The sequence below is a fragment of the Tachyglossus aculeatus genome, chromosome X1 (assembly GCF_015852505.1).
Source record: "Tachyglossus aculeatus isolate mTacAcu1 chromosome X1, mTacAcu1.pri, whole genome shotgun sequence".
Taxonomy (NCBI): Eukaryota; Metazoa; Chordata; class Mammalia; order Monotremata; family Tachyglossidae; genus Tachyglossus; species Tachyglossus aculeatus.
The window spans coordinates 57,125,295-57,197,383 of record NC_052101.1 but is presented as its reverse complement, the minus strand read 5'-3'; positions in this window follow the sequence as shown (position 1 = coordinate 57,197,383).

Here is a 72,089-nt window from a genome sequence, read left to right as displayed (position 1 = left end):
GCTCCTTCCATGAGCCATGCTGCTTCTGTAATGGTACTTGTTAAACACTCACTATGTGCCAATAACTGTACTAAGCAAGAAGATGCCCAGTATCCTCCTCCTCTTTTACCCCTTGGATGGCAGCAGAAGCTAGACTTTTCTAGGCTCTTCCCCTGGAGGGTCCTCCAGAATTGGTAAGGCACATTTTCAGTCAAGCCATAAACCTCCAAGAAACAGCCCAAGCAGCCACAGCAATTGCCACCACCACAACCACCATTCATTCATTCAATTCCATTTATTAAGCACTTACTGTGTGCAAAGCACTGTACTGTCCCCCATCACAACAGTCAATACCTTGACCATCATTCAGGCCACACTCAAGCAGAGAGCAATGGCAGAAGTTCTAGCTTTTGTGGCCTGGGCAGCAATGGCAGCATTGGCTCCCACAGCCTGAGCAGCAGCAGAAGTGTTGACTATGGAAGCAGTGGCAGTGAGAGTCTGCAAGTGCCCCCCTACCTGTCTCTATTGCTCTCCTTCTCTTGCAACCTCTCTCCCCTTTTGTTCCTCTTCCCTTCTTCTCTTCCTCTGCCTGTCCTCAACCCTATCTTGAATCCCTCCCCCTGCCAAAAAAAAAAAGGCTCATCTCATTCAGGATGAGATGTTACTCATGTTACAACTTTCTCCAGAGCAGACATACAGTCTGGGTTTCTCCACAAGCGAAGTCAGCTGATAGAGCAGGGTGCAACTATATGGGTTCCGCAAATTACCCCGAAGAACCATATGTTACTAATGCAACTTTCTTTGGGTGAACTGCCAGAATCTATATAGTCTGTTACTTGGATCATGGTGAATGTGAGAATGATTGTCATCAGTTAAAAAAAGCATAACATATGAGTGTTGCCAGGAACGGACAGAAATACAAATACTAGTCATTCCCACAAGATAAGCACATCTTAATTTTTAGTTTAGATATTTTTCATAGTTATTAGTTATTCATGCATTTATTTAAATAAGAATATGGCTGAGCATTGCCAAAGGGGTTTCTGGAATTCTTGAGTGCCATCAGTGGCCACCCTATCTAGTTGTCAGTGGAAGCCTGACTCCTGTAGTTTTCAAATCCTGCTCAAAAAGACAAAGACTTAGGAAGTTGGAGATTAGGATAGACAGATAGATGATAGATAGATAGATAGATAAACTAGCTAGCTAGCTAGATAAGATAGATAGATAGATAAGCTAGCTAGCTAGCTAGATAAGATAGATAGATAGATCAATTGATAGATAGATATAGATAGATAGATAGCCTTTAGCCATGTTGTTTTTTTCTTGATGTACACTCTCAGCCATTTTCTGTCTTTGAGGATTTCTTCACTCCAAACAGCAATATTCTATTTCTGTTCCAGCTTCACAGGGGAATGTAGAGCAACTCAATCAGAAGGAAAACACACGATGAAAGCATTCAAAGCCCCTAGGTCAAGGCTCTGAAGTTACCCACAGTGTGAATGACAAATCAATGACTGCACCATGGTTACCAGGAGAAGAATGGGCAGCACAGAAGCACTGAGCAGTGGGACTTAGAGTAAAGCAACCGTGAACAGAATGGCAATGCACCATTTTCTCAACTCTGCAACAGCTCTCTCAGAAGGAGAAGCTGCTTGTGTTGCTTGCTGGTGATAGCCTAACACAGGTCTTCATAAAGGATCCCATGGGGAGATGTGTAAAAGGAAACGTTGGCAGCAGAATTGCCAATAACATGTTATGGAAAATGGAAGTGGGCTTCAGAGCTGGATTGGCCATTGCATCTGTCTATCTCGTTCCAGGCCTTAATGAGTGGGAAGAAAAAAAAGTTTTTAATCCCTCTTCTCTTCTCTACCCTGGACCACAGCCCAAATGGAGTTATATGCCCAAGTTGTTTGTATGCTTTGGCATTTGATGTCCTCGTGGTTCCTCCATTTGACTGCAGGCTCCTCAATGGTGGGGACTGCATGTTTTACTTCTCTTATATGATCACAAGCACCTACTACAGTGCTCAGCTTATATCAGCCACTCAATCATTGCTGGTGATGATAATGATTGATGCTCCTGCAGAGCTACAAGTAGTGGGAATCCAACCTGAGTTTAAGTAAGCATTCTCCCCCTCTCCTGGGTGAGGAAGGGACAGGGCAATTCAGTGAGACTGAGTCTCCCTTTCTCCAAGGTGGAGGATGCAGTCACACAGAAGCACACTGACCTGACCAGTTACGTTTTCACTCAAGTAGGCACAGACGGGGTGGCTGCTCTGTTCAGGGGCTGCTTCTCTCAAAGCTGCCCTGCACACATGGCTCCCAGGAGGTGTGGCTAGAGTGGGCAGGGAAGAGCCTGAAGCTCTGAAGTACTGATGGTACCTCTGGTAGTACCTCACACACCCCTGGGATCCCCATCTAGGGTTGCTTTCTTTCTATATTTTGATGGCAGTAAGGAAGTGGCCTTTCTGGCAGCCATCTAAGCTACGGCAGCAGAAGAGCTATTTTCTCCGGGTATAAGCTTGGATGGAGCAGAAAATGTAGCAGGGAGCAAGCAGCAGGAGGGCTCTCTCTCCCTTTCTCTCTGAGGAGACCATGGGGATTTACATCTTTCTGAACGTGAAGGGGAGAAGGGGCCCAGATGTAACTGAACAGTCATTGAGCTTGTTGGTGGGAAGCCTATCAGTCATCTCAACTATCTAGATTTTGCATTGTTTATAGCTTTCAATCTATCTCCGGTTCCTGAACACTTTTTATTATCTTTGTTGGAATGTGTTTTTGAAGTGAGGCTTTGCACACACATTCTCACTCCATTGCTTTTTGGGGTATGGCCATCTCGCTTCTTTCTAACCTTAACCTTAACCTGAACTCTAACCCTAACCCTAATTACTTCTACCCCAGGACTTAGAATAGTGCTTGGCACATAGTAAGCACTTTACAAATACCACATGTAATTCATTCATTGAGGGTATTGCTGACCAATATTCCTGTGCCTTTATTATTGATGGCAAAACACTGGGGTCTAAGAGTTTTCCTCTTCACAGGCAGTCCATAATCCATCAGTGATGCTCAAATTTTTTTTTAAATGGATCCATGCTGCTATTTACAAGATCTATTTACAAGAATAGATCCTTCTGGGCAATATTATTTGCACAGCCATTTGGTTTTCAAGAGATATATCTCAAACTCCCATCTGTGTAACTATATCTGTGATTCTTATATTCTCCTTTTCACTTCCGCTAAATCATTTGCAAATGTAACAGTCACCAGGGGAGAGGAGGTGCTTCAGTTGCTTACCATCAATATGGATCTGTCTACCTAGATGAGTTAATTGAATGACCATTCTGAGTGTTCCTAGCAGCATGGCTCAGTGGAAAAAGCCCGGGCCTTGGAGTCAGAGGTCATGTGTTCAAATCCTGGCTCTGCCAATTGTCAGCTGTGTGACTTTGGGCAAATCACTTCGCTTCTCTGGGCCTCAGTTACCTCATTTGTAAAATGGGGATTAAGACTGTGAGTCCCCGGTGGAACAACCTGATCACTTTGTGACCTCCCCAGCACTTAGAACAGTGTTTTGCACATAGTAAGAGCTTAATAAATGCCATTATTATTATTATTATTATTATTATTATTATTATTATTATTATTCTGCTTGACTGTCCTAGTTAGGTTTATATAGCTTGAGCTGATGAGCACACTGATTTCCATTATAACCACTGGAGGAGGACTATAATTGTTGAGACAATTCCAGGTTCAGTAACTGTACTGAAAACAATGATGAATCCCACTGAGTCAAACACTTTCTTGTCATTGACAAATGGGAAGCCAAATGGGATTTGGTATTCACATTTTTCAGTTAGCTATCAGAAGGATGGGATGAGGTCAGTACTTGAATGCCTTGAGCAGAATTGTGCATGTTGTTTGCTGGTTTGGGGTCATTCTTAATGATGTGTAGTGTGATTGCCAAAGACTTCCTGTATTTGTGAGAGAAACATTACCGAACAGTGGTTTCAAAGATCTTCGGTCCCCTCTTTGTATCAGTAGTATTGTCTCTGTTCTTTTCTATGCAGTCAGAGGATGCTTGCCATGATGTGTACCCTGGACCACTGTGTCAATGCCTTATGTAGGGATGTACTTTTTGCCATGAAATCTTTCCACCCACTAGCTATCCCTGATTAGGCATTTTCCACATTCCCCATTGTGGAAAATCACATGATGATGATTAGGAGAGGGATATGTAGCTGAAGGATATTTAACTGCCATTCCCCTCCAGGCACAAACAAACCAGATCAGACACAGTCCCTGGCCCATGCAGGACTCACAGTCTAGATGGGGGAAAACAAATAAAGACAAAGGTAGTGAATGGACTGCATCAGCAACAAGCAGCAAAACCAACAAGCCCATAATGTGAAGACAAATAATGAACAGTTCTCTTGGAAGTGGTAGTCCTCAGATTCCCCTCTGCTCCAGGTAAATAGGCCTTGGTTACAAACTACTGCATCCTCACCAGGCTGCTCAGGGGATGAAGCAGTGGTGGCAGGCCCCAAAGTCCCCTTCTTAAGGGAGGCTATGAGCCACATGTGACTCAGTGTCTGCCCAACATCTGCCCGTCAGGGAATGGGGTTTCCAGTAAACAATGTCCTGAGGAATTAGGGGAGGCTATTCTAGGCATGGGGCAGACTGAAAATGATATTAGTTTCAAGCAGAGCTAACAAAAAATAGAAGTTAGGAGAGAAAGCAAAGAAGGGTCAATGTGGAGTCTACATTTCCATTTCCATTTGTGAGGATTTTATTGGCATGTTTTTTGTCCTGTTTTGGAGAACCTGGGATTTGAGGCGATTTTCTAAAATAAATGAATTTTCTGTTATTCACTGACCTGGCTTACAGCTTTATGTCCCTGCAAGATCTGACAAGTCCACGTGACTATAAAATAACTATGGAGTCATCTCCTAAAAAAGGTTTAACTTGGGTTTTGCTCAACTCCCCCGCCCCATGCCCAACATTTTACCAAGGCCTTGGTCTATGACATTGGGCTTCCTCTCATTGACACTATTCTGAAAAATTTCTTCAAATATTAAATGTCACTAAATCCTGTCTGTTTAACGTTCATAACATCACTAAAATCCTCCCTTTCCTCTCCATTCAAACCACTACCATGTGAATCTAAGTATTCATCCTATCCCACCTTGACTTCTGCATCAGCCTCCTGGATAACTGCCCTGCCTCCTGTCTCTCCCACTCCATACTTCATTCTGCTGCTCGGATCATTTTTCTACAAAAACGTTGAGTCCACGTTTCCCATTCCTCAAGAACCTCCAATGTTTGTTCAACCACCTCCACATCAAAGAGAAACTCTTTACCATAGGCTTTAAAGCACTCAATCACCTTGTCCCCTCCTACCTCACCTCACTACTCTTCTGCTACAACCCAGCCCACACATTTGGCTCCTCTAATGCCTACCTACTCACTGTAACTTGAGCTCTCCTATCTTGCCACTGATGCCTTGCTCACATCCTGCCTCTGGCCTGGGACATCCTCCCTCTTCATATTCAACAAACTATCACTCTTCACAACTTCAAAGCCTTACTGAAGGCACATCTCCTCCAAGAGGCCTTCTGCAACCTAGCTCCACATTTCCTCTTCTCTCACTCCCTTCTGTTGCCCTAGTACTCACATTTGAACACTTCATTCACCCCTCCCTCATCCCCACAGCACTTTTGTACCTATTCATAAGCTATTTATTTATATTAATGTCTGCTTCCCCACTAAACTATAAGGTCACTGTGGCAGGGAACATATCTACCAATTCTGTTATATTGTACACTCCCTAGCACTTAACGCAGTGCTCTTAAAACAGTAAGCACTCCATAGATATGATTGGTCAATTGATTCAAATCTCCATTAGCTTTTCAGAAATTATTTGAAAGCTGCCAATTGCATTAAACAGACAGAATCATACTTCTAGCATGCATTCTAAACCATTCACCTCTAGGCAAATTAATACCTTAATTATACAAGGCAGATGACTGTCTAATGCTTTTAAATGTTTCCTTCAGGAATCTGTTTCAAGATTTTAATATTAAAGGTTTTCTTATGGCTAACCAAACTCTCTTCTGCTGCAATTTAAGCTCCTTTCCTCTAGATGTTATGTGTGTATGTCTAGAACAACTGGTCTGAATCCTCCTCATAAAAACTCCTCATATATATAAAGACAGTGATTGTCACCCCCTATTTTCGCCTTCTAATAACAATCAGTAATAATTATCATATATCTTAAGTTCTTACTATATGCCAAGCACTGCACTAAGAGCTGAGGTAGGTACAAGATAATAATAATAATAATAATAATAATAATAATGACATTTGTTAAGCACTTACTATATGCAAAGCACTGTTCTAAGCACTGGGGAGGATACAAGGTGATCAGGTTGTCCCACGTGGGGCTCACAGTCTTCATCCCCATTTTACAGATGAGGTACCTGAGGCCCAGAGAAGTTAAGTGACTTGCCCAAGGTCACACAGCTGACAATTGGTGGAGCCAGGATTTGAACCCAAGACCTCTGACTCCCAAGCCTGGGCTCTTTCCATCGAGCCACGCTGCTTCTAAGATAATCAGGTTGGACACAGTGCCTGTCCCAGGTAGGTCTCACAGCCTAAGTGTGAGGGTGAACTCACAGCAACACAGCTCCACTGGGCAAGACATGAGGAAAATGGAAGACAGCAGGATATTCCAGCACAGCTGCTAGTGAAAGGAGACATAAGCAAGCAGGGCAGGCTGACTACATGATTTAAGAAGATGGAGAAACGTAGTCACAAACCATGTGACATAACAGTAGACCACCATAGCAGGCAACAACTTGGAGAGGGGTTACTCTCCTGAGTTGATACTTGATGAAGACTGGGGGTGGGCCAGGAGGCAATCTCAAAAACAGAGACAGACCTTGTATAAGGCTAATGCATCTATAGAACAAGACACTATCTTTACAAATGGATGGGTCTGTTGTGCCCACATCTGTCTTTTCAGCCACGCTAACATGTGTGGAAAGATTTTTACCATCAGTAGCATCATTTGAGAAATACTCTTTCTCTATCTTTGCCTACATCCCTCTCTATATATATTAACACAAATGACAGCATTTTGCACATATCCCTATACTTTACTATTTCCCCTTTCTGTAATTGATTTTATGTCTATCTCCCTCTGTAGACTGTATGCTCCTTGTGGGAGAGTAGCATGCCTGCCAACTCTATAGTATTGTACTTTTCCAATCTGCCCCTGTGTTTTGGGTTATGGTCAGCTCTGCTTCTTCCTAACCCTAACCCTAACCCTGACTCCAACCCTAACCCTAATTAGTTCTATCCCAGGACTTAGAATAGTGCTTGGCACATAGTAAGTACTTACAAATACACATTTGTCTGCCTCTGGCCTGGAATGCCCTCCCTCTTCATATTCAACAAACTATCACTCTCCCCATCTTCAAAGCCTTATTGAAGGTACATGAGCTTAGTAGAGTGCTCTGCACACACACAGTGCTCAATAAATACAATTTATTGAATAGTTGGGGCTGGGTTAGGGTAAGGTTGGGTTGGTATTCCATTTCAGCTGGAATTAGAATTAGGGGTTGGGATGGGAAACCTTTGTCTTTCAATCACCCAATTCTGTAGCTTTTTCACATCAGTATTTAGGAACCTTTGAAGTGGGATCCTTAGACACATGGCTTTCCCCAGGTGGTGAATAGACCATTAGAGTTGTTCAATTATGAAATGGTTTCCCACTGAGCGGGCTGAACTCTCCTTCTTGGAGAGGGTTAACATAGAGCTAGCTGTCTTTATTGGTGGATTTAGATGCTGCCCTGCCTGGAGGCAAGGAAACAACCTAGAAGACATTTTGAGCTCCCTCTGAGCTCTTTAATTCTATCATCCAGGACTAGGATCAATATCCCCACTCTCTATTTCAGGCAGCAATTTCACAAGACATGGGTTGAGTCGGCTTGTTCTGTAACAAGAGGAAATAATTACTCCCGAAGTAATTTGATGCAGGGACAGAATTGTCTTCCTAAAACCCCTGAAGAATTTCAAGAGCAAGGGTAAGTTTCAGGGGAGAAGAGAGACATGGGTAGATGGATTGGGAACTGGAGAGAGTGAAAAAGTCTTCTCTTTGCCTCCCCTATCTGCCCAATTAGTGGAAAGAACATGCCCTTCTTCTGACATCAGCCTCCCAGAAAAAGGTTCTCTGGGCTGGAAAGATGATGACACATGCTTTATTACTTAGAGTTTGGCCTAGCCAGTTCCTCCAGCATGTTGCTGACTCCCTGTACCCCTTCCTGACAGCTGGAGGGCTCTGGATTTCAGCTATCTCCTCCACAGTACTTGATGTTCCTTTTTCCATGAAGGCTGTGTCTTTGCCAAATGTAACATGTGTGCAGAGGGATCATAGGATTTCAGGTGACAGTGGCCCATCGTACACTCTGTTCTATTCTCTCTAGACAGAATGCCAGAAAAATGACCCTCACATTCCAACAGGGTCCCATGCTAGTATCCCAGCCAATACAGTACTGGCTTAGCTTGCAATACCCAGTGAAAAGGCGGGAGACATTTGTGAGGGCCCCTAGCAAAACACTTATGCCCCTGTTTTGCTGGCCAAATGGCCCTCCAGAGTACAATTCTCTCTTGCAAGTCGTTCTGCCCAATTGTTGGGTTTGGAAAGGACCCCAAACTTGTTTGTAGCTCTGGACTTCTCAAACACACTGTGAGTTGCTTGGGAAGAGAAGTCCAGAGGGAAGAACAGCTTGGTCCAGCTGCTGCTGGCCCTGATGACAGAAGGCACCCTTTAATTTCCTCCCTCTATACTCAGGAGTGTAAAACTATAGATAGCATATTTCTAGGTAAGAGCAATGTCTGCCTTCTTTTCTGGGATCCACTCTACAGGTAGTCAAAATCACAAAGAGTTTGCTATAGAAAACACAACACCTTCATTTGAGCTGAATTTGATCTATTTCTGAGAAAGAAAGGAAGGAACAAATGGAAAAGAGAGAGAGAGGGAGAGAGAAACAGAGAAACAGAGAGAGGAACAGAGAATGAAAAAGAGAAAGAAAGAGTAAGAAAAAGGGACATAGAGAAAGAAATAGGAGCAATTTACTAAACTGATATAGTCTTCCTTCTTTGCCACCACCACCCAGGCCAAACTGAAGCCTCTTAAGCCAAAAGTCCTGTTAACAATCTAGAAGGGTCAATTCCACAAGGACCAGGTAGCCACCTGGCCCCACCAGAACTGCACCCCCCCCCCCCCCCGGCTTTTCCTGGGGGTTTCCAGCACCATTTACCACCATGCAGAAACTCCCAAAAATGTCCTAAAGAAGGTTAAAGTGAGCTGTGACTGTTGTGGCTGCAGCAGCCACTACCATTACAATAGTCAATTCTCCTCCTGCTTCCCTGCCTGAAGACAGGACCTAATATGCTTTGTCCTAGGCCATTTGGGTGGTGGGATGGAACTAGCAAACCCACATTCATGGCTAACTTGTCTAAAGTAGAACCGTAGGGTGTTTTGTGTGAATTTACATTGTGTGTTAACAACTGTGTCTGCTTATCTCACCCATTTTTAGACCAGCCAGTATTTACTTAAAATTTGTGTGTGTTCTCTTCTCATAATTTCAACCTATTAACGGAAGCACCTCCTTCCCTACACCTTCAGTCATCATCATCAATTGTATTTATTGAGCACTTACTGTGTGCAGAGCACTGTACTAAGCGCTTGTAAGCTGTACTAGCACTGTACTAAGCGCTTCAGTCCTGGCCCATTTCTCTTTTCTTCTTGGCTTCTTCCCTTCACAATCCCTGCTTTGGCTTTTACTCTAACTATGGAGTCCCTGAAGCATTGGGAAGTGATTCAAATTGACCCCCAAAGCTTATGTTTTTGTGCCAGTTCTTCCAACTTCATAAATCTAAAGAGGAGATAAATCAGTTGATGTTAGAGCCACTCATATTCTGAAACAAATATAAGGGGAGTTTTTTTTTATTTACTCAACAGAGATGTCCTCCATTTTGAAGGTGGCCCTGCTGATGGTGAGGTCGTATCACATACATGACATGGGTGTGAACTGCCTACACTGAGTCTGATTGGATTATGGCCATCCCAGGTGCCCCTATTTAATCTTCTTTCATTCAGTTGAAGGGGTTAATTTATGGCACGGTTATGAGCTGCATCTTCTGATTGGTCCTGCCAACATGAGCCATGTCCTCTCCAAAATCTTTGAGCGAGCTGTCTTCACTCACTGCCTCAAGTTCCTTTCTTCCAATTCTCTCCTTGACCTCCTCCAATCTGGCTTTCATACCTTTCACTCCACAGAAACCACTCTCTCAAAGGTTACTAATGATCTCCTCGCCAAATCCAACGACCTGTAGTCCATCCTAATCCTTCTCAGTCTCTCAGCTGCCTCTGATACTGTCGACCACTCGCTTGACTTCACTGACACTGTCCTCTCCTGCTTCTCCTCCTATCTCTCTAGCTGCTCATTCTCAGTCTCTTCCACGGGCTTCTCTTCTGCCTCCTCTGCCTCTGCCTCCCCCCCCCATCCCCTAACAGTGGGTATCCCTCAAGATTCAGTTCCGGGTCCCCTTCTTTTCTCCATCTACACCCAATCCCTTGGAAAACTCATTTGCTCACACGGCTTCAACTATCACCTCTATGCTGATGACACCCAAATCTACACCCCCAGCCCTGTTCTCTCTCCCTCTCTGCAGTCTTGAATTTCCTATTGTCTTCAAGATATCTCTACTTGGATGTCCTCCTGTCACCTAAAACTTAATATGGCTAAAACTGAAGGAGAAGCAGCGTGGCTCAGTGGAAAGAGCATGGGCTTTGGAGTCAGAGGTCATGGGTTCAAATACCAGCTCCACCAATTGTCAACTGGGTGACTTTGGGCAAGTCACTTCACTTCTCTGTGCCTCAGTTACCTCATCTGTAAAATGGGGATTAAGACAGTGAGCCCCCCGTGGGACAACCTGATCACTTTGTAACCTCCCCAGCACTTAGAACAATGCTTTGCACATAGTATGTGCTTAATAAATGCCAAAAAAACTTCTTATCTTCCCACCCAAACTCTGTCCTCCCACTCACTTTCCCATTACTGTTGATGGCACCACCATCCTTCCTGTCTCAAAAACCCATAACTTTGGTATTATCCTTGACTCTTCTCTCTCGTTCCACTCACACATTCAAGCCATCACTAAATCCTGTCAGTTCTACCTTCACAACATCGCCAAAATCCACCCCTCCCTCTCTGTCCAAACCACTACCACATTAATGCGAGCACTTATCCTATCCATCCTTGATTATTGTATCAACCTCCTTCCTGACCTCCCTGCCTCCTGTCTCTCCCCACTCCAGTCCATATTCCATTCTGCTGCCTGAAAAAGTTGTCTTCAAAAACATTCAGACCATGCTTTCTCACTCCTCACAAAACTCCAGTGGTTGCCCATCCACCTCCGCATCAAACAAAAATTCCTCACCATTGGCTTTAAAGCACTTAATCACCTTGCCCCCTCCTACCTCACTTCAGTACTCTCCTACTACAACTCAGCCTGCACACTTCATTCCTCTAATGCTAACCTTCTCACCTAACCTCGATCTCTTCTATCTCGTTGCCGACCTCTCGCCCACATCCTACCTCTGGACTGGAATGCCCTCCCTCCTTATATCAGACACATAATTGCTCTCCCCCACTTCAGAGACTTACTGAAGTCACGTCTCCTCCAGAAAGTCTTCCCTAAGTCCTTCTCTCCTCTTCTCCCACTCCATTCTGCACTGCTCTTACTTGCTCCTTCATTCATCCTTCCTCTTATCCCCGCAGCACAGATGTATATATCTGTATAGATCTGTAATTTATTTATTTATCTATTTACTTAATAATAATAATTGTGGCATTTGTTCAGTGCTTACTATGTGCCAGGCACTGTAATAAGCCATGGGGTAGATACAAGCAAATTGGGATGGACACAATCCCTGTCCCGCATGGGGCTCAAAGTCTCAATCTCCATTTTACAGATGAGGCAACTGAGGCCCAGAGAAGTGAAGTGACTTGTCCAAGGCTACACAGCAGACAAGTGGCGGAGCTGGTATTAGAACCAATGACTGTTTCACTCCCAAGTCCAAGCTCTATCTACTGTGTAATTTATTTATTTGTCTGTATTAATGTCTGTTTCTCCCTTTAGACTGTGAGCTTGTTGTGGGCAAGAATATGCCTGTTGTTATATTGTACTGTCCCAAGCGCTTAGTACAGTGCTTTGCACACAGTAAGTGCTCAGTAAATATACCCTGCTGTGGAAGGGTTTTGGAACTGGGGCTGCCCTATCTCAGCAGATGGTTGTGCGGGGGTGTTGAAGTCTTATTAAAATCTCCCCATTCCTAGGTAATAGTTAAATCATAGTGGGACACAGAGATGGAGAGGATGTTTCTGAAAAATCAAAATGAGTATCCTTCACTTTCCCCAGCCCCATTGCCCCTTCCATGGGAGGGGTTTGGAGCCAGGGCTGCTGCTTTTCCAGTTCCTCTGGATGCAGAGTCGTGGTGGGGACAGAGTGGAGGTGGAGGGAGCACCTGGGAGGCGTAGAAGCCAGGCTCTCCAGGATGGGGAAATTTATTTTTTATTTATTTTTAAATGAAAAGAATGCCCACAACTGCCTTCCTGGCCAGTCATATCCCCAGACTGGGGATTTAGGGCAGCACTAACCTCAGGTCCCTAAATCCCTCCCCTTCTTTCCTGGTAGTCCCAAGAGCAATTGCAGTGAGAGTCATAGCAGCTTTCTACGATTGACTGGGAGAGCCCTGGCCGCGGCAGCCCAGACTGAGGTCACTTGTACTGCAAGGGTCAACTCGAGGTTCACCCACACACACTTTGGTTTTGAAGGAAACCGCATGCATTCCTATGATCATTCTGGGTTCCTTCCTCTACAGCTTCAGAGAAAGTCCTGCCTCCCCCTTGCTCTCCAACCCAATAATTCAAACTAGGAAACAGATAGCCCCGCAAACATTTACGGAGGAGCACCTGGAAGGATTTCATTTGAATAATATGCCATAGAGAAAAATGTGCCACCCTATCGTGGACCCATTGTATCAAACCCTATGTGGGACAGGATCTGTTTCTGACCCGATTATCTTGTTTTGCATGGTGCTTGGAACTTAGTAAACCCTTAACCAAATACCAACAAAAAATGCCAAAACCTCCTGCAAATACCATTATTATTGTTGTTGTTATTATTATTATTTGCATCACCAACAATATCTTACACCCCGTGCCCATGGTGCACTTTTTCTGGGCCCATCATAGGGATGGTTTGCACTGAGCCAAACTCACTCCCTTACTTTGGCCCCTGTGTTGGTAGAGAGAGCAGGTCACAGAACAGACTATCTCTGAGATTCTCAACAGCAGCAGACACAGTGTGTCCTCTCCCATTTCATAAGCCATCTCTGAATGTAATACTTATAATGGCTTGGTAAGGGTCAGAGGAGTCTTTTCCACTTTTTTGCCAAAGAAATGAAAAACAAAACGAAGAACAACAAGAAAAATATGCCATTATCATCTACTCAACTAGACAGACTACAGCCTCAGTGATAAATCCTAACACTTTGATAATATGTTCCCCTGGCTGCTTCACTTCCCTGCTGCAGAGCGCAGGCTCAGCAGATCGATTTCAAATAAAAGTAGGGCCTTCTGTTATCCTGTTGAACTCCCAGTGACGAGAATCCCACTGTGATCTTATTTTAAGTCTAAATCAAGCAATCTGCACATTTAAATTAAAAATAACATCTCTCTCTTTTCACCGATCAGGTTCTAGCTGGGAAAGTACAAGGAACAGTTGCTTTCCCCTGGTTCTCAGATATACTTTTAGCCTAAAAAAAGCCACTTGCCAAAAACCAACCAATTCTAAAGCTTCCTCCCACCGTTCTTTCAAGCCACCTGCCCAGATCCCTATAATACTGCTTGGCTGGAAGGACTGATCTGGGGAAATTTACATTCATGACAAGTAAGGCCTTTGCTGTTTTTATAATTGGGAAGCAACAAAACAGTCCATCCTAATAATGGCCCCCAGGCAACCCTCCTTGCATGGGGAAGGGAAGAGGAAATCAGCAGAGCCTGAGACTGGGAGCAAGGAATGGCCATACCTAGTGGCCAGAAGTGGAGCATTTAGGCCCCAGTACTGCTGTCACTACTACTACTACTACTACTACTACTACCACCACCACCACCACCACCACCACCACTACTACTACCACTACCATATTGTCTAATTTAAGCCAGACCTTCCTAGGCCTTGGAAAGGCTCTAGCCTGTGCCCAGTTCTGTCACCTGGAGTGAACTGAAGTACTATTCACCAGAAAGCACTGGCTTAATGGTCCAATCCCTATTCCTTTCAAAACCCTCCCTCGCTCGCTCAATCACCTTGCCCCCTCTTACCTCACCTCTCTGCTCTTCTATTACAAACAAGCCTGCACACATCACTCCTCTAATGCCAACCTACTCACTCTATCTCAATCTCATCTTTCTCGCCACCAATCTCTCACCCACATCCTGCCTCTGCCCTGGAATGCCCCCCCCCCCCCCAACTTCATATCCAATAGACAATTACTCTCCCCACCTTCAGGGCCTTGTTGAAGGCACATCTCCTCCAAGAGACCTTCCCTAAGCCCTCAGTTCCTCTTTCCCACTTCCTTCTGTGACACACAGATTTGCTCCCTGTATTCACCCCTCCCTCGGTCCCACTGCCTTCCATTTGGGAGCAGGCAAAACTGCAAGCATTATTAGTTGGAGCAGTAAAATGATTATCTGAACCAGCAGACATTACCTAGCTAATTCTCACTCCATCACCCTGGAGTAGGTGAGGAATGGGTGTGAGGCCCTCATTTGCCAAATGTGGCCCCTTGCCCAAGGATACTCAGCGATCAATCAATTCATTCATTCAATCACATTTATTGAGTGCTTACTGTGTGAAGAGCACTGTACTAAGCGCTTGGGAAGTACAAGTTGGCAAAATATAGAGACGGTCCCTAACCAACAGCAGGCTTATATCCATAATTTATTTATATTAATGTCTGTCTCCCCCTCTAAACTGTGAGCTTGTTGTGGGCAGGGAATGTGTCCATGAACTTCGTTGTATTTTACTCACCCAAGAACTTAGTACAGTGCTCTGCACCCAGTAAGAGCTCAATAAATATGATTGATTGATTGATTGATTGATTGATCTCTGAGTATTCTTGGGCAAGTGGCCACATTTTCTGTGCATGGGCTGCCTTACCTGGCAAATGAAGACCTCACACCCATTCCTCACCAACTCAGGGTGATGGGGTGAGGATGAGCCAGATAATGTCATCTGTTTCAGATAATCGTTTTACTGCTCCAACTAATAAAGCTTGCAATTTTTCCTGCTCCCAAATGGAAGGCAGATTGAGAGGTTCCAAGAGACGATTGTCTAACTCAAGTCAGATGACTGGAATGGTCAATATCTAATCAATTGATCAGTGATATTTATTGCACGTCTACTGAGTGCAAAGCACTGAGCACTTGGGAGAGTACTACAGAAGCAAGAGATGTGTTGCCTGCCCAAAAGGAACTTACAATCTAATAACGGACAGACAATAAGGAAACTAATAGGAAAAACAGGGATCCAATAAATAGTAGAGTGAATACACCAGAATCAACTCTCTTCTGGATTAGAGAGAATGGTGGTGCTATCTTTTCTCCTATTAAATGATAAACTCTCCAAGGACAGGGATAAGGTGTGATTTTTCCTTAATGACACCCTATGTAACTTGTCCTTCCCAAGCGCTTAGTACAGTGCTGTGCACACAGGAAGCGCTCAATAAATACGATTGAATGAATGAATGAATTCATACAAGTTGGCAACATATAGAGACGGTCCCTACTCAACAACGGGCTCACAGTCTAGAAGGGGAAGACAGACAACAAAACAAAACATGTGGACAGGTGTCAGGTCATCAGAATAAATAGAAGTAAAGCCAAATGCACATCATTAACAAAATAGAATAGTAAATATGTACAAGTAAAATAAACAGAGTAATAAATCTGTACAAACATATATACAAGTGCTGTGGGGAGGGGAAGGAGGTAGGGCAGGGGGATGGGGAGGAGGAGAGGAAAAGGGGGCTCAGTCTGGTGTCCGAGGTCATGGGTTCGAATCCCGACTCTGCCACTTGTCAGCTGTGTGACACTGGGCAAGTCACCTCACTTCTCTGGGCCTCAGTTACCTCATCTGTAAAATGGGGATTAAGACTGTGAGCCCCACGTGGGACAACCTGATCCCCTTGTAACCCCCACACTTAGAACAGTGCTTCGCACGTAGTAAGCGTTTAACAAATGCCAACATAAAACTGGAGCCTTTTTTTAGAACTAGTAGAACCTGGAAGCATAGTCTTTATCAAAATGTCCTTTCTACATGCATCAAGGAAACCTGGACCTCAGACTCACGATGCTGGTTCAAGAAGGTGGAGGTGAAAAATGGGGCTCCCCACACTTACATGCACAATTATCACCCCTGTAAATGCCCCTTTAGAGCTGACTCATGTCAACCTTCTTTTAATGGTATTTGTTAAACCCTTACTATGTGATGTGCACTGTTCTAAGTGCTGGGGTAGATACAAGTTAATTATGTTGGATGCAGTTCCCATCCCGCATGGGGAATGCAGTCTAAATCAGAGGAAGGAGAATTTAATCCTCATTTTACAGATGAGGTAACTGAGACCTAGTGATTTGCCCAAGGTCACACAGCAAGCAACTGGCAGAATAATAATAATAATAATAATAATAATAATAATAATAATAATAATATTTGTTAAGTGTTTACTATGTGCCATGCACTGTTCTAAACTCTGGGGTAATCAGGTTTCCCATGTGCGGATCACAGTCACAATCCCCATTTTACAGATGAGGCACAGAGAAGTGAAGTGACTTGCCCAAAGTCACACAGCTGACAAGTGGCGAAGCCGGAATTAGAACCCACTACCTCTGACTCCCAGGCCCATGCTCTTCCCAATGGGATAAGCTGCTTCTCAACTCACCTGGCTGAGATTTCCCCGGCTCTGCCTTCCGCTCCACCACCTTCTTCTTCTACAATGTCCCTCTTCCCGCCTTCCCTACTCTTTCCCAGAAAAGAATTTGGAGCTGGGGCCAGCTCCTGTCTCTATCCTCAGTGCAGTCTCAGAGAGGATTTGGAGGCAGAGGAAACCACACAGCTCTAAAGAGGCAAATCAGGAGGGGAGGTTTGACTCCAGTCACCACGCAACGGAGGGGGCCTCAGGAGTTGGCCCAATCTGATTTAAGACCAACACTAGGCTCCAAATAAAATGTAATAATTATTATCAATGGTATTTATTGGGCGCTTACTGTATGCACAGTTGAATGAATGAATGTCACCCACTCCAGTGCTCTGTAACCAGTGGCTATTCTATGGTGTTAAATGAGTAAATCATCATCATCATCAATCGTATTTATTGAGCGCTTACTGTGTGCAGAGCACTGTACTAAGTGCTTGGGAAGTACAAGTTGGCAACATATAGAGACGGTCCCTACCCAACAGTGGGCTCACAGTCTAAAAGGGGGAGACAGAGAACAAAACCAAACATACTAACAGAATAAAATAAATAGAATAGATATGTACAAGTAAAATAAATAAATAAATAAATAGAGTAATAAATATGTACAAACATATATACATATATACAGGTGCTGTGGGGAAGGGAAGGAGGTAAGATGGGGGCATGGAGAGGGGGATGAGGGGGGGAGGAAGGAAGGGGCTCAGTCTGGGAAGGCCTCCTGGAGGAGGTGAGCTCTCAGTAGGGCCTTGAAGGGAGGAAGAGAGCTAGCTTGGCGGATGGGCGGAGGGAGGGCATTCCAGGCCCGGGGGATGACGTGGGCCGGGGGTCCATGGGCGAGAACAGGCGAGAACGAGGTACGGTGAGGAGATTAGCAGCAGAGGAGCAGAGGGTGCGGGGTGGGCTGTAGAAGGAGAGAAGGGAGGTGAGGTAGGAGGGGGCGAGGTGATGGAGAGCCTTGAAGCCCAGGGTGAGGAGTTTCTGCCTGATGCGCAGATTGATTAGTAGCCACTGGAGATTTTTGAGGAGGGGAGTAACATGCCCAGAGCGTTTCTGGACAAAGATAATACGGGCAGCAGCATGAAGTATGGATTGAAGTGGGGAGAGATACGAGGATGGGAGATCAGAGAGAAGGCTGATGCAGTAGTCCAGACGGGATAGGATGAGAGCTTGAATGAGCAGGGTAGCGGTATGGATGGAGAGGAAAGGGTGGATCTTGGCAATGTTGCGGAGCTGAGACCGGCAGGTTTTGATGACGGCTTGGATGTGAGGGGTGAATGAGAGAGCGGAGTCGAGGATGACACCAAGGTTGCGGGCTTGTGTGATGGGAAGGATGATAGTGCCGTCAACAGAGATGGGAAAGTCAGGGAGAGGGCAAGGTTTGGGAGGGAAGACAAGGAGTTCAGTCTTCGACATGTTGAGTAAATGCAAGAGGGTGGCTAGCTAAGCCTGGAGGGAAGAATTGAGTGGAATATTTCTGTGGTTAAACTCTGCAAATTACATAAGCCAGTTATCTCCTTTTGCTGCTCCACATACGATAATGGAAATAGACAGCACTTGCCATGGTTTATTTTTACATCAGATATTCTCTGGCAGCTGTATATGGGATATAACATGCCATCAGCCTCTCTTTGGGTAGCAGCCAGGGCAGCAGGAAAAGAGCCATGAAGCACATTCTTCTTCTTGAGCCTTTTGCGGCACAGACAGCATGTTCAGCTCCAACCGCACGAAACAGATCACGTTTTTGGAAAATGGATTAAGGAACATAGGCAGGTGCAGCTGTTTTCCCAGCCTCTGCTGAGGCAGGGAAAATGTTTTTTCCCATTCAAGACTCTCTTACGTTCAATGCACCATGGGACCTGTCACTGCCCTTCTCTGGTGTGATGACTAATGAAAGCTAAGCACTTGGAGATCAGCGCTCTTCTGAGCACATGTGCTGATTACTGCTCAGTCCATAAAGACCATTCAGGAGAGCATGCAGATCACCAGATCTCATAGTCCTATAATCTACTCAGATTGTTTAGAAGAAATCTGTTTTCCTGTAGTCTACTTTTCATCACTGTAGGTCCCCTTCTACGCAGCTAGAAACAGATCAGCAGGGATTCTCAAAACTCACAGACCTTTAAGCTTAATTAATAATAATAATAATAAAAATAATAATGGCATTTATTAAGCACTTACTATGTGCAAAGCACTGTTCTAAGCGCTGGGGAGGTTACAACGTGATCAGGTTGTCCCACGGGGGGCTCACAGTCTTAATCCCCATTTTACAGATGAGGTAACTGAGGCCCAGAGAAGTTAAGTAATTTGCCCAAAGTCACACAGCTGACAACTGGCGGAGCCGGGATTTGAACCCATGACCTCTGACTCCAAAGCCCATGTTCTTTCCACTGAGCCACGCTGCTTCTCTAATTCTTTTTGTAGGCAAATTCCTTGTGGCTCCTGAAAATTATTTCCGTAACTTTCAACTTTCCTGTGGCAAAATGGAGTTCACCAGTAGAGTGAACTCCCAGCGGCCTCTGGGAAGCTCCAAAAAAGGGGGTTTTAAAACGCAGCCTATAAATTGCGAGGGATTCCTGAGTTTTAGTGTGGTGCTTGGCTCATAGCAGGTGCTGAACGAATGCCACAGTTATTAGCTGTGGGGTAGGGGCTTAGAGGAAAAAAAGAAACAGGCAGAGATTAAAAGAAGCAGAATGTGGAAGGGTGGCGGGGCCACCAATCCCGAGGCGTAAGTCAGCATGTAGCCTTGCTCCTCTTGGCAGCGCTGTCAAAACATAGCCTGAACACTCTGAGTCACAGTGTGTGTGTGTGCGCCTCTGTGTCTGTAGTTTTCAAACCTATCAGGCTTGACAGTCTCCCTTTAGAGAATCGAATTCATTACAGGGACTGTGTCCAACCTGATTAGCCTTTATCTACCCCAGTGCTTAGACCAGTGCTTGACACATAGTAACTATTTAACTAATACCATCGTTATTATTCCCCAGAAGCCCTCCTTTCCTGGATTGTCAGAGGAAGGACATTGGAGGTTGTAAGAGAAACAGTCATAAAGAGACTGACTGAGAGACTGAGAGACGCCCTGATTATTGCTCTTCTGCCTCGGGTCTTGAGTCTGCACATTGTAGGCAGTTGTTGCTACTCACTGAGATCATAGCTGCATTCTCACTTCCTTCAGATTTGCTTAGTACAATGAATTGAAACTAGAAACCAGGAATGTGAGCTCCACTGGAATTTAAAAATATGGAAACTCTTCATTGAGTGTAACCATGTCAGTCGTCATCTTGCTGTTAATTTCTAGGTTCATTAAATCACTTAAGTACTTGAGCTGAATAGAAAGTTTGATTTTGGAAAGTTGCTAAATTGCTGGCCTCAGAGCCAGCAGTTTTACAGTTTGTATCTTAATTACAGTTTGTATCTTAAGTTTTCAGTTGAATCCCAAGAGGTTCAATTTTCCTTTAGAATCTACAAATAATAATAGGCATTTGAGGGGGAAGTGACACAGACTGTAAGCTTGTTAAGGGCAGGGAACATGTCAGCTAATTCTTTTGGATTGTCCTCTCCCCAAGTGCTCAATAAATACCTTAGAGAAGCAGCGTGGCTCAGTGGAAAGAGCCCGGGCTTTGGAGTCAGAGGTCATGGGTTCGAATCCCAGCTGCACTGCGACATGTCTGCTGTGTGACCTTGGGCAAGTCACTTAACTTCTCTGAGCCTCAGTTACCTCATCTGTAAATGGGGATTGACTGTGAGCCCCATGTGGGACAACCTGATCATGTTATATCCCCCCAGCGCTTAGAACAGTGCTTTGCACATAGTAAGCACTTAACAAATGCCATTATTATTATTATTAGCTCGGCAGGGTAGGGGGCCTTTTGCCGCCCATCACAAATGCCTTCTTAGTCGAATCGTTCAGGATTTTTGACAGTCCGAAGGCACTATTGCGATACCAGGGGCAGTTCTGTGGTCCTGATGTTTGCGAGCTTCATGGAAATCAGTGGGAATCCTGAGAGGGGCAGAGAGAGAGATTGCTGTAGAATATTACAGAACGACACCAGGGCCGAGAGACATTTCAGTGTGGCAGAATCAAACGCCGCATTGTCAGATGTGGCAATAGCAGATGTGGCTTCTCAAAGTCCTTTTGGTTCTTTGACGGGCCAAGTGGCAGTTAGTCAGCCTGGCCTTCTCTGTCCCTTGTTGCCTATATCATCATCATGTTATTATTATTGTTATGAGTGTGGTATTTAAGTGCTTATTATGTGCGAAACACTGCGGCAGACACAAGATAAGTTGGATGCAGTCCCTATCCCAAATGGGGCTCACGGTCTAAGCAGGAGGGAGAACAGGGATTGAATCCCTATTTTACAAATGAGGACACTGAGGCCCAGAGCTTTACCTCTTTCCCCTCCCCACAGCACTTGTATATATGTATATATGTTTGTATGTATTTATTACTCTATTTATTTATTTATTTTATTTGTACATATTTATTCTATTGATTTTATTTTGTTAATATGTTTTGTTCTGTCTCCCCCTTCTAGACTGTGAGCCCACTATTGGGTAGGGACCGTCTCTATACGTTGCCAACTTGGACTTCCCAAGCGCTTAGTACAGTGCTCTGCACACAGTAAGCACTCAATAAATACGATTGAATGAATGAATGAATGAGAGTCCACAGTGCCAATTCTATGCGGACAAGTGTTGTAGGGATTTGGGAGATTCTAAGTCTCATTATATTATCTAATTATTAGAGAAGCAGCGTGGCTCAGTGAAAAGAGCCCAGGCTTTGGAGTCAGAGGTCATGGGTTCAAATCCCGGCTCCTCCAATTGTCGGCTGTGTGACTTTGGGCTAATCACTTAACTTCTCTGGGCCTCAGTTTCCTCATCTGTAAAATGGGGATTAAGATTGTGAGCCCCACGTGGGACAACTCTGATTATCTTGTATCCCCCCAGTGCTTAGAACAGTGTTTGGCATATAGTAAGCACTTAACAAATACCAACATTATTATTATTATTATTATTATTATTATTCCAGATGGACTAGGTAGATAATAATGGGGTACTGCATCACCATGAGAACACTTCTCAAAGATTAGGACAAAGGTGGCCAAACTCAGACTCTTCCATTTACAGCTCTTGGATAGTCAATGATGGCTCCTCGAGAATCCACAATTAACAGTTCTCCACCCACCAGCCTATGGTTCCAGGCTGAATTTTCCACCCACCAACCTAAAAACTCCTTCTAGTGTGAGATATCCCCCAACCCCTGACTCCCAAACTAGCCCTACCCCACCCATCATTTGGCAAAGTTATAGGCCCTGCATTCACTATAAACTTGCCTGGAGCTTTGGCAGAAGTGAAAGGAGCATACTCACAGGAGCAAGGAAACCTAAATCTCCCTTCCCTCCACAAAGGCATTAGAAACAAAGTCTTCTGATAGGGGAGGGAAAGGGAGACTTTCCTCTGATTCCCCTTCAGAAATCAGCATAGTGGATAGAGCACAGGCTTGGGAGTCAGAAGGTCATGGGTTCTAATCCCAGCTCTGCTACTTGTCTGGTGTGTGACTTTGGGCAAGTCACTTCACTGTGCCTCATTTACCTCATCTGTAAAATGGGGATTGAAACTGTGAGCCCCACATGGGATAGGAACTGTGTCCAACCCAAGTTGCTTGTATCCACCTCAGTGTTCAGTACAGTGCTTGGCACATAGTATACACTCCTCCCTCCCAGCCCCCTCCCTCCCCTTCTCCCCACCCCCACCCCATCCCAGTTCTCCTTTCCCATCGCCACCCCTCTTCCCACTCTCCCCACCTAGGCCCCCGCCAACTCATCCCAATCCAAACCCTCCCTACCTCTTGCACCCTTCTCCCTCCCTCCCCTCCCTCGACAGATGCTGTCAAGTGTGGCCTCTGGAACCCCCGCTCCGTTTTAAGTAAGATCCCTTTCACCCTGGACCTATTCCTTTCCAGCTCTCTACTCCTCCTCGCCCTAACTGAAACATGGTCGTCTCCGGATGACACGGTCTCTTCTGCTGCTCTCTCCAGTGGAGGCCTCTTCTACTCCCACTTCCCCAGACTCACCAGAAAAGGAGGAGGTGTCGGTTTCCTTCTCGCCCCCTGTTGTCGCTTTCGCACTATCCCTCCTCCCCCTTCCCTTTCCTTCCCTTCCTTTGAAGCCCACATTATTCGCCTCTACCACCCCCTCCAGATTCTGGTAGCTGTCATCTACTGCCCCCCCGGCCCCACCTCCAAATTCTTTAACGATTTTGACCCCTTCCTCACCTTCCTTCTCTCCTTTTCCATGCCCACTCTGATCCTCGGAGACTTCAACATCCACATGGATATCCCTGATGACTCCTCTGCCGCCCACCTTCTATCTCTCCTCGACGCTGCCAACCTATTGCTCCACCCCACCTCACTCACTCACCAACTTGGTCATACCCTCGACCTCATCATCTCCAATCGCTGCACTGTGTCCACCCTCACCAACTCTGAAATCCCTCTCTCTGATCATAATCTTCTCACCTGCCTCCTCACTCACACTCCTTTCCCCTGTAAATCCATATTACACCCTCACAGAGATCTCCACTCTCTTGACCCCATCCATCTTTCTGAGCGCCTCACACCCCACCTTGCCTCCCTCTCCTCTCTACCCAATCTTGATGATCAGATTACTGCTATCAACTCTACCCTTTCTACTCAGCTAGACTCACTCGCTCCCCTTTCCCATAGCCGCTCCTGTACCACTAACTCACAGCCCTGGATCACTGCCACTGTCCGCCTCCTTCGCTTTTATGCTCGAGCTGCCAAACGCTGCTGGCGAAAGTCTAAACACCACGCCAACCTCGTTCACTTCAAGTTTATCCTTTCCTGCCTTAACTCAGCCCTCTGTTCTGCCAGACAAAACTATTTCTCCTCCATTATTGACACCCATGCCCATCACCCCCGCCAGCTCTTCCATACATTCAACTCCCTTCTCAGGCCCCCGGTTCCTCCCCCTCCTCCTTCCCTCACCCCCAACGATCTGGCCTCCTACTTCATTAACAAAATTAAATCCATCAGGTCCGACATGCCCAAAGTCACTCCCCCCCTTCTCCAACCCCCCGGCTCTCAACACTCTCTGCTACTCTCCCATCCTTCCCAGTAATATCCTCAGAGGAGCTCTCCTCCCTCCTCTCAAGTGCTACTCCGGCCACCTGTGCTTCTGACCCCATTCCCTCTCATCTCATGAAATCTCTTGCTCCACCCCTTCTCCCCTCCTTAACTTCCATCTTCAACCGCTCACTCTCCACTGGTTCCTTCCCCTCTGCCTTCAAACATGCCCATGTCTCTCCCATCCTAAAAAAACCCTCTCTTGACCCCACCTCACCTTCTAGTTATCGCCCCATATCCCTCGTACCATTCCTTTCCAAACTCCTTGAACGAGTTGTCTACATGCGCTGCCTCGTATTCCTCAACACCAACTCTCTCCTCGACCCCCTCCAGTCTGGCTTCCGTCCCCTACATTCCACGGAAACTGCCCTCTCAAAGGTCACCAATGACCTCCTGCTTGCCAAATCCAATGACTCATACTCTATCCTAATCCTCCTCGACCTCTCAGCTGCCTTTGACACTGTGGACCACCCCCTTCTCCTCAACACGCTATCCAACCTTGGCTTCACAGACTCCGTCCTCTCCTGGTTCTCCTCTTATCTCTCCGGTCATTCATTCTCAGTCTCTTTTGCAGGCTCCTCCTCCCCCTCCTATCCCCTTACTGTGGGGGTTCCCCAAGGTTCAGTGCTTGGTCCCCTTCTGTTCTCGATCTACACGCACTCCCTTGGTGACCTCATTCGCTCCCACGGCTTCAACTATCATCTCTATGCTGATGACACCCAGATCTACATCTCTGCCCCTGCTCTCTCCAGGCTCACATCTCCTCCTGCCTTCAGGACATCTCCATCTGGATGTCTGCCTGCCACCTAAAACTCAACATGTCCAAGACTGAACTCCTTGTCTTCCCTCCCAAAACCTGCCCTCTCCCTGACTTTCCCATGTCTGTTGATGGCACTACCAACCTTCCTGTCTCACAAGCCCGCAACCTTGGTGTCATCCTCGACTTCGCTTTCTCATTCAACCCTCACATCCAAGCCGTCACCAAATCCTTCCGGTCTCAGCTCCGCAACATTGCCAAGATCCTCCCTTTCCTCTCCATCCATACCGCTACCCTGCTCGTTCAAGCTCTCATCCTATCCCATCTGGACTACTGCATCAGCCTTCTCTCTGATCTCCCATCCTCATGTCTCTCCCCACTTCAATCCATACTTCATGCTGCTACCCGGATTGTCTTTGTCCAGAAATGCTCTGGGCATGTTACTCCCCTCCTCAAAAATCTCCAGTGGCTACCAATCAATCTGCGCATCAGGCAGAAACTCCTCACCCTTGGCTTCAAGGCACTCCATCACCTCGCCCCTTCCTACCTCACCTCCCTTCTCTCCTTCTCCAGCCCACCCCACACCCTCCGCTCCTCTGCCGCTAATCTCCTCACCATACCTCGTTCTTGCCTGTCCCGCCATCAACCCCCTGCCCACGTCATCCCCCGGGCCTGGAATGCCCTCCCTCTGCCCATCCGCCAAGCTAGCTCTCTTCCTCCCTTCAAGGCCCTACTGAGAGCTCACCTCCTCCAGGAGGCTTTCCCAGACTGAGCCCCTTCCTTCCTCTCCCCCTCGTCACCCTCTCCATCCCCCCAATCTTACCTCCTTCCCTTCCCCACAGCACCTGTATATATGTATATATGTTTGTACATATTTATTACTCTATTTATTTATTTATTTATTTTACTTGTACATATCTATTCTATTTATTTTATTTTGTTAGTATGTTTGTTTTTGTTCTCTGTCTCCCCCTTTTAGACTGTGAGCCCACTGTTGGGTAGGGACTGTCTCTATATGTTGCCAACTTGTACTTCCCAAGCACTTAGTACAGTGCTCTGCACACAGTAAATGCTCAATAAATACGATTGATTGATTAATTGATTGATACACTTAACAAGTACCATAATTATTATTAACAAAGTCCAGTAGCCATAGAAGCCAGATCTTGTCTGTGTCACAGCCAAGCTGACTCTAATCCCGGCTCTGCCACCTACCTGCTGTGGGACCTCGGACAAGTCACTTGACTTCTCTGTGCCTCAGTTCCTTCACCAGCAAAATGGGGATTCAATACCTGTTCTCCCTCCTACTTAGTCTACAAACCCCATGTGGGGCCTGATGATCGCATATTTACCCCAGCGCTTAGTACAGTGCTTGACACATAGTAGGTGCTTAACATATTCAATCTGTCACCTAATCCTGTTGGTTCTAAATTCACAACATTGCTAAAATCCACCCTTTCCTCTTCATCCAAACTACTTCCATGCTGATACAAACACCTAATTTATCCCACCTTGACTACTGCATCTGTCTCCTCACTGACCTCCCAGCCTCTAGTCTTTCCCCACTCCAGTCCATACTTCACTCTGCTGTACGAATAATTTATCAATAAAAACGTTCAGTTCATGTCTCCCCACTCATCAAGAATCTCCAATGGCTGCCCATCCACCTCCGCATCAGACAGAAATTCCTTACCATTGACTTTAAAGCACTCAATCAGTTTGCCCCATCCTATCTCCCCTCACTAATCTCCTACTCCAACCCAGCCCGCACACTCCACTCCTCTAATGCCAGCCTACTTGATCTCGACAATCTCACCACTGATCCCTTATCCCACATCCTCCCTCTAGTCTGGAACTCCCTCCCCCTCCATATATGCCACACCAGTACTCTCTCCGCCCTCAAAGCATAACTAAAGTCACATCTCCTCCAAGAGGCCTTCCCCAGTTAAGCCCTATTTTTCTCAACTCACTCTCCCTATTGTGTCATGTATGCAATTCAGTATGTGACCTTTGGACATTTGATATTTACCCCACCCCCAATCCCATAGCAGTTATGTACATATCTTTAAATTATACACTATAAATTACTTATTTATTCATACTAATGTCTGTCTCCCTCTCTAGACTATAAGTTCATTATGGGCAGGGAACGTTTCTGCTAATTCTGTTGTACTCTCACAAATTCTTAGTACAGTGCTCTGAACATAGTAAGTGCTCAATAAATACAGTTCACTGATGGATTGATTAAGAAATACTGCAGTTATTAAGCCAAGTCCCATGAACAGATTTCTGATGTGATTTTGCATTCAATTATTTCTTTTGATTACTCTGATTGTGAACACTGTAATGTCTGCCTTCCCCATTAGAGTCTAAGCTCTTTGTTGGCAAAGAATGCATCACTGTTTGTTTTGTATGTCCCAAGTGTTTATTACAGTGCATTGCATCAAGTGGGAGCTCAATAAATACTACTCCTACTGGAAATGCAGGCCCAGAGAAGGTAAAAGATAACATAGGGGAAGTGTGGGAAACATAAGAACCAGGAAGTATTATGGTGGAATGACCATATGTATGTCGTACCCAGCACTGCCATCCTGGGGTTGAATAGTTGAATGGGCAGAGCAACCATGCTCAGAGCTCATCCACACAGACTCAAAAAGTTAATCAATTCTCCCTCACTTCAGATGTGTATGTAATTCAGGCCAGGTTGATGTAACTCTCCACACCACAGTCAGAAGAGGCAGACTCCTTTTGTCTTTGTATGAGAGAGAGAACCAAATATATCTATATTAGAAGATTAGATAGATAGATAGATGGAAAAAGAGAGAGTGAGAGAAAGACACAGCAAGAGGCTAGTAGGGAAAGTCCTGGAATAGGAATGAGAACCTCTGTCCCTGATTAATTGCATATGACCTTTGTTGGGGAAAGAAAGGGTTAAGATTGAAATGCTTCTGATGGGGGAGAACCCTGTTTCCAAGGGAACTAGCTCCCCAAGAAAGCAGCAATAAGGCAGATTTTGTGTACAGTAAAGGGGCTACCTCCAAACAAAGTAAAGAGAGACTTCTGATAGGAACCCCTTTTGGGGGTGTAGGTAGGGCTGGCCATCTGTAAATTGACTTGAGCCATAGCTACTGATATGTGCAGTGGCAAAGATGATGAGTTTTACCTAGCAAGAGACTCATTTGAATGGTCATGTCGATGTACGTAACAAGAGCACACAAAACCTACGCAGTATACTGTGTGGGTGAGTAAGGTGCTACCAACATCGCTCTGTCCTCTGGGTGGTGCTCACATGAACCACAGTGATAATATGTGAGTCTGGAGATGGGACCCTGTCAAGGTCAAACCTGTAGACTTTCCAGTACTCTACCAGTCTCGACTAGGGGAGGAAGAGTCAGGCAGAGGCTTGACACCATTCCTAGCTTGGGCAGTAGCTAGCAAGTGGAAGGCCATCTGCTACAAGTCAAGACTCCCCTGTACTAGGCAACAGCAGCGTGGGAGAGAGTCGAGGGTGGAGACTCAAGTTTACCACACGAAAGGAGGCAACGGTAAACCACTTCCAGATTTTTACCAATAAAACTCTATGGATCCACTACCAGAATGATTGCAGATGGAGGTGGGCTGTCTGGGAGAGATGTGTCCATGGTGTCGCTACGGGTCGGAGACAACTCCGACAAGACAAGACTGGAGGTGGGACAGTGGGTTTAATAAAATCAACTCTATTCACATAACAGCTGTCCCCTGCTGTCAGATAACTTAGATAATAATAATTGTGGTCATTGTTAATCGCTTACTATGTGCTAAGCACAGTACAAGATAATCAGGTCCCACAAGGGGGCGCTGAGTCTGAGTAGGAGGCAGACCATGTATTGAATCCCCATTTTGCAGATGAGGGAACTGAGGCACAGAGACTTGCTCAAGGTCACACAGCAGGTACTTGGTGGAGCTGGAATTAGAATTCAGGTCCTGTGACCCCCAGACATGTGCTCTTTCAACTAGGCCACTCTGCTTCCAGATCTGCTCCAAGCCAGTACTGGAATACCAGTGGTGTTGCTTGCAGACAAGGAACAGGGGAAGGAGGTACTTGGAGTCCTGGCTAACGATCTTGAGAAAGGCACTTAACTAGAGAAGTCAGGTGATTTCTTACTAAATCTGGACCTAGGAGAGGATACTGATATTTCATTACCAGCTGCATGCACCCCTCAACTATTTGCCCCTTACCCCTCCTGAATCCCTCCTCTCCTCCCCCACTGCCCAATCTCAGGACGAGCCCATTCAGTAATAACTCCCCAGATATGTCTGATAAAGTTATTTTTCTGCAGTCCACAGCTATGCTGCATTATTCCCAGCTATGCCTCACTGCTTCTTTAAAACTTTTACTGCGTTTTTTCATCTCCCTCTTTCCCAGAAACATCAGTATTCCATTCTGGTTCTGCCTACAGAAAACAAAAGCCCTGCTACTTCATTTAGTAGTATCCAGTCTGCTGCTCTTTATTCAAGGCAGGACCTAAGCCTGTGGACGAGAAACAGTTTCTACCCAAGCCAGTGTGTGATCAGCCTTATTAACGAGGTATATGCAAATGTTGAGGTTTTGCAACAAATTTTGGCCCTAAACTCCTCCTAGGCTGCAGTAGACACAGAAGCTACTTCTGAACTGGATTGTGTCTGGAGTAACCCTGAGAAAATCAAAAATCTTATTGGGACAGTGAATGAACCAAACACATGTTCTTACTTTTCTGCTCTGCATTCCTCCCATCTGAATTTGCTACAAAAATCAGGAAATCCTCAGGCAAGACACGATTAACCTTTACAGGTGTGCGTAGCCTTAGTCGATTCCTTTCTGTCTTCCACCCCAAGAGAGACCCAAGAGAAAAGTCTCCACTTGCTTCATGATACCTAAAGAACTCCTTTGAGCTCCCAATTTGAATCTTCCCATAAAGTTACCATTATTTGAGGTTGGAACCACACAAGTTGCCCAATGTTGCAGCACCCATAAGAGAAGGCATCTAAAGTGATGAAATTTTTCCAGATACCGACACTTCCAGGAAGAAGGGTGGAATAGAGAGGGAGGGAAGGGAGGAGGAAGATGAGAAGATAGGGAAATAAGAACAGGATGACGATGATGGTATTTGTTAAGTGCTTACTATGTGCCAAGCACTGTTCTAAGCACTGAAGGAAGGGTTGGTAGAGGCAGACAGGAAATAATCAAGGATGGAGGATGGTGAGATAATGAAGGCAAGGGAGAAGAGGAGGAGATGGTAGCAATACTGACAGTGAGGGACAGTAGCGTGGACCTATTAGAAAGAAGCTGGGTCTGGGAATTAGAGAGCCTGGATTCAAATCCAAGCTCTACCTCTTGCCTGAATATCCTGGGTCTTTAGGGAAGTCTAGAGTTATACTTGTTCCAAAGATCTGCAGATAGGGACATTTCTATGGGATTTCCTCAGTCATTCTTTGGTGCCTCTTTTCCTCTGGCATCCACTGGCACAAAGCCTCTTGTAGCTTGAGGCCTGGAACGAGGGCCCTCCCATACAGTCATTATGGAGCTTGGAAGGGGACAAACCACAGCATGACTTCCCTCAGTCCCTTACATTTGCCTGACCTGGTCTGTACCCCTGGGAGAGTGGGGCAGACAAGCATAATGCCTTTTGACTCTTTCTGCCATTCGAATACTTTCAGAAGATGTGAAAGGAGAGTGCTTACTAAACATTTTCTCCAGATTTTTCAAAATTTTGTGCTGGCACTGCATCCTTCTGACCTCCAAATCTCCAAAAATGGGATCTGGGCTTTAGCTAGTCTTTAGGAAACTCTACTCTTCACCCTCATGCTGCCACAACCTATATCCCCTTCCCTCTCCTTCATTCTCTCTCCCTTTCTCTTTCTTTTCTTCCTTTCTCTTTCCCTTTCTCTTCCCTCTGCACACCTTGTGATGACATTTAAGGCTTATTTTATAAAATGGGGTTTGGAAAAGAGAGGTACAGAGGAGAGACAGATGGGGAAGAAAAGGTGACGATGTGACCAGGAGGAAAAGAATGAGGAGGATTATGAGTTCCTCTGGAAATAGGGGAGGGGGATCAGCCACACCTAACAAACATCCCAATCACTATGACAAATAAGTCCAGCAACTGGATCAATTGATAAATCTACTTCACTGATTTCAGGCACTCCAGTAACCCCACAGCCCTTGTGCTTAACTCTGTAAATTTTACTTAAGTATTGCTGTTGGTGTAGCTTTCTGTCTTTTAGATTTGGGGGATAGTGTTCATTCATTCATTCATTCATTCAATAGTATTTATTGAGCGCTTACTGTGTGCAGAGCACTGTACTAAGCGCTTGGGAAGTACAAGTTGGCAACATATAGAGACAGTCCCTACCCAACAGCGGGCTCACAGTCTAGAAGGGGGGAGACAGACAACAAAACAAAACATATTAACAAAATAAAATAAATAGAATAAATATGTACAAGTAAAATAGAGTAATAAATATGTACCAACATATATACATATATACAGGTGCTGTGGGGAGGGGAAGGAGGTAAGGCGGGGGGTGATGGGGAGGGGGAGGAGGGGGAGAAGAAGGAGGGGGCTCAGTCTGGGAAGGCCTCCTGGAGGAGGTGAGCTCTCAGTAGGGCTTTGAAGGGAGGAAGAGAGCTAGCTTGGCGGATGTGCAGAGGGAGGGCATTCCAGGCCAGAGGGAGGACGTGGGCCAGGGGTCGATGGTGGGACAGGCGAGAATGAGGCACAGTGAGGAGATTGGCGGCAGAGGAGCAGAGGGTGGGGGCTGGGCTGTAGAACGAGAGAAGGGAGGATTCTCTTGGATGCCTGCTTCCTCAAGCTAGGGCACCACCAACAGAAACATTTAAATAAGAGTTTACAGAGTTAAGCTCAAGTGTTGTGTAGTTACTGGAGTACCTAGAGAAAGTGAGGTTGATCTATCGCAAATTCAGTACTATTTATTGAGCACTTACTATACGTGGAGCATGGTACTAAACTATTATTTATGCAGAGCACAGTACTAAGCACTTTGGGAGAGTACAATAGAGTGAATAGCCTTTATCCCCACTCTCCAGGAGACTCAGGAGACTTTTATGGAGGTAGTGGAGTTTTGGTGAAGAGGAGGCAGGATGGCAGTTTAGGAGAGGGGCATAGAGTTGAAAGAGAAGTGTGTGGACATGGTAAGTGGGTTTGTTTCAGTGAAGAAGACAAATCAGGACAGAGTTTAAGAGAAAGGGGGAAACTACCTATTCTAGGTCCTAGGGGACCCTGACAGCAACTGTGTCTTTTTGGAGATGTTCCCCAAACTTCTGAACTTCTATATTTGGTGCTTAGAGTTTTAAGTATTGGGAGTAGAGTGGAAGTAGCAACCAGTGCATGCTTTCTAACCCCCAAACTCTTGGCCTCATCCCCTTCTTCTCAGAATGTGAAAACATAGACGTTAGCCCCAAGTTGGCCCAAAGTTACCTGGAAGGAGAGTATAGCAATTAAATAGAAGTAGTGTTTCCTAGTGGAAAGAGCACAGGCTTAGGAGTCAAAAAGGACCTGGGTTCTAATACCACCTCTGCCACTTACCTGCTAGGTGACCTTGGGCAAGTCAAATAACTTGTCTATGTCTCAGTTTCCTCCTCTGTAAAATGGGGATTCAATACCCATTCTCCCTCCTTCTTAGACTGTTACCCCTTAGACTGTGTCTGACCTGATGATCCTATATCTACTACAGGACTTAACACAGTGCTTGGCACATAGTAAGTGCTTAACAAATGCTATTATCATTAATTATGTACTGTTATTGTTGTTGTTGTTATTATTATGTAAAGGGAGACCAGTTGGTAAATGGCCTTAAAACCCCTGGCTAGGAATGTTAATAAGGTGAGCAGACATGGGAATTTTTCAGGACAGTCTTATTTGCTACAGGTTTATCCCAGTTCTGAGGATGCACATGCCCATGAGCCCCATTTTTTTTTAGGTTGATCATTTGTCTCCCAACTTCAATCCTCACCTCAGCCACAGGAGCCCAGAGCAGCCAGTTGACACAGAGGGGTACTGTAGAGAAGCAGTGTGGCCTAGTGAAAAAATCCTGGGCCTTGGAGTCAGAGGGCGTGGGTTCTAACCCTGCCTCTGCTACTTGCCTGCTATGTAACCTTGGGCAAATCAGTTAATAATAATAATAACATAATTAATAATTATGGTATTTGTTAAGTGCTTAACTATGTGTCAGACACTGTACTAAGCACTGGGGTGGATTTAAGCAGATCGGGTTGGACACAGTTCCTGTCCCAAATGGGGCTCACAGTCTCAATCCCCATTTTACAGATGAGGTAACTGAGGCCCAGAGAAGTGAAGTGACTTTCCCAAGGTCACACAACAGACATGTGGCAGAGCCAGGATTAGAACCCATGACCTTCTGACTCCCAGGCCCATGCTCTATACACTATGCCAATGCTGGTTCTCATTTAAATAATCTGTGCCTCAGTTTTCACATCTAATGTGGAAATCTAAAATGGGGATGAAATTCCCATTCTCCCTTCCACTTAGACTGCGAGACCCATATGAGGTAGAGATTGTGCCTAATATGATTGTATTGGATCTACCCTAGTGCTAACACAGTACTTGATGAAGAGTAAGTGCTTAACAAATACTACTGCTATTATTATTATTTTGCTCCTCTCCCTTCCCCCACCACCAGGACTTCAGCATTCAGCTATTCAGATTGGAGTGCTAGCCAAATGAAAGCCATTATAGGTTTTTGAGCAGCAGAGGAACTTAGCAGAATAACACAAAGTAAAGATTTTTCCTACAACTTTGAGGAAGACAGGCTGGAGAGGGGAAATTAAAAAGAGATATTTCCCCCACCTCGACTTTCCTCACACCTACATTTCTGGAAACTAAGGAGGAAACTAAGTTGCCAGTTTGCGTACTTCGAAGATGTCTTGGGTCAGGTCACCCCTTACAGTGCACTCTCTTGCAGCATGAAGACCAAGACAAGTGTTCTGCTTGCCTGCTGTCTCCACCCTCCTGGCTCTCCCACTATAAGGAAGGAGAGTTCTACCTGATAATCAAGGGATTTGTCTGCACCAAGGTTAACTGGTCTGGAGTTCAAATCAGTGGTTTTCTGAATAAAATGATGTCATCTAAAAGGATTCACCATTGAAATAATGTTCCAGAATGGAATCCTACTTGAAAAAATAGCTGAAGTGGCAGACTTGAATAACTTTAACAATAATTTCTTCTGGCCTAAATTAAATGCCCTCAAATTCCAAGCCACTAAAATCACAAACAATAAAGGATCTCTACCAAGAAAAACTTATAAACTACAAATCTGAAGAAGAATCCTTAATAGATTTGATTTTCCCTTTGCAGAATCCAGAAGTCACTACCATATCCAGTTCACATAGTGGCCTCCGTTACTTTCAAGACATGCTTAGAATTTCACAGTAGGCACATATAGCAAGAACTACATATCACCATGGTTACCCCTTCTTCTTGGCTAAATTTAGAAGTTAACATTAGCAAAGAGCTTTTTAAACATAGCTCATGAGACTATCTGTAGTTTTGAAAAAGCTTTGACAAAGACAAAGCTTTTGTGTTCTTTAGCTGATGAATTTTCAAAAGATTGCATCGAGACTATGTTAAGGGGACCAGATTTCTGTTCATCCATAGACTTAGGGGAGAAGTTTAAAATGGGGTGAGGTCACTGAGGAAGGGCAAAGAGAGTAGAAGGTACAGAAAGGTGCTCGGGAATGATTAGACTAGGTCCTTTGCCCTAAAGGGGATCCCAATCAGGGTGACTAATCACCTGGTTTTATACCAGACAATCTGGTCTTCACCTGGCCTGTCCTCCGGCCCATTCTGAAATGGTATTGAATACTTTTATGTCTGTCACTGAGTTAAGCTGCTCAGAAAGAGAGCCAGACTTCACTCTGATCTGGGAGGGAAATGCAAAAGGTTCTGGAGAAAGTATGGGGTTCAGGCCCCTCCCCTCCAGAGAAACGTTGCATGATCACACAAAATCATCGTAATTCCCCAAAATAGTAGCTATAACATCACATTATTATTATTATTATTATTACCCTCACAAACTATGAAATCCCTCTATCGGACCACAGCTTCCTCACCTTCCTTCTCTCCCACACACCTCCTCTCCACATATCTGTCCTCTTCTCCAACAGAGATCTCTGATCTTTTGATCCCATTCAATTTTCTCAAGTCATCATGCCCCATTTAGCCCCAATACCCAATCTACCTCCTCTTGATGCCCAAGTTGACACCCTCAATACCACATTGTGTACTAAACTCAACTCACTCTTGGACCACTGATCCACAGCCCTAGGTCACCTACATAGGCTGCTTCCTTTGCTCTTGTGCACAAGTCACAGAGTGCTGCTGGATCATACCGACCTCATCCACCTCAGATTCATCCTTGAATGCTTTATTTCTGCCCTCTCCTCTGCCTGGCAAAATTTTGTCTCCATTCTTAATGATACCGATATGCCCATTGCCCTTGCCAGCTGTCCCAAATGTTTAACTCCATCCTCAAACACCCTGCCCACCCCTGCCCCCCTGCAACCTCCCACATCTCTTGCCCCTAATGACCTGGCCACCTACTTTAATGAGAAAACTGAAACTATCAGATGTTCTCTCACTAAAATCTCCCCTGCTCCACTCCATTCTTTCCATCCGCCTGCCTTTTCTTCAACTCTCTTATCTTTCCAAGCAGTATCTCCTGAGGAGATCTGCCTCCTCTCAAAACCCACCCCCTTCACCTCTGCATCTTACCTCATCCCTTCGCACCTTATCAAAGCACTTGCCCCCTTCCTTCTTCCCTCCCTGACCAACACCTTCTCCAGTGGCTTCTTCCCCACTGTTCTCAAGCATGCTCATGTCTCCCCATCCTAAAAAAAAAAACCCTCCCTTGACTCTACAGCTCCCTCCAGTTATTGCCCTAACTCCATCTTAGCATTCCTCTCCTCCAATTCTCTCCTTGACCTCCTCCAGTCTGGCTTCCATCCCCTTCACTCTACAGAAACAGCCCTCTCAAAGGTTATCTATGATCACCTTGCCAAATCCAGTGGCCTCCATTCCATCATAATCCTCCCCAACCTCTCAAGCTGCCTTCAACACTGTCATCCACCACCTTCTCCTGGAAACACTATCCATCCTTGGCTTCATTGAAATTGTCCTTTCCTGGTTCACCCTCTATTTCTATGGCTGCTCATTCTCGGTCTCTTTCAAGGGCTTCTCCTCTGCCTCCCATCCTCTAACTGTGGGAGTCCCTCAAGGCTCAGTTCTGTATCCACTTCCATTTTCCATCTACACCCACTCCCTTGCAGAACTCATTCTCTCCCATGGCTTCAACTGTCACCTCTATGAGGATGATTCCCAAATCTACATCTCCAGCCCTGATGACTCTCAGTCAGACCAGACACAGTCCCTATCCCACATGGGGCTCACCATCTAAGGGAGAAGGAGAACAGATATTTTATCCTCATTAAACAGATGAGGAAATGGAGGCAGAGAGAAGTTAAGCAACTATCCCAAGGTCAAACTGAAGGCAAGTGATGGTGCCAGGATTAGAATCCAGGCCTCCTGACTCCTAAACCCATGTTCTTTCTACTAACACATGATGTTTTAGTGTTAATGATTCCAAATATCACCCAGACCTGAAGCCAAGCTTAGTTAAGCCAACTGTCAGAAATTCCTGTGAACTGACTGAATTCACAAATCACATAATCTTTTTGTGTCCTTAATGAGAATAGAAGAACAAGAAATAGTAATCAAACTTGGCTTCCAAATGAAGTGCTTATTTTCATCATCTGTAGCCCATCCATTAGAAACTATATATGTGCTTTTGCAAGGGAAGTTAATGCAGTATCTTCGGGTGCGGGTGGGGGGGGGGGGGGCGGCGGGGAGTCCTGCAGAATGCAAAGTATTTACAATGTAATGGCTTGTCATATGGACTCATCAGGCCCTGGGCCTTGACCATAAGCAGCTTATCAGTGATCACAGCAGTGGATAGAGGGAGCCATCAAAGCTGGATCGGTTTCTTATTTAACTTTGATGTTGAAGGACATCGATGAAACATGGTGATGCAGTTAGATGACACAGGTAAGGCTTCTCAACAAGCCATCAAAACAATCCTTATTATAATACTGGGAAACTGTTTGCTTGCCCATATTTCTGGAGAGAAGTACAACTGCTATGCTCTCCCAGAGTAGAAATTCAAGTAGAACAGAGAGTTACTGGTTCTGTAAAGGGAAGACAGGGTAAATGGGGCAGAAATGAAGTCAAACTACCTCTGCCTAGTAGAATGGGCAAATTTCTACCCCAGAGCTTAGCACAGTGCTTGGCACTTAGTAAATACTTAACAAATAACTCCAATGGATAGCATTTCTGGAATTGCATGTGGAGGGATTGGTGATGTCCTACATTATGTCAAAGGTGGAGTTGAGCAAACAATCATCACAGCTCCTCAGGCTACAGCTAGACATTTTAACTCCAATGGCAAGAAAGAAAGCTTGTCCTCCCCCAACAAAGCCTGTTTTAAATTTGATGGCTCCAGGGAAACTGGCCCTTGAGGGCCAAGGACGTTAAAGAGAGGAGCACACTTTAAGCAGATAATGTTTCCAAATACTTTCCTATCAGTTATCTCATTTGCCCTAGCCAGCTTCTCTGGGAGGTAATAAAAGGTGTGGATTGTTATTCCCATTTTACATAGAGGGAAACTGAAGCAGAGGACTAAAGGATCACACAGCTGGTCAGCAGCTTAGCTGGGTCTATAGCCCAGGTTTATGGACTCCCAGTCTAGTAATCTGTCCACTATATCACCCATGCCACTCCATCCCTTTCCAAAATAAGCATGCTAACAGCAGGATGGGTTCTATTTCTGCCTCTCTATTTGAAAGAGGTTGACATGGGTGTTAAGGAATTACCGGGATAGCAAGTGTCTGGTGCCAGGTGTCAGACTTCCAGGAGAAGATGGGTTTTTCAGAGTGCTTAGAAAAAAGGAAGGGACATAGTATGGCAGAGGAGTGGAGAGGACACTTGAGTGAGGGATGGCACACACAGCAGGAGACAGGAACTAAGTCTGATAGACAGGAGTAGAGAGCCTAAGCGGAGATGTAGAAGGAGCTAAGAATAGTTAAGAAGCTGAGGCCAATTGACGGAATGCTTGAAAGTCCAAAGAAAGGTCTCTCATTGTTTAAATGATTTTAAGTCAATTAAAATAATTAAATGAATTTATTTACGGATTAAATTTAATTGATGGTCATTGGCAGCTATAAGCCTTTCTAGGTTTCTAAGAGGATAAGAGGAGGAGCAGCAGGATGGAATGGTGCATCGCTGTCATATGTTCCTGGACAGTCAGCCAAGATCATACTGGACAAAGGTGATTCCAGGGAACTGTCCTTCAGGACACAAAATGATTCAATACTTAAACCATGCTAGAGGGTCTCCTCTGGCTTCCTGCAGGGGAAGTGTGGATAATTTAATGAATAAAGGGGTTTGAATTTTGATGTGAAGTTCTTGTTCATCTGTTGTTTTACCCAGCACTCTTGATCCAAATGTCTAATATGCTCTCCCCTACTAGACTGTAAGATCATTGTGACCGGGGGACAAGTCTACCAACTCTCCTAAGCACTGAGTACAGTGTTCTGCACCCAGAAGAACTCAATGAATATCACTGATTGGTTGATTGATTCTCTTGAAGTGATTAATCAAAGACAGGAAAGTTATTTTAATGAATCTTTACAGCCAGGACTTAAAGTTGCATATGCCTTAGAGTGACTAATCAGCTTATGCCTCTGGTGAAAACCCAGTACACCAATGTCTGGGTTCACAATGGAACTGTGGATCTGATAGCAGCCACAAAGGGGAACATGGCCTTTAAGTGAACGCTGGTTAAAAAAAAAAAAAAACCTCAAAAGTTTGCAGAAATTCTTTTTGGTTAAGCTCTGGATCCCAAATTATCCTGTAATTTTTTAGCTAAAGAGAGATCACAAGGTTCAATTGGCCAATCATTCTATTTTAGCAATCTGGGCTACAACACGTCCAGGGATAAGCCACAAATATGGAAAACATAAGTGACCCATACCTGTTATGGTTCTTGTTATTCCTATCCCCTCAAAGAGCCGATCACTTTCCAGGCCCAACAGTAAAAAAGATTCCATTCACAAGTACCTATTTAGTTTGTTTGCATTACACATATAGTCTTCCCTCTCCAGAAAAACACAGTTTTCTTTGCTTTAGTCCACATTGTCTACACATAGCTATATCCAATTTGTGGTACTGCTATACCTGATGTGTCAAAATTACCATTTGCTTAGTACACTTGTGTCAACATCAGGGTAATAACCCTGCACTTTGGGAAAAAATAAGGAATCTGAGCAGGTCCTTTCTGCTGCTTACCAATGGTTGCCATCTTGACCTTAGTTTCAATCCAAGAATAGAAATCCTGGTAACTGGAGGCTTCTGCCCCAATTCAGTTCAACTGGACCTGAGAGTGCCTGGTGAGGCTCATGGAGTCAAGGCATTAAGCCCAAAGTTGATGCCTCACGATTGGGCTGGAAGACTGGCCAATGGACAGCTGAAGTCCACTACCCTCCTAAACTCACTCAGCCAGCAACTTGCTGGGACTCCACTTCCTAATAAAAATAATAATAAGGGTGGTATTTGTTAAGCTCAATCTATGCTTCTCATTGTTGAGAAGCAGCATGGCTCAGTGGAAAGAGCGCAGGCTTGGGAGTCAGAGGTCATGGGTTCTAAACCTGGCTCGGCCACTTGTCAGCTGTGCCACTTTGGGCAAGTCACTTCACTTCTCTGGGCCTCAGTCACCTCATCTGTAAAATGGGGATTAAGACTGTGAGCCCCATGTGGGGCAACCTGATTACCTTGTATCTCCCCGGTGCTTAGAACAGTGCTTGGCATATAGTAAGTGCTTAACAAATGCCATTGTTATTATTATTATTATGCTAATCACTCTTGCAATCTGGATTTCATCCTCTGCTCTCTATTGAGACTGCACTCTCCAAAGTCTCCAGAGTCTCCAGTGACCTCCTGGCAATATCTAATGAGCTCTATTCTTCACTAACCCTCTTGAATCACTTCACTACCTTTGAGATGCTGACCTCCTCCTCCTCCTAGATTCCCTCCCCAACCTCTGATTAACCTACCCCACTACCAGGACACCTCTGGGGGGCTTGGAGGTAGGATTAGTAATATGTAGCTCCAAATACATTTGGCATGCCCATACGTCTCACTTATCTATGACAACCCATCATTCAGCACTGAGCATTTAGGGCCTACCATGTGAAGAACTTCAGGCAAAATGATAGATTCTACGAGAAGCAGCGTGGCTTAATGGAAAGAGCGTGGGCTTGGGAGTCAGAGGTCATGGGTTCTAATTCCGGCTCCACCACTTGTCAGCTGTGTGATTTTGGGCAAGTCACTTAACTTCTCTTTGCCTCATTTACCTCATCTGTAAAATGGGGATTAAGACTGTGAGCCCCATGTGGGACAACCTAAATACCTTGTATCTACCCCAGTGCTTAGAACATTGCTTGGCACATAGTAAGCGCTTACTAAATATCATTATTATTATAGACAAATGATCTTCACCAAACGCTGGCCTTATGTAGGTCTTATACTTGTGGTTCTTTGAATTTTACCTTGCTTACCTTCTCTTCAAATGTAGCTGAATTCTCACTTTCTGGAGGAAGAAGTGCTACCTGCAAGGACAAATGTCACCAAATTCTAAGCTTCCCCAAGGAACTATCCCAAAAATCAATCAATCAATCGATTAGTCAGTGGTGTTTACTGAATCCTTACTGTGTGCAGGGCGCCAACAAAGCAATCTTCCTCTGTTTCTACATGAGAAGTCAAGTAGCATTTCAAACAGATGACATGGCTGAGTTAATCTGCAAGGAACACTTTGTACTAAATTTAGAAACACTTTCCATCTCCTAAGCCAATTTCAAGTAAATAATTTAGAAGAAATGCCTGGGAGGCTGTCCAATGAACCTTACTGGTCCAAGCCATTCAACTGGAACACGTGAATTTCAACCTACTGAACTCAGTTTTGGAAGCTTCCTACCTCCTGCTATGTGCCACTGTCAAGAATGGGAAGGAGAGAGAGCACTTCAATGTCAAGCCTGATTCCAGATGGGATGTATTCAGGAATATGCAAATAATGCACCCCATTGTCGTTCTCTGCTCTCTACTGGTGGCATTTGACATTTGTAGCTTTCTTCCCCTCCTTCTCTTGCTCCAGATTGTCCAACCAGAAGCCGAGTTTCTAAGTGAATAGCCCCATTCAGTCAGTCATATTCATTGAGCGTCTACTTTGTGGAGACCACTGTATTGGGTGATTGGGAGAATAGAATAGAAGTAAAAGATTCCATCTCTGCTCTCAAGCAGCTCACAATTAAAGGCAGTTAGGAAAAAAATGAAAAGAATTTGCTACTTATTGGGCTGATGCAGGTCCAACCTAATTTTCAACCCTCCCTTGACCTCATGGCTACCTCCAGTTATCTCCCATCTGTGAGCCCCTCCTGGGACAACCTGATTACCTTGTATCTACCGCAGCACTTAGAAGAGTGCTTAGCACGTAGTAAGTGCTTAACAAATACCAACATTATTATTATTACTCTACTGTATTGTACTCTCCCAAGAGCTTGTACAGTACTCTGCAAATTAAACACTCAATAAATACCATTGGTTGATTGATTGACTTGTAAGATGATATAGGATCCAGGGTCCAGGTGGAGGGAGTAAATTTTAAAAATGGGTAATAATAATAATAATGATTGTGGAATTTTTTAAGCACTTACTATGCGCCAGGCAGTGTTCTTAGCACTGGGTTAGATATAAGGTAATTGTGTTGGGCACAGTCTGTGTCCCACACAGGGCTCACAATCTCAATCCCCATTTTCAGATGAGGTAACTGAGGTACAAAGAAGTTAAATGAATTGTCGAAGGTCACACAGCAGGTAAGTAGTGGAGGCAGGATTAGAACCTAGGTCCTTCTGACTCCCAGGCCTGTGCTCTATCCACTAGTCCACACTGCTTCCCAGGTGGGCGATCTCCTCTTGAGAGATGGCAGGGAAAGATGATAGAGTGTATCAAGTGGGGGTGGGAGGGGGTGGAGGGAGCTGGGGAGGTAAGGGTTTGGTTTTGGGGAGTCCATGCCTGATTATTTTGATTTTGTCAACAAAGTATCAGGGGCAAGACAGAGTGAAGGTGGGACAAGGTGGTTTATGGAGGGAGTTAATAGTATGGAATAGTTGGTGTCAGCAGTGAGAATGGGAGTCAATAAGGGAGTAGTAGTCTTGCTGAGTGGAGGAAAGGACAGAGTTATATCATATGAGAATGAGTTTAGTTGGATGCTTGGATTTACTCCAACAGTACTCTGAGGCACAAGCACAGGAATGGAGGAAGAGTGCTGTGGAGGTGATCCAGGGTTGGTGGTTCATGGTGTAAGATCAATGAAGGGGTATGGGGGTGACAGAGTTGAGTGTGGCAGATAGGGCAGAGTTGAAGGCATGGATTTGTACATCAAGATAGGGGCAAGAATAATAATTATTATTATTATGGTATTTGTTAAGCACTTACTATGTGCCAAGCACTGTTCTAAGCACTAGGATAGATATAAAAGGTAATGAGGTTGACAGTCTTAATCCCCATTTTACAGATGAGGTAACTGAGGCACAGAGCAGTTAAGTGGATTGCCCAAGGTCACACAACAGACAAGTGGTGGAGCCGGGATTATAACCCAGGTACTCTGACTCCCAAACCCATGCTCTTTCCATTAAGCCATGCTGGGTAGGGAGTCCAAATGGAGCATGATGACATAGGATAAGATTTCCCATTCCTGAGCATGGGCTTTGTATAAAGGAAAAATAGTCCAGCCCAGCACAACAGTGAGGGAAAAGGAGAAGAAAAGGAGGAATAAATAAAGGTATTTTAATCCTCATTTTACATATAGAGAAACTGAAGCATAGAGAAGTTAAGTGACTTACCCACGGTTCCACAGGAGGCAAGGGCAGAGCCAGAATGAAAACCTGGCTCTCCTGACTCTCAGTCTTCCGTTCTTTCCACTAGGTCATGCTACCCACACACAGTTCTTGCCTTACACGGGGCTCACAATCTATCTTACCCCCATTTTACAGATGAGAAAACTGAGTCAAGAAGAGGTTAAATGACTTGCCCGAGTCTCACAAAAAGTCAGTGGCAGGGCCAGCACTGGAGCGAAGGTCTCTTGACTCCCAGACCTGTGCTCTTTCCACTAGGCCAAACTACATTTGATTCAATACTAGATGGATTCTTAAGGAACCACCACAAATTACTCAACTCCACATTTCATGTTCCATTTCATGCTCCACTTTGCCATATGGAATTCAACTTTTCACACATTTGACAAGAATCTGCTCAGCTTGCTTGGCCTCATCACTTCCAAGTTGGGCCACTCCATCACAGAGAGGCAAATCTTGCAACCTATACTTGCATGTGGAAGACAAGGACCAAATGATAGATACAGCCAAAGGTGGAGCCCCTGCCAGCTAAACAATGTCCTTTGGGAGTTGGCTTCATGTATTATTCACCAGCTGGGCTTTAGAAGGATAACTCAGTATTAAAAGGTCAGCTGAGCACAGAAGGGTGCAGACCTGACCCAATATAGACTGGAGAGGCTTTCTGCTGCCTCAGTGAAGCTGCCACAGAAGCTGGTCTATTGAGATCTCAAAACTCCAGAGCCACAGAGGAATTAAAGGGAAAGCAAAGGGCCTCTTCATCCCTAGGAGAAGCCAGGAGGAATTACTCTGGTGCATGAGCAAGAGAAGAGCCTTTGAAACATGCACAGTGAGAACCCTAGAACAGAGTTTGTACTTGACCCAGTCATGCAGAGATGTGGAAATCCTGCCAACATAAAATAATTTTTGTTTGTATTTGAAGGGGGTGAATTCCAAATAGAAAGAGAGACACTCAGATTCCTGGAACAAGGAAATAATATAGCAAGGGCTTTGTTTTCTGTATGCCTGCTAAGGGTGAGGGTGAGGGATTATATCATATAGGAGGAGTTGATGGACTCAATAAAGTCAGCAACAAATGGAAACAGTCAGCAAACATCATTCTCCCTCTTACATCCCTTTTCTCCTCCTATCGTCCTAAGGCCCCAGAAGACAGCAACTCCAGGACCACTCTGTCCCAAATCACCCTGGAGACAACTAACTGAAGTACTGAGCTATATAAAAGCATTGGATTATATTGATGTAGCCATTCTCCCTAAGGCACGTGCACTGTCCCCGTTTAGCCAGCTGACAGCTCAAGCTCCTATCTGTCTTGCACCCTAGCTCTTGCCCCCTCCTTGTCCCCCCTGCCTTCCACTAATCACCCCTGCCCTAGTGTAATTCAGCATCCCAACCCATCTAGTACCCTGTCCTTTGTTTACCGCTCTTTGGTCCCAACACTCATCTCCACCTGCTCTAAACTGCCTCAATAATTCTACCCTGGCTGCTCAACACCACCTCTCACAAAGTACTTCTGCTTCCAGTTTGCATTCCCAAGCCTCTGGGAAGCCCCTCCACACTATTCATCCTTACTTCCTGTTGCTTCTCTGTTTTTTTGCCCCGAGGTATGAGAGCTTAGCTTTCCCATTCCTGGGCAACATCACCCTAATGCTCACCTCAACAAGAGAAGAAAACCTCAGAACTTATTTAAATCTGCCCCTCTCATTCTCTGGTTTATTAAATCTGTTACCATTTACAGCTGCACTTTCTTTCCCAATGTAGTAGTAGTACTACTAGTAGTAGTAGTAGTAGAAACAACAGCAGCAGTCGTAGTTTAGTAATAGTATTAATTGAGCACCTACTAAGTACAGTACACTGTACTATGTGGACATGTATAGCAATTGCACAAGACAAGTTTCCTGCCACAAGGAACTCACAATCTAAGATGGGAGACAGATATAAAAATCTTAACCAATAGTGGGTGCGGTAGGAAGAACAAGGGTCAGGTAGGGAGTTGAATAAATGTGCCAAGAGGAAGTATCTGAATAAATCAGAATAAATAATGAATAAAGAATTGAATAGATATACACAATGCATATACATACACACACACACACACACACACGCGTAGTTGTCCTTCATATTAGATGAAGATGCCACCAAAGATGAGATTCACTTATTTATGAATTTGTGTGTCTGTAAAGGCTAATATAGAACCAATGGTCTCAGACGTGTTGTGCACATATGAAGATTATCCCCCGTTCTGCTGTCAGTTTTACTCTTTTTGTGGTGCCTCATGCTATTTTCACTTTTGTCTTCCTGTCTCAAGATCCTTGCAAAACTTTCTTTGATGTCTTTGTGCCATGCTGATCTATCTGTGACAACCAATTCCCTGTTTTCAGCTGGGTTGCAGAATTGTATGAGGCCTTATTTTACTCTATCCTTAAGTGCTGGTAATCATATTTATTAAGCACTTACTAGGACTTATTATTAAAAGTTAAAGAACAGAGCAAAAAGATGGGCCTACCTTTGAATGTCAAGAAAACAAAGATCATGGCAACTGGAAGTTTTAACGCATTTGTAAATAAATAAATGCCATTATTAAATGCCATCATCATTGTAGTGGATGGAGAGAAGATTGAAATAGTTGACAGTTTTTCTATCCTGGGACCAATAATCAATAATAAAGACTCTAGCAGTCAAGAAATAAGCCGACGATTAATGTTAGGAAGACTTGATATGAAGAGCCTGGAAAATGTCAAGAAATGTGCTGATGTAAAAATTGCCACAAAAATACAAAATTGTTGATTCTATGGTGTTTCCAGTGACAATGTATGGATCTGAAAGCCTGACAGTGAAAAAACAGGATAGAAAAAGCATCAATTATTTTGAAATGTGGTGTTGGAGAAGACTTTCACGAATACCATGGACTGCCCAAAAAACAAACAAATGGATTTTGGAGCAAATTAAGCCAAAGTGGTCTTTGGAAGGCCAAATTACTCGACTTAGATTAGCATGTATGGGACACATAATCAGGAGGACTAATTTTCTGAAGAAGACACTAATGCTAGGAAAAGTCCAGGGAAAACGGGGAAGACACATACCAGTAGCTAGATGGATAGATACCATAATAATGATAACGGAAAAACCGTTAGCAAGGTTACGGATTACAGCAGAAGATGGGATGTTCTGGAGAAAATATATCCATAGAGTCCCTATGAATCGGAAACGACTCAACAACACGATAATAATAATGAGCTAACTGCTGGGGTCAATACAAGATTATCAGGTAACAAACAACCCCTGTCCCACACAAGGCTGATCTAAGCATAGTTTCCCTGTCCAACTCCTTTCAGTTCACCAAAAAGCAACAGTTTGGGTGTCCTGCTGTAGTCCATTCTGCTCACAGGCCCCACCCAGTGCTGCTTTGTTAAAGTGAGCAAAGATTCATCTTTGCTCTAGCACTTTGTTGCTTGCAATCCTGTCTTACCACTAATATCTGAGTGTAGTTCCTAAACAACACTGTTGGAACTGCTCAAGGACTTGAATGTGATATCTGTTTGGAGTCCAGGTCTCATAGCTGAAGAGAAAGTTGTATGGCACTCCAGCTCTGTAGACCTTTAGTTTGCTACTTCGCTCTTTCTGACAATCTTCTAGAAATGTGCTGGCCTTCTGTTTTCTTCTCTATTGTTGCATTGTTGGTCAGTGTGCTTTGAAGGGACACACCCATCCAACTGGGGAAATGGGCCTACAAGAAGATTAAGGTATGTGTGACAGAATGAAAATATCAAAAAGAGAAAGCATGAGGAAAAAATAAAATAATTAAGGAGAATGAAGCTCTGTAACATTAAGGATGTTAATGAGCTTATGAAAAACAGATGAGCAGGACTAAGACCAATTAGAAGAAAATGACTCCTGTTTACCAAAATTGCAGTAAACGATTCTGGTTATGATAGTGATCACTCAGTCCTATCTGCTCTCTTCTCCTGCCACATCCTAGCTCACAGTCTCTGCTCATCTGTCCTAATCCTCCTCGACCTCTCAGCTGCCTTTGACACTGTGGACCACCCCCTTCTTCTCAACACGCTATCTGACCTTGGCTTCACAGACTCCGTCCTCTCCTGGTTCTCCTCTTACCTCTCCAGTCGTTCTTTCTCAGTCTCTTTTGCAGGCTCCTCCTCCCCCTCCCATTCTCTCACTGTGGGGGTTCCCCAAGGTTCAGTGCTTGGTCCCCTTCTATTCTCGATCTACACGCACTCCCTTGGTGACCTCATTTGCTCCCACGGCTTCAACTATCATCTCTGAGCTGATGACACCCAGATCTACGTCTCTGCCCCTGCTCTCTCCCCCTCTCTCCAGGCTCACATCTCCTCCTGCCTTCAGGACATCTCCATTTGGATGTCTGCCCGCCACCTAAAGCTCAACATGTCGAAGACTGAACTCCTTGTCTTCCCTCCCAAACCTTGCCCTCTCCCTGACTTTCCCATCTCTGTTGACGGCACTACCATCCTTCCCGTCTCACAAGCCCGCAACCTTGGTGTCATCCTCGACTCCGCTCTCTCATTCACCCCTCACATCCAAGCCGTCACCAAAACCTGCCGGTCTCAGCTCCACAACATTGCCAAGATCCGCCCTTTCCTCTCCATCCCAACCACTACCCTGCTCATTCAAGCTCTCATCCTATCCCGTCTGGACTACTGCATCAGCCTTCTCTCTGATCTCCCATCCTCGTGTCTCTCTCCACTTCAATCCATACTTCATGCTGCTGCCCGGATTATCTTTGTCCAGAAACGCTCTGGGCATATCACTCCCCTCCTCAAAAATCTCCAGTGGCTACCAAACAATCTGCGCATCAGGCAGAAACTCCTCACCCTCGGCTTCAAGGCTCTCCATCACCTCGCCCCCTCCTACCTCACCTCCCTTCTCTCCTTCTACAGCCCAGTCCGCACCCTCCACTCCTCCACCGCTAATCTCCTCACCGTACCTCGCTCTCGCCTGTCCCGCCATCGACCCCCGGCCCACGTCATCCCCCGGGCCTGGAATGCCCTCGCTCTGCCCATCCGCCAAGCTAGCTCTCTTCCTCCCTTCAAGGCCCTGCTGAGAGCTCACCTCCTCCAGGAGGCCTTCCCAGACTGAGCCCCTTCCTTCCTCTCCCCCTCGTCCCCCTCTCCATCCCCCCATCTTACCTCCCTCCCTTCGCCACAGCACCTGTATATATGTATATAAGTTTGTACATATTTTTTTTTACTCTATTTATTTATTTATTTAATTTATTTGTACATATCTATTCTATTTATTTTATTTTGTTAGTATGTTTGGTTTTGTTCTCTGTCTCCCCCTTTTAGACTGTGAGCCCACTGTTGGGTAGGGACTGTCTCTATATGTTGCCAATTTGTACTTCCCAAGCGCTTAGTACAGTGCTCTGCACATAGTAAGCACTCAATAAATATGATTGATGATGATGATGATGATGATGATCCCAAGATAACTGTCGAACTATACTTCACTCTCCTGTCTCTAACCCTTGGCTCACACTTTTTCCCCTTAATGGAAAAGATGTCACATTAAAGTCCTCGAGCAGTTCCCCCATCCTTAAATCTGTCAACCACATGCTCTCTTTCAAAGCCCTCCTAAAAACTCACCTCCTGCAGAAGCCTTTCCCATTTAATCCTCACCTTCTTAGTCATGTCGACCTGTCAACCAACCGCATTAGCACTCATGTATCTATTTATTTATGCAATCTATTCCTTTAATGACTCCCTTTGTTTTTTTACCATCCGTATCTCTGATTTTCTCTTGTTCCTATTTTATGCTTTTAATTTGTGTCCACTTGTCACCCCTATTCAGAGGTAAACTTTTTGAAAGATAAATTAGGTCTTTTACCTCAACTGCATGTTCTCATGCTCTGCACACTTGAGACGCCTTAGAAATGTTGTTGGTAATGATGATGAGTATGACAATGGATGAGCATACAGATAAAGAACTAACCAGAAATAGCAACAGAAAGATAGTATGTGGAACCCAATACTGTAAAATGGATCCCTCTAGTCTGTAAACTCACAATGTAGATTGCAAGCTCTTTATGGGCACTGAATACGCCTACCAAGTCTGTCGCATTGTACTCTCCCAAGTGCTTAGTACAGTACTGTGCACACAGTAGATATTCAATAAACACCATTGATTGATTAAAAAATGAAATACTAAATGAACACTAATGGTGATGTTAGTGATTAAGAAGAGCAGGATTGTATTCTCCCATTGCTTAATACAGTGCTCTGCATAGAGTAAGTGCTCAATAAATACAATTGACTGACTGGCTAACAGTTAGGAAGAGGAAAGTTGGGAATGGGCAATTAATATAACCAATGGCCAAGCAGGAAACAGGGAAGATGGAATTAGGTGCCTGTTCTGGGACCGGACTGGGTTTACTCTGGATTAAAAGAGTGGGGTCCAGTAGGCTAAATAAAAGATAATTAAAATTGCTTCTCAGTCATGGGCTGGGAGCTGAGAGGCTAATGGCAAGTAAAAGGGAGATAAGATGGAAGGGCGTTCGCTCTCACGGCTTCAACTATCATCTCTATGCTGATGACACCCAAATCTACATCTCTGCCCCTGCTCTCTCCCCCTCCCTCCAGGCTCGCATCTCCTCCTGCCTTCAGGACATCTCCATCTGGATGTCTGACCGCCACCTAAAACTCGACATGTCCAAGACTGAACTCCTTGTCTTCCCTCCCGAATCCTGCCCTCTCCCTGACTTTCCCATCACTGTTGACGGCACTACCATACTTCCCGTCTCACAAGCCCGCAACCTTGGTGTCATCCTCGACTCCGCTCTCTCGTTCACCCCTCACATCCAAGCCGTCGCCAAAACCTGCCGGTCTCAGCTCCGCAACACCACCAAGATCCTCCCTTTCCTCTCCATCCAAACCGCTACCCTGCTCGTTCAAGCTCTCATCCTATCCTGTCTGGACTACTGTATCAGCCTCCTCTCCAATCTCCCATCCTCGTGTCTCTCCCCACTTCAATCCATACTTCATGCCGCTGCCCAGATTGTCTTTGTCCAGAAACGCTCTGGGCATGTTACTCCCCTCCTCAAAAATCTCCAGTGGCTACCAGTCAACCTACGCATCAGGCAGAAACTCCTCACCCTCGGCTTCAAGGCTCTCCATCACCACGCCCCCTCCTACCTCTCCTCCCTTCTCTCCTTCTACAGCCCAGCCCGCACCCTCCACTCCCCTGCCACTAATCTCCTCACCATGCCTCCTTCTCGCCTGTCCCGCCGTCGACCCCCAGCCCATATCATCCCCCTGGCCTGGAATGCCCTCCCTCCGCACATCCGCCAAGCTAGCTCTCTTCCTCCCTTCAAGGCCCTACTGAGAGCTCACCTCCTCCTGGAGGCCTTCCCAGACTGAGCCCCCTCCTTCCTCTCCCCCCCTCCATCCCCCCCGCCTTACCTCATTCCCTTCACCACAGCACCTCTATATATGTGTATATGTTTGCACATATTTATTACTCTATTTATTTTACTTGTACATATTTATTCTATTTATTTTATTTTGTTAATATGTTTTGTTTTGCTCTCTGTCTCCCCCTTCTAGACTGTGAGCCCACTGTTGTGTAGGGACCGTCTCTATATGTTGCCAACTTGTACTTCCCAAGCGCTTAGTGCAGTGCTCTGCACACACTAAGTACTCAATAAATACGATTGATTGATTGAGAAATAGAAAGTATGAGTACCCAGATAGGAGAGACAGACACAAATACGTACACAGAGTACTTTCCCTGATTACTCTTTTCTTCATGAGAGCTGGCCAAGCAGCAGGAGAGAAGTGGACAGAGAGGGAGAGAGGCAGTAAGACTGCCCTTCCTACTACCTCCTTTTGGCTTGCTACTGAAAGCCTGTTTCCATTGCCACTAATCAGCTACTGAGGACTACCCCACAGAGATTTTAAGCATTGCTGCCTGACATTCAGTACTGCCAATGTTGCAGCTCCAGAAAAGACTGCAGAAATGTGCTTGGCACTCCAGAGTAGTGCAACAGAGAGAGAAGTAATGGTAGAGGAGGGGCAGCCTTGACTGCTCTTCTCCCTCTCTCCACTTACCTGCTGCTACCCTACAGCTCTGGTCCACTTCTCCAATTCCAGCAGAAAGTGGGATTCTGGGGAGTCCCATCAGCCTTTTATGGATAGTGGAACATGGCCCTGGAATAGCAAGAATTGGTGTAATGTGAATTCTGCCCAGTTTGAGATGTCCCTTATCCAGTTTATAATTCTCATTTAAGCTTGCAGAGGTGGCAAAAAATGATAGGCCAAGGGACTTCACCAGTTACCCAGTCCATTCTATCATTATTTAGCTCTAAACAGGGATATCAAACTTGCAATCATCATGACCAACATTCAGTGGATAAAGCATAGTCCTGAGAGTCAGAAGGTCATGGGTTCTAATCCTGCCTCCATCACTTGTCTGCTGTGTGACGTTGGGCAAGTCACTTTACTTCTCTGGGCCTCAATTCCCTCATCTGTAAAATGGGGATTAAGACTGTGAGCCCCACATGGGACAACCTGATAACCTTGTATCTATCCCAGAGCTTAGAACAGTGCTTGGCACTTAGTAAGTGCATAACAAACACCATCATCAATCATCATCACCTGGAGTGGAGGGTCCAAGAGGGTGTTCCAAGTGTAGCAAAGTGGGTGTCCAAGATTTGAATAGTGATGGATGGGGTCCCAGAAATCAGCTCTTCATTCCTGTGCCTAAGATCGAACTAAACTGAAACCACCCCAGGCAAAGGGTCATCCATCTCCAGAAAACTCCCTCTACAAATCACTGTACACACTGTACAAATCACTGTGTTCTCCCTTGTCTTAAATCTGATTCTCTTTATTCTTATAGAGTCCTAGACTCCTCTTCTAGACTTCTTCTAGAAGTAGTGTTATTTCTTCTCTTCCAACTATTTGCAGGTAATTTGAATTTTTCAGTGTCCTTTGTTACACTGTAAACTTCTGGAAGGCATGGATCATGTCTCTCAGCTGTCCTCTCTCAAGTGCTTAGCATAATACTTAACCTGGATTAGGCACCCAATACATTCTAATGATTGATTAATTGATCTGTCTGTTGCCAGTTCAGCCTATTACTCTAATTGCTCTCAGGTCTTCTGAATCATGCCATGTTTGGAGAATGGGTAATACTCTGCGGTTTCAAAGGGTTTATTTGTATGACACAGACTCTCCTCACACAATTGGTCACCAGAAAATGAGACAACCTTCCACAGGGGTAATTCTTTATTATTCTAGTTTGAGCTGGGTTTTGGCTATATAGCTCAATCTTGCTCTGCAAGATGGTCAGGTCAGCGGATTTGGAAAAAAAACATCTCTCCATTGAGAAGATGGGAGATCATATTATCTCAATTTGAGATAAAAGAGTTCCTCTTTTAAAGCTCACCTCTTGTGGTCCTATCTCTGTGATTTATTAAGCCTCTTCCCAATATGAGAATCTATGAATTTTCTTTGGAATTCAGTTCAACTGATACCTTTATTGTCAAGAACGGTGTAGTTTTCTTTGAGAAAGAGAAAGACTTTTCAGACGTTGGTGGGAATTAGCTAATACTAAAGGTTTCTTTGTTTTCATTGATAATTTGATCTTCTATAATGAAGGCAGCACATGGTTATTCTAAATTGAAGTTTAGTTAGTTGAGACTGGCTAAAGAAAAAAAAATCCCCCTTCCCAGTTATGATGAACTTGTTTTTATTTGGTGACTCCACTCTGACAACAGTGCCGCCCAAAAACTTTAAAAGCCAACTCTCTTAGGATGCTGAAAGTCACCTCCTTCTTACTTTATAATTATCTGCAATATTTGGAACAACTGCCCAAGGTCCTCTCTCAGCAGTGGAGTTCTGGCTGACGAGACTGGCAACTGTATACTCTTAATGGAATGCTAGGAAGTGAATTGGAAACATATTAGAACAGGAATATAGCACTTTAAAAACCACAAAGGAGTCAGTGATCATGTAGAGACAGCTTGTGGCCTTCCATTTCCCTAAAAATAATTCAGGTTTTGGGGGAAAAAAATGGAAAGATTTCACTAGGGATTCATTCATTTATTCAATCATATTTATTGAGCGCTTACTGTGTGCAGAGCACTGTATTAAGCACTTGGGAAGTACAAGTTGGCAACATATATAGATGGTCCCTACCCAACAGTGGGCTCACAGTCTAGGGATCTCGCATGGCTTTGAACAGGACACCACCATTTCCATTCTGGTGGGTGCTCTTCAAGGCAGATTTTTCTCAGGACCGCACTGATAAAGAAATCAATCAATCAATCAATCAATCATATTTATTGAGTGCTTACTGTGTGCAGAGCACTGTACTAAGCGCTTGGGAAGTACAAGTTGGCAACATATAGAGACAGTCCCTACCCAACAGTGGGCTCACAGTCTAAAAGGGGGAGACAAAGAACAAAACCAAACATACTAACAAAATAAAATAAATAGAATAGATATGTACAGGTAAAATAAATAAATAAATAGAGTAATAAATATGTACAAACATATATACATATATACAGGTGCTATGGCGAAGGGAAGGAGGTAAGATGGGGGGATGGAGGGGGGAGAGGAAGGAAGGGGCTCAGTCTGGGAAGGCCTCCAGGAGGAGGTGAGCTCTCAGTAGGGCCTTGAAGGGAGGAAGAGAGCTAGCTTGGCGGATGGGCAGAGGGAGGGCATTCCAGGCCCGGGGGATGACGTGGGCAGGGGGTCGATGGCGGGACAGGCGAGAACGAGGTACGGTGAGGAGATTAGCGGCAGAGGAGCGGAGGGTGCAGGGTGGGCTGTAGAAGGAGAGAAGGGAGGTGAGGTAGGAGGGGGTGAGGTGATGGAGAGCCTTGAAGCCCAGGGTGAGGAGTTTCTGCCTGATGTGCAGATTGATTGGTAGCCACCGGAGATTTTTGAGGAAAGCCAAATGATCCAAAGTTCTTACCATTAAGAAGTGGAATTTCAGAGATTTTTAACTCTTCTCTCCTCTTCCACTTCTTGGCCATTTCCCAAATTTCCTGCTGAGCTAGATATTAAATTCAGCACACTTCTCAATCCAACTCTAGCTTCCCAAACTCTGGCGTCCTGAACTCTGATGCAAGGTTCATGTTGTTTTTCCTCCTCACTGCTGTAGCTCTCCTGAAGCAACCTATTGGACTGGTGCTGCTCACTGGGATAATCAGTGGCCCTGTCCTTTCCCCTTAAATGGTTGCTAAGAATATGGATTTCTGTGATTTTTGTTGCATTTTTCATCTCTTCTAGAGACTTGAATGGGCTAAGAAACATATCAGAACCCACACTCCCTTATTACCTGAAGGGATGTGCCTGTGCCCATACATTTTACTCAGGTCCAACACACCAAGCAGAAGTTCCAAATCATATATCTGCATGTAACTGCAAAAATATTGCACCCAACCAGTTGAGCTGGAAAGAAGCACTCTAACTGGAAATACTAAAGTAATCAAGATTGCAAGACATATAGAGGCAAATGTCCTCATCTCTTCCTTTGGAAAGAGCCCATGTATTTCCATTGACTGATCTTCAGGCTCTGGACCAGATAATAATAATAATAATAATAATAATGGCATTTATTAAGTGCTTACTATGTGCAAAGCACTGTTCTAAGTGCTGGGGAGGTTACAAGGTGATCAGGTTGTCCCACCGGTGGTTCACAGTCTTAATCCCCATTTTACAGATGAGGTAACTGAGGCACAGAGAAGTTAAGTGACTTGCCCAAAGTCACACAGCTGACACTTGGTGGAGCTGGGATTCAAACCCATGACCTCAGACTCCAAAGCCCATGCTCTTTCCACTGAGCCACGCTGCTTCTCAATCTGCTCAAACTCCAGCCATCCCTAATCTTCTTGAAAGTTAATGGGGTGTGAGAGGGGGAAGAGGAAGGAGTGGGTATTTGCAACACCCCTCCTCCTTGCAGAACAGACTGTAGGTACCTACCACCCTCTACGTGACAATGTCAGCACTGGGGCCATGGGATGTGGAGAGGTGGAAGAAAATAATGGACCCTGATGCAAGGTTGCCTATGCCAGGATATCAGCTACATTAGTCATTCTAGCTTCCTGCATGTCTGTGCTTTGAGAGGTCTATCCCCACAGACCCTCTGGGCCATTCTTCCCGGTACATCACACCCACATTCAGTCCTTGTCTGGTCCCCATGCTAACAAAGTGATTCTCATGTGTCTGGTAAAGGGTAAAATCACTTGGTCCCTTGTAGTGAGCTTTCTGCCTGCTAACTGGGGATGGCAATGGGTGTTGTTGCCAGCAGCCCAGTGCCTGAAGTGATTTTTTTAACCCCAAAATTTCAGTTCCCATTCCACTCTTGCACCCATCAAACGCAGCTGTTCCATTGTTGTTCTCATCCTTATCATCAACAATTACTTATTAGTGATCTGTACATGGCACTGTTCTGGACACTGGAAAAAGAGACTAGATTTATAATCTTAGAAATACCATCTTGATGCACACAGACATGAAGGGCATACATGCGGACAGTGGATCAAATGGTGAACAAGTATTGACATTCAATAAAAACCTATAAATGGCATGATAACCATCTCTATAAACTGAACAAGTGGGTACTGTGGGGTGATGAGTAAAATGGGATGGTGAGGGAAAGGGGTGGCATCAGAGGGAATTTGCTACCTCTCTTCCAGTTAGGTAAGGCTTTCTGGATAAAGGGCAATATCAGAATCTGTTTGAAAGATAGAAGGGAGATGGCTTCTAGTCTGCGAGCTCTTTGGGGACAAAGATTGGGTCTACCCACTGTACTGTTGTATACTCTCCCAAATTGTTGGTATCGGGCTCTGCACACAGGAAATGCTCAATCAATCCCATTGATCAGTTGATTGATTGACTGGGCAATTTGGGTGGGGTCTATGGTACAGACTGGAAAAAGACAGAGGCAGGAGGGTAATGAGTCGATTGAGGGACGTTGAGTAAGTTTTCTGATGCCTGAACTTCTGAGAGAAATAGAAGGGATTAGTCAGGGTGAAGTAAATGAAAGGGGAAGGGAGAGAATCCAGAGTGGACTACGAAGGGGTTTAAAGCATCAAACAAAAACTCCTCATCATTGGCTTTAAAGCACTTAATCATCTTCACCTCACTACTTTCCTACTACAACCCAGCCCGCACATTTCATTCCTCTAATGCTAACCTTCTCACTGTACCTTGATCACATCTGTCTGGCCGTTGACTTCTCACCCACATCCTACCTCTGGTCTGGAATGCCCTCCCTCCTCATATCAGACAGATATTTGCTCTCCCTCACTTAAAAACCTTATTGAAGGGACATCTCCAAGAAGGCTTCCCTGACTAAACCCTTCTCTTCTCTTCTCCCACTCCCTTCTGCACCACTCTTACTTGCTTTTTCATTCATCCTCCTTCCCATCCCCACAGCACATATGTATATATCTGTATCTATCTGTAATTTATTTATTTATTCATTCATTTATTTATATTAATGTCTGTCTCCCCCTCTAGACTGTGAGCTCGCTGTGGGTAGGAATGTGTCTGTTGTTATAGTGTACTCTTCCAAACTCTTAGTACAGTGCTTTGCACACAGTAAGTGCTCAATAAATACAATTGAATGAATGAATGATTGAATGAATAAAGCAGAGAAGGGCGATTGTTGTCCTGAGAAGTCAAGAAGGTGGAGAAGGCTAATCTCAACAGATGATCACTCTCCCCACCTTCAAAACCTTATTAAAATCATCTCACCTCCAAGAAGACTTCTCTGACTAAATTCCCTTTCCCCCTATTCCTTCTCCCTTCTCTGTCACCCTTGCACTTGAATTTGCACCCTTTATTCACCACACTCTCAGCCTGACAACATTCACCATTTTGGTTCAGCCCTGAGCAGGGTTTGGAGGCATTCACTTGTCATCTGTTCTCCTCAAATGTCTTATCCAGTGAAAGTGTGAAGAAATAATCATGGCTTAGAAGCTGGTGGTCCAATTGTGTGTGATCCTGTTTTGCCACTTGACGCTAAGTATGGCCCATAATACTAATGATGGTGGTATTTGTTAAGTGCTTGCTAATGTACGAAGCACTATATTATTCACTGGGGTAGACGTATAGGTGGAATTATTGCAAGTTGACTGTGTTGTTGGTGAAAGATCCCACAAAAGTTGTAGTGTTGTATCGATGGTCATTTTGGTCTGAATCTTAAAGCCTTGTTGGTACCACATTCCGTTAATTTCCCAAAGGACATACATCCAGTTTCCCTATAGCATGAGAGTTATAGTCCTGTGTTAAGGAACTCAGTGTTCAGGAAAACTTCTTGCGGGACAGGATGCACACAACTGGTTCTTCTAACATCGCATCACAATCCATCCAGTTAGATGTGTGTTACTGAAATGACCTTCTTGAATTTCCTAACAGTGGTCTTCTAGTATAGTAAAACCCCACTAGGAGAACTGAATATTCTGGTTTTCTTGAATTCTGTTTTCTACATCTTTGTGTAACCTTGAATCATTAGTGATAGATTTCCTGCACTGCAGTAAACTCTGAATCACCAGTTGAGATTCTTGGTTGCCATTTCTTTTAGGTAGTGCTCTGTCAGTGTTTATGCACCATATGCATTTTTTTGGAAATGCACGTGAGTCTGGTTTGGTTCGGCTTGGATCTCTACTTCCTTAGCATCCTCCTACATTATGCTCATGCTTCTTTGCTTATTCTGCATTCAACAAAACTCCCTCTCATCAGGATTGGGTAGAGCTGCAAGGTATTTGTGATGCACTGCTTACTTAGTGGCAAGTAGCTCTTCAATTTAATAACTGTGGTATTTATGCCCTGTACTAAGCATTGAAGCAGATATAGGATAATAAGATTGGACACTGTCCCTGAACCCCAAGGGTTTCACATTCTAAAGGGGATTTAGGAGTTGTTAATGATGGCATTTATTAGGTGCTTACTATGCGCAAAGCACTGTTCTAAGCGCTGGGGAGGCTACAAGGTGATCAGGTTGTCCACAGGGGCTCACAGTCTTAATCCCCATTTTACAGATGAGGGAACTGAGGCACAGAGAAGTTAAGTGACTTGCCCAAGGTCACACAGCTGACAGTTGGCAGAGCCAGGATTTGAACCCATGACCAGTGACTCCAAAGCCCGTGCTGTTTCCACTGAGCCATGCTGCTTCTCGTCAAATCAGTACTGCTGCAGACTTCTGGTAGCACCCACGGTTCTAATCCTGCCTAGTTAATTCTTCAATAATTCAGGTTGACTATCTCAAGGAGACTACCCATTCTTTGGTCACATGGATAGGGGCAGTTGGGTTTTCTTGCTCTGATAGGACTGCTTTGATGTTGTTATGAAGTTTCTTTCATGTGACTTCATTCTCCAGGAGTTTGACATTCAAGTTCCAGGATGCTTGGATGTCACTTTGCCATATACTGACTTTATCTGGAATGAAAGTTTGGAACATATCAAGTGATAGCAATCCAGGAGTCCAAAACTATGCAGCAACAATAATTAGATCACCGTTCAGTTTTTGGATGATGACGTAGTCAGTAAGGTGCCATCACTTGGATTGGCAGTATATGCAAGATCCTTTATCTTCTCTGGGAAAGAAAAACACATTCACCAGCCAGGGATAGGCAATTGCTTATGTTGCCCAGTGACTTTATGTTTCAGCATCATTACTTACCCAAGTATTGAGACCTCTCATGAGAGTCAGCTTGTGAAACATTGTGAAACTGCTGCTGGGATGAGGCTGCCCTGGTACTTAAAGAATCTTTTTTTTCCATCAGTGTTATATTGGAAATCAAAAAGATATGTCCAGAGGTTCTAAGAAGGGCCAATTGAAATTCAATAGGTCAAGTTTTATCCAGGATAAGGTGGGACAATGGCTGCTATTTATTGAAGGTTGAAGCTAAGCAAAGAAACCATTATGAGAAAATGGTTAGAGGATCCAAGAAATTGAAAACTTGGAATACTGTGTAGAAAGTTTATCATTGAAGTCACAAATACAGATTTCTTCTAGTCTCTACAACAAGAAGGAGGCCCAGTGGAAGGCTGCTAAAAGTGACTTTTTTTTACTGACATGGATAGCAGTCTCTAGCCGGAGAAAATTGAATTGTCAAAGAAATAACAAATTCAGACAAAGTTTCAAAAGCAGAAATATCAGCTAATTCTAAGTGGATAAAAAGAAGGACAATGAGAACGATTAGGCCTCAAAAATCTTTGGAAAACATGCAGTTGTGGGAACCCAGAAAAGGATAAGGAAGGAGAAACATCCAAGTAAGAGGTGGTGGCAGTAGTAGTAGTTGCAGTAGTAGTGGTAGTACCAATATTTATTAAGCACCTCTGGGTGCAATACACTGTATCATGGACTTGGGAAGCCCCGAAAGGGACAGAGACTGTGTCTAATTCCCACCTATGTATTTTTTGCCAGCACTGCACATAGTAAGTGCATAATAAATACTACTGCTATTAAAGTACTCCCTCCCCAAAAGGAACTTACACTTTAATGGGGAGACAGACAAAAATATTTGCAATCAGAAAAATCAGAGTAAATAATATGGCTGTTGAATCTGTTACACACAGAAGTGTGAAACAGCGTGGCCTAATGAAAAGAGCATGGGCCTGGGACTGAGAGGACCTGGGTTCTAATCCTGATTCTGCTATTTGTCAGCGTGGCTTAGTGGAAAGAGCCTGGACTTGGGAGTCATGGGACATGGTTTCTAATCCCGGGTTCGCCACTTGTCTGCTTTGTGACCTTGGGCAAGTCATTTCACTTCTCTGTGCCTCAGTTACATCATCTGTAAAATGGGGATTATGACTGTGAGCCCCACGTGGGACAACCTAATTACCTTGTATCTACCCCAGCGCTTAGAACAGTGCTTGGCACATAGTAAGCACTTAACAAATACTATTATTATTATTATCATTATTATTATTATTATCATTTGTCTGCTGCATGACCCTGGGCAAGTCACTTCACTTCTCTATGTCTCTGTTACCTCATCTGTAAATGGAGATTCAATCAATGAATTGTATTTATTGAGCGCTTACTGTGTGCAGAGTATTGCACTGCTTGCGAGAATACAAGCACTGAGTAGTAGTAGTACTGAGTAGTAGTGCAGTGAGTAGGTTGGCATTAGAGGAGCGCAATTTGAAGGCTGGGTTGTAGTAGGAAATCAGAGAGATAAGGTAGGAGAGGGGCAAGGTGATTGGGCTCTTTAAAGTCTATGGTAAGGAGTTTCTGTTGAATGCAGAGCTGGAGGTTCTTGAGGAGTGGGGAATCATGGACTTAACGTTTTTGTAGAAAAATCATCTGGGCAGCAGAGTGAAGTAGAGTCTGAAAAGGGGAAACAGGATGCAGGGAGGTCATCAAGGAAGCTGGTGCAGTAATCAAGGTGGGAAAGGACGAATGCTTGGATTAATGTGGTAACAGTTTGGATGGAGAGAAAAGGGCAGATTTTAGCAATGTCGTGATGGTTGAACCAACAGGATTTCATGACAAATTGAACATGTGAGTTGAATGTAAGATCATTATGGGCAGGGAATGTACCTGTTTTATTGTTATATTGTACTCTCCCAAATGCCTAGTAATTTTCTCTGCACACAGTAAGAGCTTAGTAAATATGATTGATTGATATCCCTTCTCCCCATTCACCTCACACATGAGTTTAGTTTTCATGATCTTCTCTCCTTGCCTACTCATAAAATAGTCCCACTTAGCCTCCATACCTGAACTACCCTCCCTGGATGACCAAATAGATGTTCTCAACACCACCCTCTCTACTGAACTCAACTCACTCACTCCACTAAACCTTGGTTGATCTTGTACCATTAACCCACAACCCTGGATCACCTGCACATTTTGGCTCCTTCACTTTTGTGCTAGAGCTGCTGGAGAAAATCTAAACATCAGGCCACCTTTGTCCACTTCAAGTTTGTCCTTGCATGCTTTAACTCTGCCCTCTCCTATCCCAGCAAAATAGTAATAATAATGGCATTTATTAAGTGCTTACTATGTGCAAAGCACTGTTCTAAGCACTGGGGAGGTTACAAGGTGATCAGGTTGTCCCACGGAGGGCTCACAGTCAATCCCCATTTTACAGATGAGGTAACTGAGGCACAGAGAAGTTAAGTGACTTGCCCAAAGTCACACAGCTGACAAGTGGTGGAGTCGGGATTGGAACTCATGACCTCTGACTCCAAAGCCCGTGCTCTTTCCACTGAGCCACACTGCTTCTCAAAAGTATTTTTCTATCCTTATTGACACCCATGCCCGTCACCCTTGCCAGTTTTTCTAGGTGTTTCACTTCCTCCTCAGGCTCCCTCTCCCCCCACCTCCCCCATCCCTTGGCCTCAGTGACCTGGCCACCTACTTTATTAAGAAAATTGCCACTATCAGGCATGAGCTCCCTAAGATCGCACCTCCCCGTCCCCAATCTCTCCCTCTTCTGGCCCCCCTCTTCAAATTTCCCATCCTTCCCAGCAGTTTCTCTAGAGGACAGCTCCTGACTCCCCTCAAAAGCCATCCCCTCCACCTGGACATCCGACCCCATTCGTTCACACCTTGTCAAAACTCTTGCCTCCTCCCATCTTCCCTCCCTAACAGCTATCTTCAACTGTTCTCTCTCCAGTGGCTTCCCCACTGCTTTCAAACGTGCCCATGTCTCCCCTATTCTAAAAAAACCCCTCTCCCTTGACCCCACGGCTCCCTTCAGTTATCTCCCCATCTCCTTCCTGCCATTCCTCTCCAAACTCCTTGAGTGAGTTGTGTACACCCACTGTCTCAAATTCCTCTCCTCCGATTCTCTCCTTGATCCCATCCAATCTGGCTTCCATCCCCTTCACTCCATAGAAACTGCCCTCTCAAAGGTCACCAATGATCTCCTTCTTGCCAAATTCAACTGCCTTTACTCCATCCTAATCCTCGACCTCTCAGCTGCCCTTGACACTGTGGACCACCCCCTTCTCCTGGAAACGTTATCCATCCTTGGCTTCACTGACCCTGTCGTCTCCTGGTTCTCCTCTTATCTCTCTGGCCATTCATTTTCAGACTCCTTAGTGGGCTCCTCCTCTGCCTCCCTCCCCCTAACTGTGTGTGTGTGGGGGGTCCTTCAAGGTTCGGTACTGGGTCCCCTTCTATTCTCCATCTACACCCACTCCCTTGGAGAACTCATTTGCTCCCATGGTTTCAAATACCACCTCTATGAGGATGATACTCAAATCTACATCTCTGGTCCTGATCTCTCTCCCTCTCTGCAGTCTTGTGTTTCCTCTTGCCTTGAAGACATCTCTACTTGAATGTCCTCCTGTCCACTCAAGCTTAACATGGCCAAAACTGAACTCCTGTCCTCACCATGACTCTCCTATCACTGCAGAAGGCACCACAAACCTTCCTGTTTCAAAAGCCTGTAAAATTGTCAGTATCCTTGATTCCTCTCTTTGTTAACCCACATATTCAATCCATCACTAAATCCTGTTAGTACCACCTTCATAACATCGCTAAAAACTGGCCTTTCCTCTCCATTCAAACAGCTATCACGTTAATCCAATCACTCATTTTATCCCACCTGGATTACTGCATCAGCCTCCTTGCTGACCTCCCAGCCTCCTGTCTCTCCCCACTCCAGTCCATACCTCACTCTGCCGCCTAGATCATTTTTCTACAAAAATCTTCAGGACATCACCCCACTCCTCAAAAAACTCCAGTGGTTGTCCGTCCATCTCCTCATCAAACAAAAACTCCTCATCATTGGCTTTAAAGCAGTCCACCACCTTGCCCCCTCCTACTTCACCACACTACTATCCTACTACATCCCAGCCCTCACACTTTGCTCCTCTATTGCTAACCTGTGCCTCTACCTTGCCTATTTAGCTGCCAACCCCTCGCCCACGTCCTGCCTCTGGCCTGGAAGGCCCTCCCTCCTCAAATCCGACAGATAATTACCCCCCCCCCCGCCCCACCATAGAGCCTTATTGAAGTCATAGCTTCTCTAAAAGGCCTTCCCAGACTAGCCCCCCCCCATACACCTCTTCTCCTACTCCCTTCTGCATCACCCTGACTTTCTCCCTTTATTCTCCCTCCTAACCCCACAGCACTTATGTGTTTATTTGTCTGCCCCCTCCGCCCCACCCGACCTAGACTCATTGTGGGCAGGGTTTGTCTGTTTATTGTTGAATTGTATTTCCCAAGTGCTTAGTACAGTGTGCTGCACACAGTAAGCACTCAATAAATATGACTGACTGACTGAATGAATGAATTAGATCTGATGAGAACTCAGCTGGTTGAGCCCTGGATCCTGGTGGGGACTCCCATGCCTTAAGAAGGCATTTTCAACTTTCCAAAGAAGCTAATAGTAGTAATAATAATAATAATGATGATAATATTTGTTAAACACTTACTAAGTGCCAAGCACTGTTCTAAGTACTGGGGTAGATACAAGGTAATCAGATTGTCCCACATGAGACTCACAGTCTTAATCCCCAGTTTACAGATGAGGGAACTGAGGCACAGAGAAGTTATGTGACTTGCCCAACATCACACAGCTGATAAGTGGCAGAGCCGGAAGTAGAACCAGGTCCTTCTGACTCCAAGGCCCAGGCTCTATCCAGCAGACCACGTTGCTTCTATAATTCTGCTGCTATTCTGAACCTTGGCTTCACTGACTCCGTTTTCTCCTGGTTCTCCTCCTATCTCTCTGGCTGTTCATTCTCAGGCTCCTTCACGGGCTCCTCCTCCCCCTCCCATCCCCTAACTGTAGTTAGGCAGGTAACAGCCCTTTTTTTTAGGCACATAGGGGTTTCACCCTTTTCCATCAGGAAAGATTCAGTTTTGGGAGTTCACAAGTGTGGAGACTCCTGTGTCTGTCCCTTATGATTCCCTCTCAAATTCCCCAAGTCAGCCAAATTTGTCATGCCTGGTAATCTTCAATAACATTCTGTATTCCCAGGAGCTGCACTTCAGGCTGCTTAGCAACCACAGAACTATCCCTTTGCAGACTGGTGGTTCTTGTACATGAGCCACAGAGTGCTGCTGGTGGGAATCTAAATATCAGGCCAACCTCTTCCTCTTCAAGTTCATCCTTCTGTGCTTTAACTCTGACTTCTCCTCTGCCTGGCAAAATGGGTAGCTATTTGACACTTATGCCCATTGTCCTCACCAGTTATTCCAGATGTTTAACTCCCCCCTTAAATCCCTGTCCCCCTGGCCTCCCCCATCCTTTGCTCCTAATGATCTGGCCACCTACTTTATTGAGAAAATTGACACTATCAGGTGTGATCTCCCTAAAATCTCCACTGACTGCCCCCAGTCCCTCCCCGCACCTGTCCCTTCTTCAACTCTCCCATCATTCCCAGCAGTATCTCTAAAGGAGGTCTTCTACCTTCTCTCAAAATCCATCCCCACATCTGCACATCCAACTCCATTCCTTAACACTTTAGCAAAACACTTGCCCCCTTCCTTCTTCCCTCCCCAACTGCCATCTTCAACTGTTCACTCTCCAGTGGCTTCTTCCCCACTGCTTTCAACCACACCCATGTCTCCCCATCCTTAAAAAACCCTCCCTTGACTGCATGGCTTCCTCCTGTTATCACCACATCTCCCTCCTAACATTCCTCCCCTTGAGCAAGTCACCTACACCTGCTGTCTCAAGTTCCTCTCCTCCAAATCTCTCCTTGACCCCCTCCAATCTAGCTTCTGTCCCCTTAACTCCACCAAAACTTCCCTCTCACAGATCACAAATGATCTCCTTCTTTCCAAATCCAATGGCCTGAACTCCATCCTAATCCTCCTCAACCTCTCAGCTGCCTTCACCACTATCGACCACCCCCTTCTCCTGGAAACATTACCCAACCTCAGCTTCACTGACATTGTCCTTTCCTGGTTCTCCTCCTATCTCTCTGGTCACTTATTCTCAGTCTCCTTTCTGGGCTCCTCCTCTGTCTCCTATCCCCTAACTGTGGGTGTCCTCAAGGTTCAGTCTGGGTCCCCTTCTATTCTCCATCTACACCCACTCCCTTGGAGAACTCATTCTCTCACACAGCATCAACTACCTACTTCTATGCAGATGATTCCAATGTCTACACCTATTCTCTCTCTCTCTCTTTGCAGTCTCACATTTCCTCCTGCCTCCAAAACATCTCAACTTGCATGTCTGTCATTGAAAACAGAACTCTTTATCTTCCCCCAAATCCTGTCCTTCCCCTGACTTTCTTATTACTGTAGACGGCATCACCATCTTTCCTGTTTCACAAGCCCATAACTTGGCAATATCCTTGATTCCTCTCTTTCATTCCTCTCTTCCCCTCTCCCCCCCAACCCGGTTCCCTCAGAGGAACAAGCAGCTGGTGGGCGAAGAACAGCCGCGATGGGTGGCAGCATGAGGGGAGAAAGGGAGGAAGTCGAGGGCGATGGTGCTCGGCCAGCCCCGTTCTCCACCGGACCTGCACAAAAAAACCCGGAACACTTTTTGTCCTGCCGCTGACACCTCCCAACAGGTCTCCCAGGGACCGATCATGCCCCAGGCAGCCCAATTTGTACTGCCACGTCCAAAGAGGGTGTGGTGGGTGGGGAATGGAGAGGGCCCTAGAGAGAACCACGAGAGCAAGACAACGAGGCTTAGTGGAAAGAGGACAGGTTTGGGAGTCAGAGGATGTGGGTTCTAATCCCGGCTCTGACACTTGTTTGCTGTGTGACCTTGAGCAAGTCATTTCACTTCTCTGTGCTTCAGTTACCTCACCCGTGGGACAACCTGATTATCTTGTATCTACCCCAGCACTTAGAACAGTGCTTGGCACATAGTAAGTGCTTAACAAATACCATCATCATTATTAAGTTCAATCCATTACTAAATCTTGTCGTTTCGACCTTCACAACATCATTAAAATCCACCCTTTCCTCTCCATCCAATATTAAGTGCAAGCACTTATCCTATCCCATCTTTGTTGACCTCCCTGCCTCCTGTTTCTCCCCACTCCAGTCCATACTTCACTCTGCTGCCAGGATCATTTCTCTACAAAAATGATCTGGTCGTGATTCCCCATTCCTCAAGAACCTCCAGTGATTTCCCATCCACCTCCACATCCAGCAGAAACTCCTATCTCACCGCACTACTCTCCTACTACAACCCAGCCTGCACACTTCACTCCTCTAATGCTAACCTTCTCACTGGACCTTGAGCTCATCTATCTTGCTGTTGACCTCTCACCGGTGTCCTGCCTCTGCCCTGGAATGCCTTCCCTTTTCATATCAGACAGAAATTTACTCTCCCCAACTTCAAGACTTTATTGAAGACACAACTTTTTCAAGAGGCCTTCACTGACTAAGCCTTCCTTTCCTCTTCTTCCACTCCTTTCTGCATCACTCTGACTTGCTCCCTTTATTCATCACCCTCTCCTAACCTCTTAGCACTTATGTACATATTTCTAATTTTATTTATTTACATTAATGTATGTCCCCACCTCTAGACTAAGTTCATGGTGGGCAGGGAGTGTGTCTGATATATTGTTATAATGTACTCTCCCAAGTGCTTTGTACAGTGCTCTGTATACAGTAAGTGCTAAATAAATACTGTTGACTGACTGACTATGAACTTGAAATTCAGGTCCTATGATAGAGGGGTGGGGTTTGACAGAGCTGCCATGGTCACTCTTCCTTCCACCTTTCCCTTCCATACCCCAAGTCAAGCCAGCTTCTGGGGCTGCTTGGCCCTAGGAATATGTGGGCAGAGCCACCCGGCACAGTCACTCCTCCTATGCTCAGGAGTGGGGAACACTTCTCCCTCTCCCCATCACTCTTCTCACTCCCAATAAATTCAACACTAGCTGTCGAGAGCAGGGTTCTCTGCTGCATGGAGAAGTAGAGCTGAGTCCATGGAAAAGAAAACCGTGTAAGGTAAAATCTGGTCTCTCAAGCATACAGATGGAGAACTGGAGACAGAAAACAAGGAAATAGCAGAGATATTAGACATTTATCTTGCATCTGCCTTGCCAATGAAGAGAGATCTTTAACTGAAATTGTACATCAGCTATGCTGCAGGAATGAAATACCAGAACAGAAAAGAAAATAGACAGCATATGAAACCAATGTTCCAAAGCTGAGAGTGTTTACAGTTGTTATGGCACCAAGGCTAGTTACTGTTTGGTGTCACTTCCAATAGTGCTTAAGGGGTTGGAGAGAAGGTTTGGCCCATCCTCACTCAGTTCAGGTAAACATGTTTTCCTCAGCTTGCTCAATTTAGGTAAACATCCTGGAACACTGGAAAAAAATATGATGAGCCCAGGCCTGCCACTTATTTAGGGGAGAGCCGGGTAGGATAACTATGTGCAGCCCCAGCCAATGTCTAATTACAGAGGAAGGAGGGAGGGAGATTGTCTCCCCAACTCCCTTGCCCATGGCCCTCCCATCACCCCACTCCCACTGGAATGGAACAGCTTTGAGACACCAAACCCTGCCCTCTCCCTGACTTTCCCATCTCTGTTGACAGCACTACCATCCTTCCCGTCTCACAAGCCCGCAACCTTGGTGTCATCCTCGACTCCGCTCTCTCATTCACCCCTCACATCCAAGCCATCACCAAAACCTGCCGGTCTCAGCTCTGCAACATTGCCAAGATCCGCCCTTTCCTCTCCATCCAAACCGCTACCCTGCTCGTTCAAGCTCTCATCTTATCCCGTCTGGACTACTGTATCAGCCTTCTCTCTGATCTTCCATCCTCGTGTCTCTCCCCACTTCAATCCATACTTCATGCTGCTGCCCGGATTGTCTTTGTCCAGAAACGCTCTGGGCATGTTACTCCCCTCCTCAAAAATCTCCGGTGGCTACCAATCAATCTGCGCATCAGGCAGAAACTCCTCACCCTGGGCTTCAAGGCTCTCCATCACCTCGCCTCCTCCTACCTCACCTCCCTTCTCTCCTTTTACAGCCCAGCCCGCACCCTCTGCTCCTCTGCCACTAATCTCCTCATCATACCTCGTTCTCGCCTGTCTCGCCATCGACCCCCGGCCCACGTCATCCCCGGGCCTGGAATGCCCTCCCTCTGCCCATCCGCCAAGCTAGCTCTCTTCCTCCCTTCAAGGCCCTACTGAGAGCTCACCTCCTCCAGGAGGCCTTCCCAGACTGAGCCCCTTCCTTCCTCTCCCCCTCGTCCCCCTCTCCATCCCCCCATCTTACCTCCTTCCCTTCTCCACAGCACCTGTATATATGTATACACGTTTGTACATATTTATTACTCTATTTATTTATTTGTTTATTTTACTTGTACATATCTATTCTATTTATTTTATTTTGTTAGTATGTTTGGTTTTGTTCTCTGTCTCCCCCTTTTAGACTGTGAGCCCACTGTTGGGTAGGGACTGTCTCTATATGTTGCCAACTTGTACTTCCCAAGCGCTTAGTACAGTGCTCTGCACACAGTAAGCACTCAATAAATATGATTGATTGATTGATTGATCAAGGCCATTCAATCCACAAGTGGGGTTGGGGCAGGGGCGTGGAGAGGGAGGAAACAAGGAGGCATTACTGTGAAACTTACTTATAACCCCACTGGATACCAGACTGCATTTAAAGAGGGATTTATCAATCAATCAATCCATTGTGTTTACTGCACACTTACTCTGGGCAGAACACCTTCCAAATGCTTGGTGTTGTACAACAGAGTTTGTAGATTTACTCAGCAGGGTCATACAGGAAATTCTTCATGGATTCATTCATTCAATCATATTTATTGAGCGCTTACTGTGTGCAGAGCACTGTACTAAGCGCTTGGGAAGTACAAGTTGGCAACATATAGAGACAGTCCCTACCCAACAATGGGCTCACAGTCTAGAAGGGGGAGACAGACAACAAAGCAAAACATATGGACAGTTGTCAAGTCATCAGAATAAATAGAAGTAGAGCTAGATGCACATTATTAACAAAATAAATAGAATAGTAAATATGTACAAGTAAAATAAATAGAGTAATAAATCTGTACAAACATATATACAGGTGCTGTGGGGAGGGGAAGGAGGTAGGTTGAGGGGGATGGGGAGGAGGAGAGGAAAAGGGGGCTCAGTCTAGAAAGGCCTCCAGGGGGAGGTGAGCTCTCAGTAGGTCTTTGAAGGGAGGACGACAGCTAAGGGAGGGAAGATGCCAGAAGCCTGAAAACTCTGGAGCATCTAAAAGTGAGGGAGGTATATGAGAAAACTGATAGCTCTTGAAAGGGGTGTAAAGTCAATAATCAAGCAAAAATAAGATAAGATGTTCCCCTTTTCACTGTTTTCCCAAACCACTGGAAATGATGTCCAGATGATTGGTCATATAGGATATCAACACCCATTGGACAAATATTGGTGCACACACACAGGATCCCCTGGGGCCCTTTTAAGGCCCCCACTGTGTTCTGCATACTATAACCTCATAATAAATACTTGTGGTTGATGCACTCTCTAGGTTTGTCGCTCCTTGGCCCTGAGATAAACATGAGCTTCCCAAGCCAGGACATATTTCCCAATGCTTCCCTCTTTGGACGAGAAGGAGAATGAGGCTCACAGCATTCTTGTTAGGTGAAGAGGGTTGGGAGGTCATCCAATCCTGGGCCTCCCAATCCTAGTCTTCACAGTTTTGTCTACCTTTGGAGTTAGGAGCTGAAGGATGGGACACTGGGATATACCATTTGAGGCTACTTTAGGAGTGACTTCACTGATTGATGGAAGAGGGCCCATTAGCAAAGGAGGGAGCTTCTGGGCCCTCATTCACCATTTCTCTCCCTTACAACATTATGCCTCACTCACTTCCTGAACAGGCATACTCTTGCTTAGCATTTGGTCAGTGCCACCAGGTGAACTTTTGTTACTACATTTGCCAAAAATCTTTGCTCATTCTTAGATCTCTTGACTCTCTTGCAAGCCCCTCCCACAGAGTCAGCTTCCTTCTGTAGCTCAGGACTTCCCCACAGCCCAGCCTGCTCCAACAGCTCCACATTCTCATATGAAGGCCACAGAGTGGTCCAGGAAAACAGAATGCCCTTAAACCCCAAACCTATCCTCTCCCTATTTGATCAGAAGTATCCGAATAGGGCCCACTTACCTGCTCCTTTCCTCCTTTCCTTCTCTGAACTAATTGTTTCTGCCCAGTGCCCACACATTTGTCAGAGTGTATGATAGCAGGAGTTCACTTCACTTCCAAAGCTTCCATCGATTCTTCTCTGTCTTAGACAAACTTTTTTTCCTAAAGCCTAATTTAATTTTCAAGTAGAATTCCAAATCAAACTAGTATCAATGTTTCTTAAGCACCTCGTGCTAGAAGAAAGGAACTGACCCTGCCCTTGAGAAGCTTACAGAAACAAGTCTCAGGAACCCCCATTGAATAAGGAGGTTTTAATCAAACACAGAAAGCAACAAGCAGCCAGCAGAATAAAAACGAAAAAAGTTATTCACCATCTCTGAGAAACAGAAATGCAAGTTAAAGGGTTTTTTTAAGCAACATGAGTGTCTGTGTGGGTGCTTGTGTGTGTGTGTGTGTATTTGTGTGTGTTGGCAAAGGTGCAATGCAGCTCTCAAATGGCACAATAATAATAATAATAAAAGAATCTCCAAACAGTAAAAGCAAAACACACGCAGAAAGAAAATAAGCTTCAAACTCCTTCAATGAAGAAATTTGATAAGGGTGAAATTCCATGGGACTAGGAAAGAAGAGAAAACAAATGCTGGGATCTGTACATTCCAGACATAACATTCCAGGAAAGGGGGAGAGGGAGTTGCTATTTAAAAGAAAATCAACCCCCTAAAGAAAGACGTTTGGTAAAAGAGGGACTTGAGTGTTTCTTCGAAACCACTATACACCCTTGCTCCAGCCCAAAGCCCTTGCCAACTATCTTGAGGTAACCATGTTAAGCTGTTTGAAAACAAGCCTGCCTGTTTAAGAAACTAGATGTTGTTGAGATCTTAGATCTGCATTTTTCAATGCAGAGCTCAACATCGGGACACTCCAAATTATGTTCCTTATTTACTCTACATAAAGACTTTACTAAACTCAGAGGAAGGCAGAATAGGGAATATTCTGAACTGTACAGAATGTTTTTGCCCATGAAAAGCAGCATTTATACACAGGTTAGAGAGTTTATACTCTGTGTACTTGCCAGGGAGAACTGCCCCTTGTGTGTGTAATTTTTATGCATTTTAGCTTCAAAAATAGATGAAGTCTGCCATTTATTGCCAGTGTGGGATTTTAACTGTTCACTGGGATCTGAGGCAAGAAGAGACATTTTGTTTACTTTGACCAAGGGGGATTGTGGATTCTCCACCCTTGGAAATCTTTATGAAAAAGAAGAGACTACCTTTTGTACTGAGTGGCTGTATGAGGCTCTGACTTGGAAGCAGGGTGGGCTGGTCCATTCATTCATTCATTCAATCGTATTTATTGAGTGCTTACTGTGTGCAAAGCACTGTACTAAGCGCTTGTGAAGTACAAGTTGGCAACATATAGAGATGGTCCCTACCCAACAACGGGCTCACAGTCTAGAAGACCCCTCCAAATTCCTTTCAGCTTCATGATTTTTTTTTAAAAGTAAGCAGTGGACATCATTTAGTCCCATGTTAGAAATGGATTTTTTTTAACAGCAAAGGAACACCTCAGATTCCAAGGCTATTTTGCCTCCAGCTCTATCTTATGTCATCTTTCCAATACTGTGGAAATTAGAAAGTTCAATTAGGTCACTTATTTATATAGTACTTAGGAATGTGTTAAAGCAAGAGTTTCAGCCACTTTCCAGGGTCTTGGTTTTTCTGCCAAGTGTGATCCCTTCCATTTTATTTTTTGTTTTGTTGGGGTTTTTTTTGTTTTTAATGGTATTTGTCAAGTGCTTACCATGTGCCAGGCACTGCACTAAGAGCTGGGGTAGATAGCTAAACAGGTTGAACACATTCTATGTCCCAAGTGGGGCTCACAATCTTAATCCCCATTTTACAACCAAAGAAACTGAGGCACAATCTTAATCCCCATTTTACAACCGAAGAAACTGAGGCACAGAGAAATTACATGACTTACCCAAGATCACACAGCAGACAAATGGTGGAACTGGGATTAATGCCTAGTTCCTCTGACACCCAGGCCTATATTCTTTCCACTAAGTGTCACAG